Source organism: Hydractinia symbiolongicarpus, chromosome 1, assembly GCF_029227915.1.
Source record: "Hydractinia symbiolongicarpus strain clone_291-10 chromosome 1, HSymV2.1, whole genome shotgun sequence".
NCBI classification, from domain to species: Eukaryota; Metazoa; Cnidaria; class Hydrozoa; order Anthoathecata; family Hydractiniidae; genus Hydractinia; species Hydractinia symbiolongicarpus.
Window position 1 is genome coordinate 17438013 of NC_079875.1, and position 72089 is coordinate 17510101.

Consider the following 72089-nt stretch of genomic DNA (forward strand, 5'->3'; position numbering starts at 1 on the left):
ATACTGTAAAGTACAAAAAAATAAAAGTCACTTAGTGCTTAGTCTTAAGTAGACACCCCGATCCTGTACATTCTCTAACATTACGAGACTAGACTAGAGTTGGTTTCTTTTTTAGTTATTAGCTAGCTGTAAGCTATATAGCTATATACTGCTTTTTCAATAAAAGAAGCTAACTAGCCACAACAGCTATTACATTTTGGCTATTGCAATGAAAAAAATAAAAGAAAACAAGGAAATGGAAGAGTTTTTTATATTACTTAATCCTTTCGGTAGTCATATAATACTTACATATATCATAAATAATTTCTTCTTGGAGCCAAAAAGTACAGTTTGTTGATAAAATAGTCTGCACCTCTTTTTGATACATCACCAACCAATATGGCATATTTTGAAAAGGCGGGATAACGAATAAAAAACGGAAAATTCGGAGTCATTCCTTAACTCACCCGAGCGCAACATAGCGAGTTGACAGCCATTTTATACATAAAACCGGTATTATCAAAAACTAGTCGGTGGTCAATGGAAATATTTGTTTGTTTGCCCGTCCTTTTTATACTGCATCAAGTGCCTCCCGCTATTGCGGTACCGCTTTGCGTGTCAAACGTATACCGGCATTATAATACAAGAATAGCCGGTTGAAAACGGCGTCGAAACGCCGGGGTAAGCCATAAGAGACGAACGAAAGTATGTAGAAAGAAAAACATACCTTACATAAATCAGGCCTTAAATGTCTAAGGTGGTAATTCATTTTTGATGTTATCTACAAACAAAAAAGAAAAAAATCATCACTTATGTGGATACAAAATTGATAGGCACAGGCTTGCTGGTCCCCCGAACATTTATGATTTAGCCAAAAGGTTATCTAAAGAATAAAGTATTGGATAATCTTTAATCTCATTGTAGCCAGCTTTGAACCGAATTATTAAGAATTAAACAATACAACTGTACAGTTTCAGAGAGAACCGTAATCATAAAGCAGTTTAATGGTTAAATGAAGCTATGTGCAAACATATACAAAGGTACTCCATGTAAAGGGGGCAAAATAAAAAATGGCCGTGTAATAGTAAATAAAAAACTCTCTATACTAAATAGATCTAAAACCATTTTCATTTTGTCAAGAGGCATCTACTGTTTTCGATTTAATTAAGTACAAGAAATATATAAAATTAGGAAAAAATAGTATCATTAATATAGGAAGTGTTGTACCTGCCATACTCAATTTTTATAACCCATGACAGAGATGGTGTTTTTGCATGGTTGCCGTTAGAACTAAAATAATTACACTGTTAGAATATATACTATTAAGTCTTCAAAATGGTAAATTATTAGAAGTTATCCTGTAACGTTTGGTCTGCCTTATGTTATAAACTCGACCAAAAATAGACAAGCCAACAATAAGATTTTTTTTTCTTACCTTACATTTTTATCCTTGTGTTGAAGAATACGAAAGTTAAAATAATCAGACAATAAACAAAACAATCTGTAGAAGTTTGTGCAAAAACGTTACTTCTTCTGATGAATGCGTTTTTTGTGTTGACAACTTTAGTGTTCTTGCCCACGCGGACAGCACTCGGATTTAAATATTTTAGCTATCTTACAAGACATCCTATTTCCAAAAAATAATATGTCCTCCATACGTTTATATGATTAGCTTTCAATTCGCTCCATTATAGCATTTTAATTAGTGTGTAGAATATCTTTGTTTATGCCACATGCACGTAACTTAATTAGACTTTCTCTTGGGTCGATTAATTGATGCTTCAGAGGAAAAAAGAAGTTATCTTTTAGTTCTTGAAGCAGTTTTCAAAAGCGTTTTCCTTCAGTGGTTTATTCGACGTCTGTTTGATAGCAAGAGTAGTGTGTTGAATTACCACACTAAAAGTCTTAAATGATACTAGTAAAAGTTAGGAAAATATGCCAAACACTTGCTGTTGGGAGGTTTTCTCTGTATAAAGGTTCTTTCCAAAACATTTTATATCGCTTCAAAGAGTTACTCTTGCATGTTAGAACAAAGTGAGATCGATGAAGGGCATTAAGAAGATGTTTTTTGGGAGAGAGAAGAATGTCTAAAAACAATATCATATTGTAAATGTGCCGGCGAAGACAAATTGATGCCAAACATGGTAATAATCAAAATAGAGACGAACTTCTAACAGGAATTACTTTTTCCTGAGGGTGGAGTGGAGAGGGTAACAAAATCTTTTTGCTGTTTTTTATTCTTTTTTGTCTTCTGAAGTATCTAAAACAGACAAATTAGATGTTTGATACACTAGAAATAAAAAGCTTTCAAATAAGAGGTCCTTGTAGTTAATCAAGCATTAAGAAGATACGCAAAAATGTAGTCAGAATGTATCACTTTGTACGGATGTTTTTGCTCCTATAAAATAATAACATATCTTACCTAATGAAATACAAGGAAGAGGTTTGAATTTTCCAATATTATTAATCTTTGTATAATGGTGAAATACTCTGATTTGTTACAACTTTAAAAGTTCAGTCATTTTGTTTGTAATCGTGTGAAGAGCTTCTATTGACTTCCATTGACTTCTATTGAAGGGGCATTCAAATCGTATATAATTCTGTTATCTCTTTATCGCTTCCATACTCATTTTGGCAGTTCTAATTCAAGGAAAAAATGAAAAATTTGTACAAATATTATTTAACCGTGGACGTGGAAATAAAGAAGGAGATTGAACTCTTTTGTTTCTATTAAAATCATCTGTGATGCGATCAGTTGCAAATCTATTCTGTCCCTTTAAATTCTGGTGCGTGTCACTTTTATTAAATTTCATTGGCTAAAAAACAGTAATTATGTTAATAACTAATATACTCAATCTCGCAATCTTCGAAAAATGGCGAGTAATAAACGGACCACTTAAAAGGTCAAGATGCAAGAAATTATGCACACTTGAGAATCACATAGACGTCTAGACAACCTGCTTATGAGTAATTAATTTTTATAATTAGTTTGCACGTTTGCTACGCAAAGTATACCAGGACAATTATTGAGATTCTCAAAATTTCGATAGAAAAAAATCATATTAAATCAGCCTAAGAAAATATGAATGAAATTTTTGTCTACTAGAACAAATAGTTTTTGACTAAACTACTGTAATAAAAGTTAGCTAAATGTGGCAATGAGTCCTACCCCCTGCCCCTCTACCCCATTTTTGACCTAAAATTTCGTACCCCCCCCCCTTTTTTTTCCCGATTTTCCGTTTGCCAAAATCGCAAAACTGAAAAGTAATATCGGGCAATGAGAGAATGGCCTAATTTGACTTATCGTGTATCTTACAGATCTGACACAAATACATAGTTTATACCAAGTCATGATAAAAATTGGCCTAGCTGGCGCTTTTTCTCCTAATATTTCGAGTTGGAAATTGTGTACCTTTTCTTTGAAGTCACGTTATATTAATTTAAACGTTTATAATGCACCAAAATATGTTATATTTATGGCTTCATGAAAAAAAGATGTCAAAGTACCAAGTTATCAGCTTGAATTGGCATGTTTGTGGTATCCGTTTTATGCAGTAGAAGAAAAGTGAGTTGCGAAAGTATGGATGATTTGAAAGTTCTTTTTATGTCTTTTCCTTGGTTTGCTGAGCTAGCTAACTAGATTACTTTTTGGTCCCTGAGACTACCATTGAAAATATTATTTGCTGTCATCCTTCAATCGAATCATTAGCTAGTTACCTCTAGCTACAGTCAGAAGAAGCAAATTCAATCCACAAGTATTATCAAAACTATTTATTTTTAAACTTTATTATAATATTTTAAATATTTCCTAAGACTCAAGTTGCTTTTTTTTAGTGCATCGTGGAAGTAAATTTAAGTAGCCAATCCAAAACTAACATTCTTTAAGGTTTTTGCTCATTTGTAGTTAAAAACGTTTGTACTGTTGCTACTAGCGTCTTTTTACTGATAATATGTTCTAAATCTGAGCTTTATTATTATCCAGCAGTGTCTTTACCTGGAAGTTTTGTTTACCTACTTTTGCATGTTGTTAAATTCTTTAACACTCGAACCTCGTCATAAATTCTTTAAGAAGTGAGCTATGCACGAGGTGTGAAGTTACGAAGGACCAAGTGGACTTTTGTTCGATAATGGTTGCGACCGTTAATTTAATTATTGTTTTTGGGAGACTAAGTTTTGACAAATATAAAAATATTTAAAAAAGATAAAAAAAACTTAGGGATTCATGATTTTCCTTACACATCTAACCCTATGTTTTTGCATTGTGTTTCATGAGCTTACAATAATGTGGTATAGCTAAGTTATTATACGTAAAAACTACTCTTGAATGACCTTTTAAGGATGTGAAACCACATAAAAGACCTTGACCAAATTTCGTGTTTTTCGTAACTTTCGTGTTCAGTATGATAGATTAGTGTGCCTGTGAGTTTTTCAGTCTAAGGAAATCTTTTTGTGGTGCACTAATATTACTGTCAAACGCTGAATTGCTTGAGTTTTTTTACAATGTGGCAGGGGTTATTTTTAAAATTTCGAATTTTTGGTACAAAATAAATAAATACCTTAGAAAAAGCTCATTTATTATTTTTTGCAATAATAAACATACTAGACTTATTAATATATTTATAAGAAGAATGACACTTGCCACCCATACTACTCAGTAAATAAACTAATGGACAAATTTACCTCCTCTAAAAGGAAATGTGAAAACGAACGAAAATTTTGTCACAGGAACATTGTATTGTAAACCTTAAAATACTTTCAGCGAAAACCAGTCAGTTCTTACTAATTTGTTTTTTATTAAGTTACAGTTAATTCTTCTTGTAATATCAGCCGGCTGTTTCTTATGAGCATGTTTCTTATTATAAAAACACGTTTTTTTTTGTTAACAATAAGTCAGACAAGCTGATATTTAATGGAATGAAACTTGTCTTGTGTGTGCACTTCTATGTAACTTGTAAAATTTCAGTGTGATTATGCCTGTAACATAAATGATGTTTTGAAGTAATTGTTGTCGTTTTTCTTATGTTTTTTTTGTTTTGTTTTTTTAGGTCATCTAGCTACACCTAAAAGTTTAATGTATAGACAAGAACGTATTCTAACTACGCGCGAGACATGATTAAACAAATAAATTAAACCTCTATATGATGTTGTCATTTTTATTTCGTAAATTTTTAGATTTGGGGAATTGGATTCAAAATCACACTTTTTATTTACAAAAAATGGAAGTTAATTTGAAATGTTTTGCATTTTAGAATGCTTTTAGAAATGTTCAAATCCCACGCAATTAAAATTTCCAGAAGATAGATTTTGTTTTATTATTTTCTGTACCTGTTTTCGTCTGATTTGTTTTTGCGTTGTTTTAATGCCTACACAAACTTCCGAATTAAGTCCTACTTTGTTCTCACTTATGAAACTTTACCGTAGTTTAAAAAGAAGTGCAAAAAAATTCAGATGTTGGTTTGTTCTTATTTTCTAACAAAATTCAAACTCAGGTTGTTAGTTGTAAAAACAGTTTTGTCTTTATTCATCGGAAAATATTCGGGTCCTGTCTAGCAGTATAGGAGGGTCCTCAAGTACACACTTTTCCAAAAACCACGGTCAAACTCTCATAAAAATTCTCACACACAAAACCAGTTGTGACTTCACAGCTGTTCATCACACCTCAACACGACAAAATCCGCTGATCATCAACGCATGCGCTGTAACGTGACAAACGTGACCACTACTGATCATCAACGCAGGTGCAGCAAGGCTCAGCATATTGATCACTGTTGATCATCAACGCATCAACGTGATCCTATTGACCAACCTTGAAGGTTGAATTGTGTATGTAGGGGGAAGATGAATTGGTTAAAGTACGCAACAGAGGAGATCAAAACGCACGACATGTGGACAGGACAAGCTTGTTGTAAGATAAAAATTCAACAAAAAATACTATAATAAATGTGCAACACCCAATCAAAATTTGAAGTATTTAAAAATGTCATAGCTCTGATCCTTATAGCCGGCGTTGGTCTCTCTCTACCACTTATGGCGTTGGCCTTAGTACAAGAATCATCAGAGGAGATGGAGAATGAACAAGCCATTAAAGATTTGGCGGATCGTATTCATGCCTTACAATAGATACCCTATAAGATAAGTGGAACAATGTAATGACTGCGAAGGTATGCTGGATGCTTATGATAGGTGTACCTGCGGACGGAGGTTCATGATGAAGAATAAAATGCTATGCTGGTACTGCTACCAGGAATATATCACATATAACGGGGGTAGTTGTGTATGTGCGAGGAGGAGCAGTCCTCGAACCTTGCTTGAAATTCAATAAAACAAGATGCTAAAATTTCAGAATGAAGAAGTCAACCCCAGAAATTTCTACAGTTTTGCTGCTACCTTTTCTAACATCAATGACATCAATGTGGATCATCTGAAAGTGTTGGATGCTATCCGTGCCAAATGGAAGTAAGGATCAACGGTACATTGTCGGCTACCATACACAAGACCTCTTGGTAGCTCTCAGGGTAAAAACACCTAAAATCTGCTCCTCGCATGGAGTTAGCCGGTACAATGCCAGTGCTGTACCCACGATGAGTCTTGATTTCGAAGAGTACCTCGATTGGGTTGAAAAGTATCGTCAAATTCTGAACAAAATCCAGGAGCTGATCTCTCAAAACCTGACGAAGGAAGCTGTGAAAAAAGGCGTTACGTTAACGCGAAACTCAAATACTACAAGGATGTAATCACAACTAAATTCCACGGTCAAGCAGTACCCTACGATGAACTCTGCCAAGCCAGTGCCATCCTGACACTGTCATCGGTGTATGTTCAGGGCAAAGATTACTACCCTAAGGTACATGTTGTGGAATGTAGGTAAAAGGACTTTATATTTGAATGGCTGCTAAGTGATAAGTAAATGTTTTATAACACCCATAAGGGTTACAAAACATATTAAAGTTTATAAACAGGTGGAGGGTCTAAGTACTGCTTGCGTACTGGACAGATTGAAGTTTTTTTAAGACATCGTTCTTGCCCTCTTCTCGGCCGTTCTGAACCAGCTGAGCACGTTCACGTTCGTAGACAGTTTAAACCGTTGTCGTATCTGTTCCTTTAGTAGCATATACCGTTCCTTTTCCTGCATAACGAGACTAAACTCGTAGTCACTGATGACCCCATTTTCTACAGCTTTTGAAATCAGATTGACGATGGACCTTAATTTCGACTCAGCGAGTAGTCTGATACTTTCGTGCTTCTTGGATTTGACAACAAGCCTCTTTGAGGCCTTTCTAAGACCAGCCCTATACCCCCATCACCATGCAAACGGGAGCACCAAGACCCGTGGTTAATGCTCCAATTCCGACACCTGACGTGATAATACTTACACTAAGCAGTCCATGATCACAATACCTCACCCATGTACCATGCATTTTGAACTTTTTTGAAAGCCCGGCCCGCTCTTTAATGTCACTTCGAAGATATTTTTCAATCTCGCCGATCTTGTCAAATCTATACTTTTGGATTTCATGAATAGTATCGTCCTCTGCAGGTGCACTTGGTAAATTGGGATATAACTTCGTTACATGATTCATTTATTCTATGAGCAAACACATTGTAATTCCTGTAAACGATACATTTTTATCATGGTGAAATTCATCTGTAAGCATGAACTGGAGACGATCTGTAGAACCCTTCAGAGGAAGGTATATCGGAGTGTCAAAACTCCAGGTCAGTGTGTTCCCCCAGGCATTCAACTCTTTGGTGGGAAGCAAAGCAAGAATTTTAGACTTTTTCCCATCCAATAGGCAATCGTATTCATCCAACTGAGGGCAAACAAGGCGTAACCGAATGTAAGCGTAAGTCTTGTAGACTGCATCGTAGTTGCTCTTTGTATAGTAATTTTTACTAGAATCGTAGGGTAGACCCAAGAGTTCTTGCATTTGTCAATGAATTACCACTGTGTACCCGTCACTGACACAGAGCCTTCAGAGTCCATTTTTCAGGACAAAGAGCTTCATTTTATCCTCTGCCTGGCTGTTGACGATAGTCGCTAAATCCTCGATCTTATACAGGCCGTTCAAAATCTCGATTCGAGTAACCCTCTGATCAGGCCCTGTCTTACGAATGACGAATTCATTATTGCTGTAAAGGTTCAATCATATAGGTCGAATACTTAACGATTTCGGGGCAATCCTAGTATCTTGTTCCAGGTAATCTTCAAATATCGTAGGTTTTTCAATATAGGTAATGTAGAGTTTTTGGTATACCAAAACGATGAACATGTACTCGTACAACCCCAATGCAAAATACAAATCCAACAGGGGAAAATGGCCCGTTGGTATTACAAACTTGGAGCACCAGGACCTGTACGTGTCTACAGAATCACATATTCATATGGTATTCCCCGAGTTTACCAAATATGCCATTAAAATTCCAACTAATTTGTTGGATGACCCTGTCAGGGTTGGTTGGACGGGACAGGCGTTGGATTACTGGAATATCCAGGTTAATTTTTGTGCAACTACGGCATTAGGCATCTCTTCTAAACACATGACAGGCTGCGTACCCCTTTTTAACTTGAACTTTAAATTTCACGTAGCAAGAATGAAGGTGCACATGCCGTATGAGATGGTTTTTATCAGTACAAAAAACCCTACTCAACCTCCGCATACGCACAAGTGTGTCGCGAAGACGGTGCTAACCCCAATAGCCTGTACAAATTCAAGGCTGTCATATCGTCACTCACCAACGGTTCATGGGCCTTAGGTTGATTGGGACTATGCAAAGTTTATCATACCGACAAGCCAGGGCCTGACGTTGGAAGATCTGACCAAGCTAAGCGAGAGTATTTGCGTCCACGTGGTCTTGTTGGTTGGTGGCAAGCGAGGGCCAAGGCATACTTACTCGGTTCCGGTGCGGACAACTACACAGCCAGGAAAATTCTGTTGCAAACATTTTAGAGTATAGTGCGGAGGGAGGAAAATGTCGGGCATGACATCACGCAATTTCAGACGGTGCTGCAGTATGCAACAACACCAGTCAATTTCGCTGTCATGCCTAGCGTGTAATGCTCCCCTTAAACATGAACCTGCGTATTGGTAAAATTGAGGGGTATAACAACAACATCTTGATCGCACATGCCAAGTAAGCGTTGGAGTCCAGGTTGAAGTGAATAACAAGCCTATTGTGAAACCTGCGGAGCGGTTCATCAAACCAAGCGGGCTATAAACCCAAGCCTACTACACCTCCTAAGCATACTATCGGACGAACAGCACGCAGGGAGGTGAAACAACATATACAGAAGGAGCATGCCCGGCTTGCCATGCCGCCCCCTCTCAAAGAAGGTTGAAACCAAAGGCCTGCACGCCTGCTGCCTTCAAATTGGTTAATATCGTCCCTGGGGCTAGGAACACCCTGCCATCCAGTCTTGTAACCATTTTATCTCTGAAAAAAAGTTCATTCCCTTCCAGTTTAAAATCATTGTAGTTTAATTCACGTAGGGTCACACCTGGATGTCCCATCTCCTTAAGATGCGTGTAAAAATTGTCAACCTTTGATTTTAGTATTTCTTGCCACTGTCTTGTCATAGTGTCTTCATGGTCCTGTTGTTCTCCTGGGGTTTACGTTGAAGACCTTGGATTATGGTGTAGTATCTTCATGTCTATCATCTAGACGGCCCTCCTCTTCCTCAATATCTGGTTCATAAACTGGGTTTGTTGGCATTTATTTACTGCATTCGGAACTAAACTTGATCCTTACGCAGAAATGAAACAGCTTTTTGGTTTCAAGGGGAGGCGGCAGCGTGTCCAGATCAGCATCATACCTTCCACAATCAACCAAAACGAGGACTTGTACGTAGGTATTCCCAATATGCGACTGGAGGAAGGTATTTTTCCAGGGTCTATTAAGCTACTATTTGACCTGGAACTGACGGCTACGAATACAAAACGCACGATCGTCTCGAATATCGGCAAAAACCTGGTGCGAGACCCACGTATGATCTCGAACTGTAACGAGGTGCAAAATATCAACGACTATTCCACGCTCGCAGTCTACCGAGATCTGTGACTACCCAAGTTCGATCGTGACAATAACCTGATCCTGGAGGGTATCAGCCCTAACCACGATACCATCCGTGCCCTGCAGGTGAAGGCCACTGACCATGTTGGTACAGATGAAGAGAAAGCCAATGTTGCCGCGTATAACAACACCTTTTGTATACCCTGGGCAAGATGTTTGAGTTGACTAAGGACCTACCCTTCTTTCTGGTGGGTTTATACGACAGACTTCAGCTCGTGATTCATTTCACGTCTCACGGTAACGTCATCAAGGATGAAGGTAGGGCGGCCTCAAGGTCTACGCCACCCAAGACAGCAGATGCTGCGTACAAGATAACCATTATCAAGTTGAAATTCGACAAGTGAAACATGAGGGACTCGGAAGCGCCATGATGTCCCGGTATAGTCGTCTGGCGCTACCGTATGAACGGATCCTACGTTCCAAAGTGGTTACCATGAAGAAACAGGACACGAGTTGTAACTTACAAATCGACACACCTGCAAAAATTTTAAAGGGTGTCTTGCTGCTGTTAGTGGACCCTTTAAAAGTAAAAGCTTACTCTGGTGTCAACAGGGTGTTCTACAACCCCAAAATTGAGAAGATATCCATCACTGTCCAAGGCAAACCCAAGGAGCTGTACTTGCATGCTATGTTACCCAAAGACCACCTCGAACAGATCGTGAACCTCTTCGATAGCCAAGACTCTAATGTCACAATTGGCCAGTTTTTTAAAGAACGATACGCCCTCTTTATCGATTTCCGCAGCTCTCCTGATCATACCCTACATGGTTCGGGAAGAGACCCCTACAACACCTGAGTCACGTCATAATCCTACACATGGCAAAGAGAGCCGACGATTCTGGGGATATACGCTGTTATGTGTACCTGCTTCAAGATGCCCAGGTGAATATTCTCGATGGTAGGTTTCACTCTGTGGAGTACTAATGACCATAATTTGTGTTTGTTCTAGGGAAAAATACAAATCCATACGGAAAACAGGGGATGCTGAACATGCAAAAAAGTGTTAACCCTCGACAATTTTGGGATCTGGGTGGGGAAAGTCAAACAAAAAGTTGCATAGTTTGGCTGGATGAAAAGAAACAGCAGCGTGCCAAAAACAAGTGCCTCATTGTAGTCGGAGGGATCAGTGTAAAGACTGCAGGGGGAATCAGATTTGTAAACATAAAATGGTTAGAGCCTATTGCAAAGAGTGCAAAGGTAGCCAAATTTGCGAACATGAAAGACAGAGGTCTTACTGCAGAGAGTGCAAAGGTAGGCAGATTTGCGAACATGAAAAAATAAGGGCCCAATGTAAAAAGTGCAAAGGTAGCCAGATGTGCCACCATCAAACCGGAGGGCCTATTGCAAAGAGTGCAAAGGTAGCCAGATTTGCCACCATCAAATACAGAGGGCCTATTGCAAAGAGTGCAAAGGTAGCCAGATTTGCGAACATGAAAGACAGAGGTCTTACTGCAAAGAGTGCAAAGGTAGGCAGATTTGCGAACATGAAAAAATAAGGGCCCAATGTAAAAAGTGCAAAGGTAGCCAGATGTGCCACCATCAAACACAGAGGGCCTATTGCAAAGAGTGAAAAGGTAGCCAGATTTTCCACCATCAAATACAGAGGCCCTATTGCAAGCAGTGCAAAGGTAGCCAGATTTGCGAACATGAAAGACAGAGGTATAAGTGCAAAGAGTGCAAGGGCAGCCAGATGTGCCACCATTAAAGACAGAGGTCTAAGTGCTAAGATTGTAAAGAGAGTCGGATTTTTTAACATGAAAGGGTGAATTATCCCTTCAAAGAATGCAGGGGAAGTGAGATTTGTGAAAATTAAAGACAAAGGTCTAAGTGGAAAGACTGCAAAGAAAGTGGGATTTGTAAACATGAAAGACAGAGGTCTCAGTGTAAAGACTGCAAGGGAGGTGAGATTTGTGAACATGAAAGGGTAAAGTATCGCTGCAAAGAATGCAAGGAAAGTCAGGTTTGTGAACATGAAAAACTTAGGTATCGCTACAAAGACTAGGCAAGGCTCGAACAATAAATGGCAACCTTGGCAATCATGGCAGGGGGGAGCACTAATTAATGCATTAGCCTTTAGTGGTACCAACTTTCTATTCAGTAAAGTCGCAGGAAATGGCGAGGCAGAGCGCAAAAGGTATGACAAGGAGATGGAGAAACTAAAAAGCGCCCAAGCACAGTGGGTACAAGACCGACAGGCTAAAATCGACTGGTTCAACAAACACCAAGAATTGGAGATGCAAGCTGGGAAGAGCCTTCGGGAGCTGGAAGATGACATGTACAACTACAATAAGGTTCAAAAATTGTCTGATTGTTACACACAAGTATTATTTACTATATCCCTTTACAAGGCGGGACCTTTTCGATACCCCAAGATTTTTCAATGTAACAATGGCAGTGAATTCAAGTCAAGTGTCACAAAACTGCTAGAGGAAAAGGGTGTGTCTATTAAAATGGCTACCACCAAGAACCATCATACGCTTTTTAGAAAGCCAAAAAAAGGTACTAGCGGAAAGACCCTTTAAGCCTCAAGATGTGCAAGAGTTTGTCTCTAAGGAGACTAGTAGTATATGGGTCAAACACTTGTACACTATCGTAAAAATTCTCAGCAACACCAAGACTGCCATGACTGAAAAATCAATAAAAAAGGCTAAAATGAAAATCAGGAACACAACTGGTAAAAACTGGTAAGAATGGTGACGGAAAGGATGCAAAAAAAGAACCAATAGCTACAGTGTTTATGCCGTATATATAAGAGAGAAGTAACACATTCCAAGGTATTAAAAGATCACAAAATAAAGCCAGTGTTTTAATCTAAAAACACGCTATGTAGTATCCTGTCGCATCAAAAACACAACATATGTCTAGAAAGTCAATGTAACACTGTCTACGAAATCCCCTGTAAGGATTGTGAATGTTCAAACGACGTGTTAAGGAGCAAAAAAGAGCTGTACGCAACGCAGATATAGACAAGAATAAGATTGGGGACCATAGCTGGAAGAATAATCATATTATTGATTGGACCAATAAAAAGATCATAGACTAAGAGTCCGGTTGGACAGCCAGAAGAGTGAAAAAACTCATAAATAGCATAAAAAAGAAATGCTCATATTAATACTACTACCTATGAACTTCCAAAAATATAGTTACCTGCACGTAGGAAAGAGAATATTTAGAAATAATGCAAATTGATTCAAGGCAAACGTAACAGAAAGCCAACTTTTAGAAAGAGGAACGTAACGTAAAACGAACTTTTAAAAAAAGGAAGGATCTTGATCAATTTATTGCTTCCATCTCGGTCAGTAAAAAGGTAATTACTTTAATTGCTGTGATTTAAAATCGCTTGTCCATGACATGATACTATCTATATTAATCAGTAACAGCCGTTTCGTAGTCCTTTTAAAAATATATATCAGTTCAAAATGGCTGATATGCCTGTTGTGTGTCAACAACAAAAAAATATTTTAATCCCCGTATACGTCTGTCCGTCCGTCTGTCTGTCACGCAAAATGGTAGCTTAGCTGCGACGGGAAAACCCGTGGATTTTTCCACGGGCTAACGACCAGTATATTGAAAATAGGCGTAACAAAAATCTTTCCGGTTTATTTATAAAATTTAAAAAAAAAACGACGTAATTCAGTTTGGATGGTTATGGATCGATATCACAGTTGTGACCGAGACTTTCTGAAAGTAAAAGAAGTTTAAAATGTATAGTGGCTATAACAGGAATTAATTACTAAACTTTAGAGTCCATATTAGGGAGCGATAAGCTGGGAGATGAAATCGTATGACATTTTTACAAATTACAAAATGCCTTCTCCGCCACCCCACCCCTCGTCTCTACAACGTAAACATTTCCTACAACGGGAGTGGCGTGGAAACACATTTTTATTAAAGCTCAATAATGGTATTTTTGGTTTTTTCTGTGTTTTTTAAACCTAAGTATTTATATTATTTAAAATATAAGTAGTTGATACATTTTTTTATGTTTGGGTAAATACAAAAATCACATTTAACCTAATTTTTCACCCACTTTAAAATATGCATTTTATGACGTCAATAGCAAAAACAACCAAGTTGTTGCTTAAGGTCTGGCAAAACATTGGGGCCCAGCATGAATAGGGCTTTAACCCTGAAATCTTTAAAGGAAAGTAAATAGATAAATTGCAATACCGACCTAAGTAATATTCATATTTTGATTTTCATGTTTTTTACATGGCAGCCTTGTGAAAATTCATCACGGCTTACCAGACTGAACTCTTCTCGGGCTATCATTATCCATGTAATACCGACTTCAAAACCATCCTAGGAAAGCGGACTAACATTTCGTTTCCTCTAACCGAATTGCCGAAAAGAATGAACATACATTGTTATCAAAACTTGGATTGAGGTTTATTTTAGGAAATATAAACAGTATTCTTAACGTGAGTAATAGGTGTTTTGTCTATCCTGAAGAATAAAAACAAGATTCTTTAAAAATTTAGAAATTTTTGATAAAGAGCTTTTTATCTTTTATAACCAACAAAAATATAATTGTCAACAGAGAATGATAGTAAAACAACAAAATTGATTGGAAGAACTAACAATACGCGATGACGATGAGGGGACGACAACAACGATGACGGTGACGATGACAAAGCCGATGATAGTACCGATGACGACTAAAACAGCAACGATACGCCTAAAATAATAATAATCAACACAGCACTAGTAGCAGAAACAGAAGTAATAGTGGAATGGCATGTGGAGAAATCCACTTCATTAGTACAGAAAACCTTTACAGGGATGACATGATCAGTTTGGTAATCTTCTACCTCTATTATCTGGAGCTTGAAATGCTGATCAGAAAAATGTATAAGGTTATGCGTTTCAAAAAACAATTTTAAAAAAGCAGGGCTGCAGTTGATCAACCGTGTGTTCCGAAATGGGTGCGTTGACCCAAATTAACCAAATGCAATTCCATTTTGTCTCCAGTTACTAACACTTTGAAACGTAAATTTTTCGTTACATCTTCTAAGTTATTTAGCTTAAAGATAATTAACTCCTATATATACGGAGGTGTGGCACTCGAGGGCTATATATGCTGATATCAGCAGCAAATATCTGAGAATCATAAAGCAAAACCACATTTTTTCAAAATTACACAGGGTTCCTCAACGCTGTCCACCATTGTGGCTAGCGCTGAAACTTGTGACCGAGACGCGGTTGGAAGCTAAGGGATCGTGGGTTGGAACTAAAGACATGCAAAGAAATGCCATGAATAGTACAAGGGAAAGAAGAGAAATTCTTAAGTAATTTTTTTTCATTGGATTTACAAGAATTTGAGGTACCCCACAATGAGAAGTATAGAACAGAAACGCCTTTCCGATGTCTGATGATGAGGGATGGTCACCTCTGGATAATATTTATTTTGTGATTTTAAGCTACCTAGCCAGTATCATGCCAGCACTAAAATCTAACTATAGGGTAGCTAAGCTACCTGTAAGAACAACATCAAACGACATCGAGGCTGTTCTCTTTTGTAAACAAACCCAGTGGTATTTTTGTAATAAGTACCAAATTTTAAGTGTGCATTTCTTGCGCTTATGAGTGTAACCAAAGTGACCTGTACGTAAATCCTAAAAATTTATGTCATTGGCTCACTCACGAATGACACTACGTAACAAAGGAAAAACCATGCTTTGCTATTTCCCGTAACCCATACCGAGATTTGGTTGTGATGTATATCAGAATTAATTGTCTTTAAAACAAAATACACTGCAGTAAGCTTAACTATTTCCATTTAATGTAATAGACATCGCTTTAAAAAAACGAGACATAAAAACACTACGAAAGTTAATAAGTTAATTCTCCATTGTAAGAACAATACGTTTCACCATGTTATCAAAAAAGCAGTTAAAGTAGTAAATATGGTTTTTAGTGACTCATGATAAAAACTCAAACTCGTCCCCAGTGCCTTTTGTCTCTTTTTGTCTCGCCGTTCAGTAAAAGGAAAGAGACAAAAGGCACTGGGGACGAGTTTGGATAGAAACTGAAAACTAAAACATAGAGTACACGCGTGCGCATAATTTATGAAAGTAGGAAATGTTTGAGCGTTTTTGACAAGTAATCGACCTATGTTTACATTGGCAAGGAAGTGTAATTTTTGTCTCTGATTTTTTTCGTTATTTCTTAAACAGGTAGGATGAAGTTTTTTTTATGCGCAAAAACGGTTGCTAAATAATGGAATGCAATCACCTATAAGAAGAATAGTCGTTAACCCTCATCGGTATAGGTATGGTATAGATATAGTATTTAACAGACATGATTATGGAATATGTTGGAGCCATTTTCCGTACGACATGAAGATGTATGATTATTTGTGCGTGGTCGTATGTTTTCTGTTTTGACAAAATACATCCCTTTGCCTCTTGTTATAGGCCTATATACCAGTATCCCAGATTGTACAAGTTTTGAGGACCTTAGATAGACGTTGGAACTGCGAGAATTTAAACTTTCCATAGCCATGACTAAAAATAGCAGGGTGTGTTCTCCAGAAAACTTAACTCGTTCACCCCACTTTAAGCATGCATATTTATGGATTAGGCTCACCGAGTTTTTAGAAAAGAAAGTAGTTAAACCCATCGTTTGATTACGGTATATAGTCTCACCCTAATCCTAAGTTTTCACACGAAGGTCTTTGGACAGTATTACCTTCTTAAATGTTACCGTGAAACTTAAAAATTATATTTTGATACAGACTTGGGTTGTAGAGATATTGACGGATATCAGTATTTATAATTCAATTCCTGTCATCCTTTTGAAAATATTTTAGTCAAGCGTTACCTATTAGGAGAACATGTTCGGATGATACCATATGTGAGAAAATACTGAGCGAACTGTCTGAATGGTAATTTTAGACCAGGTTATACGAGAGGAGTCATTGAATCGCAGATCAATAGGTTCACGTCTGCTGCTTCTGAGACCTTGGAGGTTAAAAATAGGGTGAAAAACAGGTTGAAGCTTCACTGGTAATGACTTTCCATCCATTGTTAAGTCGTTTCCATCCATGATTATGTTGTATCAGTTCCATCAATAAATTTTCCCTTTATATTGATCTTACGGTTAAAAAAGTGTTTACTCCTAACCCTTTTGTATCAGCAGATCTTACGGTTAAAAAAGTGTTCACTCCTAACCCTTTTGTATCAGCAGATCTTACGGTTAAAAAAGTGTTTACTCCTAACCCTTTTGTATCAGCAGATCTTACGGTTAAAAAAGTGTTCACTCCTAACCCTTTTGTATCAGCAGATCTTACGGTTAAAAAAGTGTTCACTCCTAACCCTTTTGTATCAGCAGATCTTACGGTTAAAAAAGTGTTCACTCCTAACCCTTTTGTATCAGCAGATCTTACGGTTAAAAAAGTGTTCACTCCTAACCCTTTTGTATCAGCAGATCTTACGGTTAAAAAAGTGTTCACTCCTAACCCTTTTGTATCAGCAGATCTTACGGTTAAAAAAGTGTTTACTCCTAACCCTTTTGTATCAGCAGATCTTACGGTTAAAAAAGTGTTCACTCCTAACCCTTTTGTATCAGCAGATCTTACGGTTAAAAAAGTGTTTACTCCTAACCCTTTTGTATCAACAGATCTTACGGTTAAAAAAGTGTTCACTCCTAACCCTTTTGTATCAGCAGATCTTACGGTTAAAAAAGTGTTTACTCCTAACCCTTTTGTATCAGTAGATCTTACGGTTAAAAAAGTGTTTACTCCTAACCCTTTTGTATCAGTCTGCAGTGGGAGTAATATTCGTAGTCCTCTTGTTTATGTTACTTTGGCGATAATCGCATTTAAGTTTTCTCATTTACCGTTGACGCGCGCTGAGTCTCATGTGGAAATTATAAAGGTAATGTGTACAGAGAGTTTATTTTTTCCGTATCTTGATTTAATAATTTTCTCACTGTGTAGTTATAGATTTTCTAAATGTAATTAACATTAATGTTACTTCGTATAACAATATAAATTAACCAGTGCCGAAATCACAATTTTATTGTTGTGGTTACGGCACTGTTTTGCTGTCGTAGTCGATGTGAATTTGCTTTGTTTCAACTTACAGGTTTCTTCCTCCAAGGTTTTTTATGTACGCAGGCTTTTTGTGGTTTCTCTGTAGACAATTAAAAATACATTATATTCCGTGTAGATTAGCCAATCACAGTGGAAGAAAAATTCTACCATATGTTAATATAGAAATATGATAGAAAAAAGACTTGAATTTTTGGCAGGAAAATTTAAAATCGTACCCAGGGACAGTCATCCATTGTAGAAAATTTGACGAACAAGTGTATCGTCACCAGAGTCATATTTTGACGTACTTTGTTGCTCATCTTTTTGTTGTTGAATTAATCTTACGTTTGTTCTAATTCAAGCCGAGAATATTTACCTCAATGTTAAAAGAGCACAGAAAATGCAAGTGATGCAATCACTGAGAAAGCGACCTGAAGCAAGACCAGGTGTGCCAAGTCTGTGCGCTAAAAGCGATAAAAAGGTTGTTGGTCAGAAAATCTTATCATATTCTTTATATGGAAAGTGGGCTAAGGATTCTCATTGAACAAACATGATGTACATACTATCAGGTGAAGCTACCAACTCAACGCTGTATTCTGATTGGATAATTCGTTTGTATCACGACGAAAAGTTACCTAAGAATCGAATTTTTGATTTGGCAGAGAAACACAAGAACTTACGTTTCTGTGATACAAGAAATATTCCATCATATGATGATTTATCAGGAGTTAGTGGTCGAGAATGGAGATTTTTGCCAATTGGTGATAAAACTGTAGATGTAACGTGTGTGCGAGACATTGACTGCCCTTCGCTAAAACGTGAATTCAACGCTGTTCAGCAATGGCTAGACAGTGAAAAATTATTTCATTGTATGCGGGATCATCCTCAACATGGAGGATGGAAAGTTTTGGCTGGTTTATTTTGTTTTCGCAATTCCAAAAATAAAACTGTATCAGATTTAGTCTTCAACGCTATTAGGAAACATGGGTATCACAAGAATGAAACGTTTGAACCTTTCAAAGAGTCTGATCAAACGTTATTAAGAGATTTTGTCTGGCCACTGGTGCGGCACGATTCCATGCAGCATGATGGGTATAGTTGCGAGAGATATCCAGAGTCATACCCTTTTCCAAGCAGACGAGAAACAAATAGTAGTAGTTTTATGGGTTGTAAAAGACCGTGCACAAGAGTTGAACCACCTTGTCCATTAAAGTGTAGACCAAAAAATCATCAAGATTGGATGTTTTGTTGAATTGTTTTTGTTTTTGCTTTGTTTTTGACCCACAATTTGCTATATTTATTGTTCGCTTTATTTTATACTGACTTCTTTCTGTATATAGATCAACAACGAAAATTTGGAAGTGAAAACACTTGGGATTAGATCAATGTAAACATGTCGAAACTAAAGCACAAAATGAATGCATTGTGCCAGTTCTATGATTAAAGAAATTTGTAAATAACATGTTGACGTCATTTCGTGTGGTTTATTTATATTTCAGACATTAACTTATGTTGTTACTAAGTGTAATCACAATATCCTTGCTACTTTATTTTTTAGGGAGTGTGATGAAAAGGTCAAAAGACTAAAGCAGTGTTTAATCAGGGTTATTTATTTGGAATCAAATCAAATCAAAAGATTAAATTTGTCTTTGAATTTTGATAATTCCAACATTTTTGATGACTATTGTACATGCATTACTCATATAAATTCCTTAACAAATAGATCCAGCTAATTACTTTCAGGAGCTACCATTATTTAAAACTTTGTCAGCAGAAACAATCTATTAAAGTGATAAGTAACTCATATGAATTTGCTGACAAGCATATTTCTTGACTATAAAGGCCACACAGCGAAAAAATCTTAACATACATGGTTTTACAAAGTGTGTTTTTTGACATATTTGTTCCTTCAACTAGCTTTCGGCTGTATATTGCAGCCATAATTACATATAAGAATTAAAATTCGGTTCTCTATATACAGTCGACTCTCTCTAATCCGAATCTCAAAGGGAATAACTTTTTATTCGGATTGCAGGGAGACTCGAATAGTAGAAAGCCTTTCTAATTCGAATTGAAAATTCGGATAAGAGGGAGAAATGGAACCTATTTTGAAAAAATTAAAAAAAGTTAGGGAAGATATAAAAACGAATAAGAAAGTTTTCTTAACAAATTGGTACATTATTTATTTTTGAAAAAGTGTTCTTGTTACTAAGATCGTCTAAGTCTTACATTATTTTTAACAGAGGTTCAAATTATGAAAAACAAAAACATTTGAAAGTGTTAATGGTATACTTACATTTAAAAATTCGGATTATAGGTAGAATTTAGCTGAAGGGACCTGGAACTTAGTTTAGGTTATATAGGTTTTCGGTTTACAGAAATTCGCATATTAGAAAGTAAATTATGAGAGTTTCTTTAGGACGGTTTAAATGACCGTGACTTTGTTTGGATTATAGAAAGATTCGGATAATAGAGATTCAGATTAGAGAGAGTCAATTGTATATAGACGAGTTTAAATACCATTAAGAAAAAACAAAACCTATATAAGGATGTGCATCAAAGTAAATTTAATTAAATAAATATAATGGAGAGCTCATTACGTTCTTGTAAATAGGTGGCTTATCCCATTGAATCACAAGACTGTCATTTATTTTGAGTATGTAGTTGTGTGCTTCTTTAAAAACAATGGAGAACTCATCAAAATTAGCGACTCCATCATATGGTCTAATACGGCAGTGTCTTCCTGCTTGGCAACACGTCGGTGGTGAGATACCTATATGTTCGGACACCCTCACTTTAAGATGTCGTTTGGTTTACCAACATAAGTAGCATGGCAGCTACTACACAAAAACATATAAACAACACTGGAAGTGGGAGTGTTAGGTATTTGGTCAAAGAACACACTTTGTAGTTGCTAATTCGACACCCGCACTAATGTATGTTATTTTTAATAAAAGTATTTTTACGGATAAAACAAAAACTATTTGGGAAAAAATATCTTTACTAGCGTTTTTTTTATTCCAAATTTTCATCACTAATAATCTTAAATGTAAATACATCGAAACAGTTCGTTTACTTAATTATAAATAACATGTTAAGATACATTAGCTTCTTTTCAGTACTAAATCAAAGCGACCAAAGGTGATGAACCAGAAATACAGTTTCAACCAATAAGCACATATCTGCAACGCTAAGGAGAATATGTTGTATCTAGTGCATATGAAAAAATACCTCTTTCCGAAGTTTCGGCCGTTCGACAGCCATTTTGAAGTACAAATTTTATATTCAAGTTCAAGTTTGTGTATCTACATTTTAACGCCACACACTAAATAATTTAAGTTATTTCTAGTGCATTCAAAACTGGAAAAGACCTTATGATACGATTTGCTACATTGAAATTTTACAATTTCCAATTTTTTTGCAAAATTAATGGTACATTGGTGCTAAGAAAGCTCGAGAATGTAATACTTTATATTGCGCCTGATTTATGCTCAAGGCTCTGTTTTGTATTCTCTTATGTTCGTTAATATGACCAATCTAAACTTTTATTATTAAAAATATAGCTGCACTATTTGGGTAACAGTGCAATCAAACTAAACTAGGCAATCCGTACCTACACTTTACTGAACAATATAATCCCAATCTACTGTTGCTATATCTCTCCATTAATGAATTAATCACCATCTTACATTTTTAACCTTTTGCTATTTTTTTTTACTATATTGTCATTCCAGAAATTTGAAATGTCTCCTAAAAACATAATACAAGGATAGGGTTTCAGAGTTGCATGAAATGAATTGATTGGTTTTAGCAGTAAATTTAAATAATGTTTTATTTCCATGTTTGGCGTGCATAAATGTCCTTTTATGAATTATTATTTGCTTTTTAGATTACATGAGAAAACTTTGCACAAAACACCATAGTCGTGATGAAAGAATCAGTACGTTACTTTAGGGACTTTTGTACCGCTGTTGCGATTTCTATGATTATTCTATCACCATATTGGTTGTACAAACGGTCACAAGTGTCCATTGAGTTAGTAATCAAGTCTGAAAATGTCTTTCTACAAAAGAACAATGATCCACCATCTTTAAAAACAGCAGAAGGCACCACACGTAAGCCAAGTCCGGTGAACCTTTGTTCAAATGATATGAAGGACGAACCAGGCTCGTGGATTCTGTCTTATTCTTTGAACGCTCGAAGAACAAAGAATGCAACCAAACGAATTTCTGTCCTTGCAACTGAAGCTGCTAATTCAGCTACCTACCATGACTGGATGCTGCGTGTGTACCATGATGGAAGTTTACCAAACAAAACGCAGCATGTTTTGACAAAGATACACAAAAATTTACGTTTTTGTGATGTTAGGAAGATCTTGTTACTTGGCAATATATCACATTTGAAACGCAATTTTTGGAGATTGTTACCAATAGGCGATAGTACTGTTGACGTGACGTGCGTGCGAGATGTTGACAGTCCTTTACTAAATCGTGAATTCGACGCTGTAGAGCAATGGCTGAAAAGCGAAAAGTTATTTCACTATATGCGAGATTCTCCGCAAGAATCGAAGAGGATAACGAGTCACGGATTTTGCTTTCGTAATTACAAAAATAACACTGTCACGGAAATAGTCTTTCAAGAATTAATTTCGAATCACGAGAAAGTTGATGAAGATCACGACTTCTATCAATGCACAAAATTTCCACAATCTCATGCTTTTCCCAGCAGGAGGCTGACAAGGACAAGCGGGTTTGTTGGATGTAAACGACCATGTTCCAACAACGTTCCGCCATGCCCTAAAGAATGCAGACCAAAAAAACATCAAGACTGGTCCTATTGCTAGATTATTCTTCCACTATACCAACAACTCTATATCAGGCTGCATTTTGTTATTTATAAATCACTTAATTATTTTTAAATTTCACATTAGGTAAGTTTTTTGTCTATGTTAAGGAAACTGATTAGGAGTGAGTTTATTTTAAAGAATACTGTAAGCACTATTAACCCTCGTTAGGCCGTCCCTTCCTTTGCCAGATTTTAATTTTTTATTATTCTTTTTTTGCTATGCTGTATGATAGTTTTCATATTCTTTTGTTAGAAACAACTCGCTAAACCTCTTAGGTTCATACATTCTATGACCACAGATATTGAATATTACTCGAAAATACCCACTAAGTGTCTATAAAGATCAGTAAAATATAATGAATTCGTGCAGGATTATGATTAAAAGTAGAAATTGCACCTTAACTTTATGCAAATGATAATTGCAAAGATTCGCAGCTGGTCAAAACGTTTCTTTGTCTGATTCGTAGAGGTAAATACTGGGAGAAATAACCGTGCCGGACTTGGAACGACTGCCCGTTTTAGGAGGTTTTTGGGCTTTAGACTATCCGCTTTGGAGAGGTTTATTGCAATAGTTTATTAGTAAATCGTCCGGGACGAATTTTTTTGTCCATCTTAAGGAGCTGCCCTCTTTAGAGATGTCTGTTTTAAGGAGGTTCCACGGTACTTATAGCAAGGTTCTACGTATTAATACTAACAAAGTACGTATCAATTGAAATACATGGAATTATACATCATAAAAATTTCTATAAAAACCCTTTTTGCAACACGTTCTCACACAAACATCGATGATGAAGAAGTGACTATTGTTAGAGCAATGTCCGAGCTCAACCAGGTGTTTACATTCACCGGTATGCGTATCATTAGTAAAAAATAAACAGCGATTATTCTCAGGACCAGTGCATGTTCCACAGGTCCTTGAGCATTGTTGGCGATAGTAAGGATCTTGACAATCTATGCTAACGTTGCTAAGGAAGGTACCTGTGTTGTTAAGATCAGGGCATACTGAAAGGAAAAGAAATATGAACTTATATTGTCATTATTTTGTGTAACCTTGACTCTGACTTCAGTAAAATTATTTTAGTGAAAGTAAATGCCTTTAATCTGAAATGGGAATAGGCGGATGAATGTGAAAACGATAAATATATTAACATCTTAAATATTTCTTTTTTTGTTTTTGACGGGCTTTAAATCACCACATGTATTACTTCTCATGGCTTGTAAAAACAAAACAATAATAATATTTTTATATTTTAAATTTTGGTTTGATAAAACTTAATAAAGTTAAGGTATGCTCGCATTTTTCAAAGCAATGAAGTTCCTAAAAAAATTAAACTAGACTCAAACTTTCATTCTGCAAAGTAACTCCAACCAAAGATACAATATATATTTACCGTTGTTTGGTTTTTCTGCAATAGGTGGAGGGCAACCTTTTTTGCGTACACACACACAGATAGAAAACAGGTATTATTATTATAAAAATTAAGGTCCTAATATACAAATAAAATGTTTCCTCTTAAAGTAGAATAGAGTCTTCCTCATTGCTACTATTTTATTGTAAAAAACTATTTGTTTCAAAGTAGATACTTGCAATATTATAACGCACTATCAAAACAAAATTACAGAAGGTTGGTTCTCTTCATTGTTTTTATTTTTTATTTATTTCTAATAGCAAGATAGGATATAACCAGATGGCAATCTAATAACTTATCAATGACAAAAGTATAGGTATTGGTATTTATGATGCCATTTCAACAGTGTCAATATTCGTATTCCTTAACCTTTTTGCAAGATTTTGACTTACTTGTATATCTGCGATTCACGGTAGTGTTTAAACATTAAAATGATGTTGTTTGGTAATACGCTGGAAATACCCACTGGTTATTCCCGCTGGATATTTTCTAAGAATCCGTGCAGCTACTGCATTTCTAATGCTCGGCTAAGTTAAGGACTGACCCTACGCAGTTGAATTCCGTCAGATTTTTGTCGAACGCTATAAGGGCAATCAATCGTGTTTAACGAACGGCTGAATTCAATTGTCCATGGTTGAATTAGTGTAGAAAAAGTTATAATAAATTTTAATCCGACATTGACGGCAAATAATGGCGTGTTTGCCGTTTTTCAAGATTTCGTTTCATAGAATTTTTACCGGCATCGAAACATTTCCCAACTTATCATAACCTTTCCCGCACTATATGGGGTATTTCTCGTTCGAATCAAGTTTTTCCCCGTCGTTAGCACTAGTCGTCATAGTGAGGACAAGCTTTTCCGACATTTTCCCTAAATAAGCGACTTTTCAAAAAACATCGGCGATAGTTAGCGTTTCGGCGGGACGAGTTCTTAGAAAATTATCGGTGCCGGTAAACTTCCCGTAATATCATAATGGCGCAGTAAAGCGGGGAAGTGTAAACAAAAAGCGATTTGGTTGTTATCCCGGTTTCAACTTTCTAAAAAACTAGAGTATGAAGGCCACTCATTCCACCAGGTAATTCCTGTGGAGCATATTGAACAACCATTGTTCTAAAAGACAAAAAAAGAATTGGTAAATAAAACTTTAAGGTAAAAGTGTAAAGGTAAAACAAGTAGAAAATAACCAGCTAGCCTTATCATTGGCTGACTATAATAAGTTTTTATTATATAATATAGAAACATTACTTTATAGCTAGCTCTTAAATTAAATTTTGTGGTGCTGTTCTGCCCAATCTTGGAACGCGCCCCGTCTTAAGACTGGCCAGGCCAATCTTTCGACAGTTTCAAATGGGTGACCGGTCTTAAGACTGGACTGCCCAATCTATGGACGTACATGCCCAATCTTAGAACAATTGTGGAAGACAAACAGAACAATAATTTTTTTAAAATTCAGGCGCGGATCCAGGGTTAGTCAGATAAGTCGCGTGACTAAGTGTAAATTTGACGAAAAATGTTAGCCAAGCGAATAATGTCGACGATCAAGGTGTTGCAGACGGAGCGCGTTAAAAAATCAGATTGTAATTTATTTACGGCGAAAAGCCACGGTTCACAGCTCTCTCCATTCCGCCTATGGCGATGTTGACGTCAAAGTTGTGACGTCACGATCTATAGACTGAGAGGGTTGCAAATTATAGCTTACAGATTTTGACTGATTCATTTTAACAAACAGTCGTTAGCCCGTGGAAAAATCCACGGGTTTGCCCGTCGCAGCTAAGCTACCATTTTGCGTGAGATTCAGACGGACGGACGGACAGACGGACAGACGTATACGGGTATTATAATATAGATATATATATATATATATTTTCTGGTTCGTAGAAATTTTCGGATATGTCTATACTATTTCAATGTGGGTTTGTAAGAACTTGTATACTGATTTGACTTAAGAAACAGCACTTTAAGCAGCACTTATATTTTGAGGACTTTCAGAGACGGATTGCAAATTTGAGCAATACATTTATCTTAAAAGTAAAGACCTGATTACTATGTTTTTGTATAACCTTGCCAGCTAGTATACACAAAATTGGCATTGGCAGAAAAAACACTAAAAAAAACTGACATATGGGAAGACACATGGACAAATTTTTTAAGATTTTTCTTTGAATTAAGCTATAGAACAACGCCTCGAGATTCCGATAAATCAGAATCCAGCAACAGTTTTTCATTTATCACAACTCCAATCGTAAATGTAACCATAAAGTCTGTAACACAAGAAAAAATAAATTCAACAGCATGTGACTTCACTATTCAATCATCATCTGAATTCATTTCAAAATCAGATAAAAACAAGAAAATGTCATGGACCTCAACACCGACTTGTTCCAGCAAATCACAATTTACAGACAACAAAATTAGTACGATCTCGGTTTACATATTTAAAGAATAAATAAATAAATAAATAAATAAATATGGAATTGAACTTCCAAAACATTTTCCGGTTAAATAATATATATTATACTTTTATCAAAGATACATCACAGCCATCACAATAAAAACAACATAGTCTATCCTTCAAAAATCCAATTTGATAATATTGGACTACCTCACCATGTAAAGGTGGTTACATTATTTGTCAACTATCACATTTGTCCACCAACCCAGTGTTCTGCTTTTGTTACTACAAGTAAAACTTTATTGCCACTTTTATACAGCTCAATCTCTCAGAGTTAACCAGAACATTTGGAATATCACAGCCATATGGCAACATGGTTGTAAAAGAATGTTTCTAATCTGAAGGGGTTGAGCTGTCTGAATACAACATCAACATCAGTTGAGCCAAGAACACGATGAACATACGAGAAGTCTCCAGGTAGGCATTATCCTAAAAAAATATATACAAGATACATACAATTTTTCATAGCTGTAAAAAAATTATTCCTCATGAGAAAATAGTGTTCCAAATTTATATGTGAAAAATTTTAAAAATGCTTAATTGCAAAGTTTTTACGCTTTATTTTGTGATTTTCTCGACTTTCAAAGACTTCCTTCTATATTTGATATCTACACTAGTTTTACTTGCTTTTGTAGGAAGCAGTGTGCCATTTCCGAATTCAAGACAGTAAAAAAAGCTTCACAAAGAAGTGGTATCAAATCTGAAAAATATTTAAATAATAAACTAAATTAATAAACTAAAAAATATAAGAAAATAATTCTGGACGATACAAACAACGTTAAAGAAGAAGAATATGTTGTCCATGGGCAGAAAATATATACCATTTAATGTAATTCGCCGAAATATTCATAAAAAAATAAAAAAATTAGGTATATAATAAGAGATAGCGTTGTAAAGATGAAGTGACATTTCTTGCTAAGAGCAGACCACTCAAAGTTAATGAATAGTGGGTATTTAATGTTTACAGTCTGAAATCTCTAGCACAGCATCAAAATATTTTTAACAGATGAAGAGTATATATTGCATATATACTGTATATATACTGCATATATACTGTAAAGTACAAAAAAATAAAAATCACTTAGTGCTTAGTCTTTAGTAGACACCCCAATCCTTTACATTCTCTAACATTACGAGACTAGACTAGAGTTGGTTTCTTTTTTAGTTATTAGCTAGCTGTAAGCTATATAGCTATATACTGCTTTTTCAATAAAAGAAGCTAACTAGCCACAACAGCTATTACATTTTGGCTATTGTAATGAAAAAAATAAAAGAAAACAAGGAAATGGAAGAGTTTTTTATATTACTTAATCCTTTCGGTAGTCATATAATACTTACATATATCATAAATAATTTCTTCTTGGAGCCAAAAAGTACAGTTTGTTGATAAAATAGTCTGCACCTCTTTTTGATACATCACCAACCAATATGGCATATTTTGAAAAGGCGTGATAACGAATAAAAAACGGAAAATTCGGAGTCATTCCTTAACTCACCCGAGCGCAACATAGCGAGTTGACAGCCATTTTATACATAAAACCGGTATTATCAAAAACTAGTCGGTGGTCAATGGAAATATTCGTGTGTTTGCCTGTTCTTCTATACTGCATCAAGTGCCTCCCGCTATTGCGGTACCACTTTGCGTGTCAAACGTATACCAACATTATAATACAGAATAGCCGGGTGAAAACGGCGTCGAAACGCCAGGGTAAGCCATCAGAGACGAAGGAAAACATGTAGAAAGAAAAACACACCTAACATAAATCAGGCCTTAAATGTCTAAGGTGGTAATTCATTTTTGATGTTATCTACAAACATAAAAGAAAAAAATCATAACTTATTCGGATACAAAATTGATAGGCACAGGCTTGCTGAACATTTATGATTTAGCCAAAAGGTTATCTAAAGAATAAAGTATTGGATAATCTTTAATCTCATTGTAGCCAGCTTTGAACCGAAATATTAAGAATTAAACAATACAACTGTATAATTTCAGAGAGAACCGTAATCATGAAGCAGTTTAATGGTTAAATGAAGCTATGTGCAAACATATACAAAGGTACTCCATGTAAAGGGGGCAAAATGAAGAATGGCCGTGTAATAGTAAATAAAAAACTCTCTATACTAAATAGATCTAAAACCATTTTCATTTTGTCAAGAGGCATCTACTGTTTTCGATTTAATTAAGTACAAGAAATATATAAAATTAGGAAAAAATAGTATCATTAATATAGGAAGTGTTGTACCTGCCATACTCAATTTTTAAAACCCATGACAGAGATGGTGTTTTTGCATGGTTGCCGTTAGAACTAAAATAATTACACTGTTAGAATATATACTATTAAGTCTTCAAAATGGTAAATTATCAGAAGTTATCCTGTAACGTTTGGTCTGCCTTATGTTATAAACTCGACCAAAAATAGACAAGCCAACAATAAGATTTTTTTTTCTTACCTTAAATTTTTATCCTTGTGTTGAAGAATACGAAAGTTAAAATAATCAGACAATAAACAAAACAACTCGGATTTAAAGATTTTAGCTATCTTACAAGACATCCTGGTTCCAAAAAATAATATGTCCTCCATACGTTTATATAATTGTAATAATTTTTTTGGGAGAGAGAAGAATGTCTAAAAACAATATCATATTGTAAATGTGCCGGCGAAGACAAATTGATGCCAAACATGGTAATAATCAAAATAGAGACGAACTTCTAACAGGAATTACTTTTTCCTGAGGGTGGAGTGGAGAGGGTAACAAAATCTTTTTGCTGTTTTTTATTCTTTTTTGTCTTCTGAAGTATCTAAAACAGAAAAATTAGATGTTTGATACACTAGAAATAAAAAGCTTTCAAATAGGAGGTCCTTGTAGTTAATCAAGCATTCAGAAGATACGCAAAAATGTAGTCAGAATGTATCACTTTGCACGGATGTTTTTGCTCCTATAAAATAATAACATATCTTACTTAATGAAATACAAGGAAGAGGTTTGAATTTGCCAATATTATTAATCTTTGTGTAATGGTGAAATACTCTGATTTGTTACAACTTTAAAAGTTCAGTCATTTTGTTTGTAATCGTGTGAAGAGCTTCTATTGACTTTCATTGACTTCTATTGAAGGGGTATTTACATCGTATATAATTCTGTTATCTCTTTATCGCTTCCATACTCATTTTGGCAGTTCTAATTCCAGGAAAAATGAAAAATTTGTACAAATATTATTCAACCGTGGACGTGGAAATAAAGAAGGAGATTGAACTTTTTTGTTTCTATTAAAATCATCTGTGATGCGATCAGTTGCAAATCTATTCTGTCCTTTTTTATTAAATTTCATTGGCTAAAAAACTGTAATTATGTTAATAACTAATATATTCAATCTCGCAATCTTCGAAAAATGGCGAGTAATAAACGGACCACTTAAAAGATCAAGATGGAAGAAATTATGCACACTTGAGAATCACATAGACGTCTAGACAACCTGTTTATGAGTAATTAATTTTTATAATAAGTTTGCTACAGTTTTGCGAAGCAAAATTGTGGAGCAAGTTTGCTACGCAAAGTATACCAGGACAATTATTGAGATTCTCAAAATTTCGATAGAAAAAAATCATATTAAATCAGCGTAAGAAAATATGACTGAAGTTTTTGTCTACTAGAACAAATAGTTTTTGACTAAACAGCTGTAATAAAAGTTAGCTAAATGTGGCAATGAGTTGGCTTTGTAGCCACCTACCCTCCTACCCCCTACCCCCTACCCCATTTTTCACTTAATATTTCGTACCCTCCCCCCAATTTTTTTCTCGATTTTCCGTTTACCAAAATCGCAAAACTGAAAAGTAATATCAAGCAATGAGAGAATGGCCTAATTTGACTTATCGTGTATCTTACAGACCTGACACAAATACATAGTTTATACCAAGTCATGATAAAAATTGGCCTAGCTGGCGCTTTTTCTCCTAATATTTCGAGTTGGAAATTGTGTACCTTTTCTTTGAAGTCACGTTATATTAATTTAAACGATTATAATGCACCAAAATATGTTATATTTATGGCTTCATGAAAAAAAGATGTCAAAGTACCAAGTTATCAGCTTGAATTGGCATGTTTGTGGTATCCGTTTTATGCAGTAGAAGAAAAGTGAGTTGCGAAAGTATGGATGATTTGAAAGTTCTTTTTATGTCTTTTCCTTGGTTTGCTGAGCTAGCTAACTAGATTACTTTTTGGTCCCTGAGACTACCATTGAAAATATTATTTGCTGTCATCCTTCAATCGAATCATTAGCTAGTTACCTCTAGCTACAGTCAGAAGAAGCAAATTCAATCCACAAGTATTATCAAAACTATTTATTTTTAAACTTTATTATAATATTTTAAATATTTCCTAAGACACAAGTTGCTTTTTTTTAGTGCATCGTGGAAGTAAATTTAAGTAGCCAATCCAAAACTAACATTCTTTAAGGTTTTTGCTCATTTGTAGTTAAAAACGTTTGTACTGTTGCTACTAGCGTCTTTTTACTGATAATATGTTCTAAATCTGAGCTTTATTATTATCCAGCAGTGTCTTTACCTGGAAGTTTTGTTTACCTACTTTTGCATGTTGTTAAATTCTTTAAAACTCGAACCTCGTCATAAATTCTTTAAGAAGTGAGCTATGCACGACGTGTGAAGTTACGAAGGACCAAGTGGACTTTTGTTCGATAATGGTTGCGACCGTTAATTTAATTATTGTTTTTGGGAGATTAAGTTTTGACAAATATAAAAACTACTCTTGAATGACCTTTTAAGGATGTGAAACCACATAAAAGACCTTAACCAAATTTCGTGTTTTTCGTAACTTTCGTGTTCAGTATGATAGATTAGTGTGCCTGTGAGTTTTTCAGTCTAAGGAAATCTTTTTGTGGTGCACTAATATTACTGTCAAACGCTGAATTGCTTAAGTTTTTTTACATTGTGGCAGGGGTTATTTTTAAAATTTTGAATTTTTGGTACAAAATAAATAAATACCTTAGAAAAAGTTCATTTATTATTTTTTGCAATAATAAACATACTGACTTATTAATAAATTTATAAGAAGAATGACACTTGCCACCCATACTACTCAGTAAATAAACTAATGGACAAATTTACCTCCTCTAAAAGGAATTGTGAAAACGAAAGAAAATTTTGTTACAGGAACATTGGATTGTAAACCTTAAAATACTTTCAGCGAAAACCAGTCAGTTCTTACTAATTTGTTTTTAATTAAGTTACAGTTAATTCTTCTTGTAATATCAGCCGGCTGTTTCTTATGAGCATGTTTCTTATTATAAAAACACGTTTTTTTTGGTTAACAATTAGTCAGACAAGCTGATATTTATTAGAATGAAACTAGGTCTTGTGTGTGCACTTCTATGGATAAAAGCGATTGTTGTAACTTGTAAAATTTCAGTGTGATTATGCCTGTAACATAAATGATGTTTTGAAGTAATTGTTGTCGTTTTTCTTATGTTTTTTTTGTTTTGTTTTTTTAGGTCATCTAGCTACACCTAAAAGTTTAATGTATAGACAAGAATGTATTCTAACTGTGCGCGAGACATGATTAAACAAATAAATTAAGCCCTATATGATGTTGTCATTATTATTTTGTAAATTTTTAGATTTAGGGGATTGGATTCAAAATCACACTTTTTATTTACAAAAAATGGAAGTTAATTTTAAACGTTTTGCATTTTAGAATGCTTTTAGAAATGTTCAAATCCCACGCAATTAAAATTTCCAGAAGATAGGTTTTGTTTTATTATTTTCTGTACCTGTTTTCGTCTGATTTGTTCTTGCGTTGTTTTAATGCCTACACAAACTTCCGAATTAAGTCCTACTTTGTTCTCACTTATAAAACTTTACCGTAGTTTAAAAAGAAGTGCAAAAAAATTCAGATTTTGGTTTGTTCTTATTTTCTAACAAAATTCAGACTCAGGTTGTTAGTTGTAAAAACAGTTTTGTCTTTATTCATCGGAAAATATTTGGGTCCTGTCTAGTAGTATAGGGGGGTCCTCAAGTACACACTTTCCCAAAAACCACGGTCAAACTCTCTTAAAAATTCTCACACACAAAACCAGTTGTGACTTAACAGCTGTTCATCACACCTCAACACGACAAAATCCGCTGATCATCAAGGCATGCGCTGTAACGTGACAAACGTGACCACTACTGATCATCAACGCAGGTGCAGCAAGGCTCAGCATATTGACCACTGTTGATCATCAACGCATCAACGTGATCCTATTAACCAACCTTGAAGGTTGAATTGTGTATGTAGGGGGAAGATGAATTGGTTAAAGTACGCAACAGAGGAGATCAAAACGCAGGACATGTGGACAGGACAAGCTTGTTGTAAGATAAAAATTCAAAAAAAAATACTATAATAAATGTGCAACACCCAATCAAAATTTGAAGTATTTAAAAATGTCATAGCTCTGATCCTTATAGCCGGCCTTGGTCTCTCTCTACCACTTATGGCGTTGCCCTTAGTACAAGAATCATCAGAGGAGATGGAGAATGAACAAACCATTGAAGATTTGGCGGATCGTATTCATGCCTTACAATAGATACCCTATAAGATAAATGGAACAATGTAATGACTGCGAAGGTATGCTGGATGCTTATGATAGGTGTACCTGCGGACGGAGGTTCATGATGAAGAATAAAATGCTATGCTGGTACTGCTACCAGGAGTATATCACATATAACGGGGGTAGTTGTGTATGTGTGAGGAGAAGCAATCCTCGAACCTTGCTTGAAATTCAATAAAACAAGATGCTAAAACTTCAGAATGAAGAAGTCAACCCCAGAAATTTCTACAGTTTTGCTGCTACCTTTTCTAATATCAATGACATCAGGATCATCTAAAAGTGTTGGATGCTATCCGTGCCAAATGAAGTAAGGATCAACGGTACATTGTCGGCTACCATACACAAGACCTCGTGGTAGCTCTCAGGGTAAAAACACCTAAAATATGCTCCTCGCATGGAGTTAGCCGGTACAATGCCAGTGCTGTACCCGCGATGAGTCTTAATTTCGAAGAGTACCTCGATTCGGTTGAAAAGTATCGTCAAATTCTGAACAAAATCCAGGAGCTGATTTCTCAAAACCTGACAAAGGAACCTGTGAAAAAAGGCCTTACGTGAACGCGAAACTCAAATACTACAAGGATGTAACCACAACTAAATTCCACGGTCAAGCAGTACCCTACGATGAACCCTGCCAAGCCAGTGCCATCCTGACATTGTCATCGGTGTATGTGCAGGGCAAAGATTACTACCCTAAGGTACATGTTGTGGAATGTAGGTACAAGGACTTTATATTTGAATGGCTGCTAAGTGATAAGTAAATGTTTTATAACACCCATAAGGGTTACAAAACATATTAAAGTTTATAAATAGGTGGAAAGTCTAAGTACTGCTTGCGTACTGGACAGATTGAAGTTTTCTTAAGACATCGTTCCTGCCCTCTTCTCGGCCGTTATGAACCAGCTGAGCACGTTCACGTTCGTAGATAGTTTAAACCGTTGTCGTATCTGTTCCTTTAGTAGCATACACCGTTGCTTTTCCTGCATAACGAGACTAAACTCGTAGTCACTGATGACCCCATTTTCTACAGCTTTTGAAATCAGATCGACGATGGTGCTTAATTTCGACCCAGCGAGTAGCCTGATACTTTCGTGCTTCTTGGATTTGACACCAAGCCTCTTTGAGGCCTTTCTAAGACCAGCCCTATTCCCATGGCTATTGTAATACCCCCATCACCATGCAAACGGGAGCACCAAGACCCGTGGTTAATGCTGCAATTCTGACACCCGACGTGATAATACTTACACTAAGCAGTCCATGATCACAATGCCTCACCCATATACCATGCATTTTTGAAAGCCCGGCCCGCTCTTTAATGTCACTTCGAAGATATTTTTCAATCTCTTCGATCTTGTCAAATGTATACTTTTGGCTTTCGTTAATAGTATCGTCCTCTGCAGGCGCACTTGGTAAATTGGGATATAACTTCGTTACATGATTCATTTATTCTATGAGCAAACGATGCATTTTTATCATGGTGAAATTCATCTGTAAGCATGAACTGGAGACAATCTGTGGAACCCTTCAGGGGAAGGTATATCGGAGTGTCAAAACTCCAGGTCAGTATGTCCCCCAAGACATTCAACTCTTTGGTGGGAAGCAAAGCAAGAATTTTAGACTTTTTCCCATCTAATAGACAATCGTATTCATTTAACTGAGGGCAAACAAGGCGTAGCCGAATGTAAGCGTCAGTCTTGTAGACTGCATCGTAGTTGCTCTTTGTATAGTAATTTTTACTAGGATCGTAGGGTAGACCCAAGAGTTCTTGCAGTTGTCAATGAATTACCACTGTGTACCCGTCACTGACACAGAGCCTTCAGAGTCCATTTTTCAGGACAAAGAGCTTCATTTCTCTGCCTGGCTGTTGACGATACTCGCTAAATCCTCGATCTTATACAGGCCGTTCAAAATCTCAATTCGAGTAACCTCTGCCCTGTCTTACGAATGACGAATTCATTATTGCTGTAAAGGTTCAACCATACGGGTCGAATACTTAACGATTTCGGGGCAATCCTAGTATCTTGTTCCAGGTAATCTTCAAATATCGTAGGTTTTTCAATATAGGTAATGTAGAGTTGCTTTATCGTTTTGGTATACCAAAACGATGAACATTTACTCGTACAACCCCAATGCAAAATACAATTCCAACAGGGGAGAATGGCCCGTTGGTATTACAAACTTGGAGCACCAGGACCTGTACGTGTCTACAGAATCACATATTCATATGGTATTCTCCGAGTTTACCAAATATGCCATTAAAATTCCAACCAATTTGTTGGATGACCCTGTCAGGGTTGGTTGTACGGGACAGGCGTTGGATTACTGGAATATCCAGCTTAATTTTTCTACCTATTGTGCAACTACGGCATTAGGCATCTCTGCTAAACACATGACAGGCTCCGTACCCATTCTTAACTCGATCTTTAAATTTCATGTCTATTACCACATGCGTCGTATATTAGCAAGAATGAAGGTGCCCATGCCGTATGAGATGGTTTTCATCAGTACACAAAACCCTACTCAACCTCCGGATACGCACAAGTGTGTCGCAAAGACGGTGCTAAGCCCAATAGCCTGTACAAATTCAAGGCTGTCATATCGTCACTCCCCAACGGTTCATGGTGGCCTCAGGTTGATTGGGACTATGCAAAGTTTATCATACCGACAAGCCAGGGCCTGACGTCGGAAGATCTGACCAAGCTAAGCCAGAGTATTTGCGTCTACGTGGTCTTGTTGCCTGGTGGCACGCGGGGGCCAAGGCATCCTTACTCGGTTCATATGCGGACAACTACACAGCCAGGCAAATTCTGTTGCAAACATTTCAGAGTATGGTGTGGAGGGAGAAAAATGTCGGGCATGACATCACACAATTTCAGAAGGTGCGGCAGTATGCCACAACACCAGTCAATTTTGCCGTCATGCCTAGCGTATACATGCTACCCTCAAACATGAACCTGCGTATTGGTAAAATTGAGGGGTATAACAACAACATCTTGATCGCACATGCCAACGTAAGCGTTGGAGTCCAGGTTGAAGTGAATAACAAGCCTATTGTGAAACCTGCGAGCGGTTCATCAAACCAAGCGGGCTATAAACTTAAGCCTACTACACCTCCTAAGCATACTATCGAACGAACAACACGCAGGGAGGTAAAACAACATATACAGAAGGAGCATGCCCAGCTTGCCATACCGCCCCCTCTCAAAGAAGGTTGAAAACAAAGGCTTGCACGCCTGCTGCCTTCAAATTGGTTAATATCGTCCCTGGGGCTAGGAACACCCTGCCATACAGTCTTGTAACCCTTTTATCTCTGAAATAAAGTTCATTCCCTTCCAGTTTAAAATCATTGTAATTTAATTCACGTAGGATCACATCTGGATGTCCCATCTCCTTAAGATGCGTGTAAAAATTGTCAACCTTTGATTTTAGAATTTCTTGCCACTGTCTTGTCATAGTGTCTTCATGGTCCTGTTGTTCTCCTAGGGTTTACGTTGAAGGCCTTGGGTTGATGGTGTAGTATCTTCATGTCTATCATCTGGACAGCCCTCCTCTTCCTCAATATCTGGTTCATAAACTGGGTTTGTTGGCATTTATTTAAATTCCCCATATAAATTAATGAGTGCATTCGGAACTAAACTTGATCCCTACGCAGAAATGCAACAGCTTTTTGGTTTCAAGGGGAGGCGGAGGCGTGTCCAGATCAGCATCATACCTTCCACAATCAACCAAAACGAGGACTTGTACGTGGGTATTCCCAATATGCGACTGGACGAAGGTATTTTTCCAGGGTCTATCAAGCTACTATTTGACCTGGAAGTGACGGCTACGAATACAAAACGCACGATCGTCTCGAATATCGGCAAAAGCCTGGTGCGAGACCTACGTATGATCTTGAACTGTAACGAGGTGCAAAATATCAACGACTATTCCACGCTCGCAGTCTACCGAGATCTGTGACTACCCAAGTTCGATCGTGATAATAACCTGATCCTGGAGGGTATCAGCCGTAACCACGATACCATCCGTGCCCTGCAGGTGAAGGCCACTGACCATGTTGGTACCGATGAAGAGAAAGCCAATGTTGCCGCGTATAACAACACCTTTTGTATACCCTGGGCAAGATGTTTGAGTTGACTAAGGACCTACCCTTCTTTCCGGTGGGTTTATACGACAGACTTCAGTTCGTGATTCATTTCACGTCTCACGGTAACGTCATCAAGGATGAAGGTAGGGCGGCCTCAGGGTCTACGCCAGCCAAGACAGCAGATGCTGCGTACAAGATAACCAATATAAAGTTGGAATTCGACAAGTGAAACATGAGGGACTCGCAAGCGCCATGATGTCCCGGTATAGTCGTCTGGCGCTACCGTATGAACGGATCCTACGTTCCAAAGTGGTTACCATGAAGAAACAGGACACGAGTTGTAACCTACAAATCGACACACCTGCAAAAATTTTAAAGGGTGTCTTGCTACTGTTAGTTGACCCTTCAAAATTTAAAGCTTACTCTGGTGTCAACAGGGTGTTCTACAACCCCAAAATTGAGAAGATATCCATCACTGTCCAAGGCAAACCCAAGGAGCTGTACTTGCATGCTATGTTACCCAAAGACCACCTCGAACAGATCGTGAACCTCTTCGATAGCCAAGACTCTAATGTCACAATAGGCCAGTTTTTTAAGGAACGATACGCCCTCTTTATCGATTTCCGCTACTCTCCTGATCATACCCTACATGGTTCGGGAAGAGACTCCTACAACACCTGAGTCACGTCATAATCCTACACATGGCAAAGAGAGCCGACGATTCTGGGGATATACGCTGTTATGTGTACCTGCTTCAAGATGCCCAGCTGAATATTCTCGATGCTAGGTTTCACTCTGTGGAGTACTAATGACCTTAATTTGTGTTTGTTCTAGGGGAAAATACAAATCAATACGGAAAACAAGGGATGCTGAACATGCAAAAAAGTTTTAACCCTCGACAATTTTAGGATCTGGGGGGGCAAGTCAAACAAAAAGTTGCATAGTTTGGCTGGATGAAAAGAAACAGCAGCGTGCCAAAAACAAGGGCCTTATTGTAGTCGCGGGAATCAGTGTAAAGACTGCAAGGGGAATCAGATTTGTAAACATGAAATGGTGAGAGCCTATTACAAAGAGTGCAAAGGTAGCCAAATTTGCGAACATGAAAGACAGAGGTCTTACTGCAAAGAGTGCAAAGGTAGGCAGATTTGCGAATATGAAAAAATAAGGGCCCAATGTAAAAAGTGCAAAGGTAGCCAGATGTGCCACCATCAAACACAGAGGGCCTATTGCAAAGAGTGAAAAGGTAGCCAGATTTTCCACCATCAAATACAGAGGGCCTATTGCAAACAGTGCAAAGGCCAGGTGTGCTACTTTAAAGACAGAGGTCTAAGTGCTAAGATTGTAAAGAGAGTCGGAATTTTGAACATGAAAGGGTGAATTATCGCTTCAAAAAATGCAGGGGAAGTGAGATTTGTGAACATTAAAGACAGAGGTCTAAGTGGAAAGACTGCAAAGGAAGTGGGATTTGTAAACATGAAAGACAGAGGTCTCAGTGTAAAGACTGCAAGGGGAGTCAGATTTGTGAACATAAAAGGCGGAGGGATCGGTGCAAAGACTCCAAGGGAGGTGAGATTTGTGAACATGAAAGGGTAAAGTATCGCTGCAAAGAATGCAAGGACAGTCAGGTTTTGTGAACCTGAAAAACTTAGGTATCGCTACAAAGACTAGGCAAGGCTCGAACAATAAATGGCAACCTTGGCAATCATGGCAGGGGGGAGCACTAATTAATGCATTAGCCTTCAGTGGTACCAACTTTCTATTCAGTAAAGTCGCAGGAAATGGCGAGGCAGAGCGCAAAAGGTATGACAAGGAGATGGAGAAACTAAAAAGCGCCTAAGCACAGTGGGTACAAGACCGACAGGCTAAAATCGACTGGTTCAACAAACACCAAGAATTGGAGATGCTAGCTGGGAAGAGCCTTCGGGAGCTGGAAGATGACATGTACAACTACAAAAAGGTTCAAAAATTGTCTGATTATTACACACAAGTATTTTTTACTATATCCCTTTACAAGGCGGGACCTCTTCGATACCCCAAGATTTTTCAATGTAACAATGGCAGTGAATTAAAATCAAGTGTCACAAAACTGCTAGAGGAAAAGGGTGTGTCTATTAAAATGGCTACCACCAAGAACCATCATACGTTCACGGCTTTTTAGAAAGCCAAAAAAAGGTACTAGCGGAAAGACCCTTTAAGCCTCAAGATGTGCAAGAGTTGGTCTCTAAGGAGACTAGTAGTATATGGGTCAAACACTTGTACACTATCGTAAAAATTCTCAGCAACACCAAGACTGCCATGACTGAAAAATCAATAAAAAAGGCTAAAATGAAAATCAGGAACACAACTGGTAAAAACTGGTAAGAATGGTGACGGAAAGGATGCAAAAAAAGAACCAATAGCTACAGTGTGTATGCCGTATATATAAGAGAGAAGTAACACATTCCAAGGTATTAAAAGATCACAAAATAAAGCCAGTGTTTTAATCTAAAAACACGCTATGTAGAATACTGTCGCATCCAAAACACAACATATGTCTAGAAAGTCAATGTAACACTGTCTACGAAATCCCCTGTAAGGATTGTGAATGCTCAAACGACGTGTTAAGGAGCAAAAAAGAGCTGTACGCAACGCAGATATAGACAAGAATAAGATTGGGGACCATAGCTGGAAGAATAATCAAATTATTGATTGGACCAATAAAAAGATCATAGACTAAGAGTCCGGTTGGACAGCCAGAAGAGTGAAAAAACTCATAAATAGCATAAAAAAGAAATGCTCATATTAATACTACTGCCTATGAACTTCCAAAAATATAGTTACCTGCACGTAGGAAAGAGAATATTTAGAAATAATGCAAATTGATTAAAGGCAAACGTAACAGAAAGCCAACTTTTAGAAAGAGGAACGTAACGTAAAACGAACTTTTAAAAAAAGGAAGGATCTTGATCAATTTATTGCTTCCATCTTGGTCAGTAAAAAGGTAATTACTTTAATTGCTTTAATTTAAAATCGCTTGTCCATGACATGATACTATCTATATTAATCAGTAACAGCCGTTTCGTAGTCCTTTTAAAAATATATATCAGTTCAAAATGGCTGATATGCCTGTTGTGTGTCAACAACAAAAAAATATTTTAATCCCCGTATACGTCTGTCCGTCCGTCTGTCTGTCACTCAAAATGGTAGCTTAGCTGCGACGGGCAAACCCGTGGATTTTTCCACGGGCTAACGACCAGTATATTGAAAATAGGCGTAACAAAAATCTTTCCGGTTTATTTATAAAATTTAAAATGAAAAACGACGTAATTCAGTTTGGATGGTTATGGATCGATATCACAGTTGTAACCGAGACTTTCTGAAAGTAAAAGAAGTTTAAAATGTATAGTGGCTATAACAGGAATTAATTACTAAACTTTAGAGTCCATATTAGGGAGCGATAAGCAGGGAGATGAAATCGTATGACATTTTTACAAATTACAAAATGCCTTCCCCGCCACCCCACCCCTCGTCTCTACAACGTAAACATTTCCTACAACGGGAGTGGCGTGGAAACACATTTTTATTAAAGCTCATTAATGGTTTTTTTGGTTTTGTCTGTGTTTTTTATACCTAAGTATTTATATTATTTAAAATATAAATATAAAAGTAGTTGATACATTTTTTATGTTTGGGTAAATACAAAAATCATATTTAACCTAATTTTTCACCCACTTTAAAATATGCATTTTATGACGTCATTAGCAAAAACAACCAAGTTGTTGCTTAAGGTCTGGCAAAACGTTGGGGCCCAGCATGAATAGGGCTTTAACCCTGAAATCTTTAAAGGAAAGTAAATAGATAAATTGCAATACCGACCTAAGTAATATTCATATTTTGATTTTCATGTTTTTTACATGGCAGCCTTGTCAAAATTCATCACGGCTTACCAGACTGAACTCTTCTCGGGCTATCATTATCCATGTAATACCGACTTCAAAACCATCCTAGGAAAGCGGACTAAAATTTCGTTTCCTCTAACCGAATTGCCGAAAAGAATGAACATACATTGTTATCAAAACTTGGATTGAGGTTTATTTTAGGAAATATAAACAGTATTCTTAACGTGAGTAATAGGTGTTTTGTGTATCCTGAAGAATAAAAACAAGATTCTTTAAAAATTTAGAAATTTTTGATAAAGAGCTTTTTATCTTTTATAACCAACAAAAATATAATTGTCAACAGAGAATGATAGTAAAACAACAAAATTGATTGGAAGAACTAACAATACGCGATGACGATGAGAGGACGACAACAACGATGACGGTGACGATGACAAAGCCGATGATAATACCGATGACGACTAAAACAGCAACGATACGCCTAAAATAATAATAATCAACACAGCACTAGTAGCAGAAACAGAAGTAATAGTGGAATGGCATGTGGAGAAATCCACTTTATTAGGACAGAAAACCTTTACAGGGATGACATGATCAGTTTGGTAATCTTCTACCTCTATTATCTGGAGCTTGAAATGCTGATCAGAAAAATGTATAAGGTTATGCGTTTCAAAAAACCGATTTTAAAAAAGCAGGGTTGCAGATGATCAACCGTGTGTTCCGAAATGGGTGCGTTGACCCAAATTAACCAAATGCACTTCCATTTTGTCTCCCGTTACTAACACTTTGAAACGTAAATTTTTCGTTACCACTTCTAAGTTATTTAGCTTAAAGATAATTAACTCCTATATATGTGTGGCACTCGAGGGCTAAATATGCTGATAACAGCAGCAAATATCTGAGAATCATAAGGCAGAACCACATTTTTTCAAAATTACCCAGGGTTCCTCAACGCTGTCCAGCATTTTGGCTAGCGCTGAAACTTGTGACCGAGACGCGGTTGGAAGCTAAAGGATCGTGGGTTGGAACTAAAGACATGCCATGAATAGTACAAGGGAAAGAAGAGAAATTCTTAAATAATTTTTTTTCATAGGATTTACAAGAATTTGAGGTACCCCACAATGAGAAGTAAAGAACAGAAACGCTTTCCGATGTCTGATGATGAGGGATGGTCACATCTGGATAATATTTATTTTGTGATTTTAAGCTACCTAGCCAGTATCATGCCAGCACTCCAGGGCACATTTGTTATTAAATAATTAAGTGATAAAGTACAAGAGCTAAATATATTATTTTTATGTAGCTAACTGCACAAAAGATTTTTCAAGGCATTCTGTCATTTTAAATAATAATAGCTAGCTACTTATTTGGACCTCCCATAACAGTGAACAGTCAAGAATTGAGTATATAGCTAGTTAGGTATGCAAGGCATTGCATGTTGGTAAACATGTTTTCACGACAAACTGAAACCTATATTTCATAAATAAATTTCTGCATATGCTCAGGTTTCTTTTATCGAACGGGAACCTATTTTTCATAAATGATTTGGTAGATTTTCAGGTTTATTTTATGAAATAACAAGATTTTGGAAAGTATAGCCAGAAGTAATATTCACTTGAAGCGGGTAGACCTAAAGTCTCCAGGTTAAGACTTAATAAGCCTAAACTGTTTCACACGGAGGACACTTAGTGTAATGTGTTACAAATCCAGTGGAGCACTTATAGCATTAAAGGCAGAATATCTTTTTCAAAAACCAACATTCACAGGAATAATGATAAAGATAATGCCTATTGTTACTTCTGCAAAGCAAATACAGTTGTTTAGCATTTTTCATTTTGCATAAAAAGTTCCTGTGGATATTCAAAAAACTGAGTATTAAGTAATAAATGCTAGTTTAATCCTAAATCTAACTATAGGGTAGCTAAGCTACCTGTAAGAACAACATCAAACGACAACGAGGCTGTTCTCTTTTGTAAACAAACCCAGTGGTATTTTTGTAATTAGTACCAATTTTTAAGTGTGCATTTCTTGCGCTTATGAGTGTAACCAAAGTGCCCTGTACGTAAATCCTAAAAATTTATGTCATTGGCTCACTCACGAATGACACCACGTAACAAAGGAAAAACCATGCTTTGCTATTTCCCGTAACCCATACTGAGATTTGGTTGTGATGTATATCAGAATTAATTGTCTTTAAAACAAAATACACTGCAGTAAGCTTAACTATTTCCATTTAATGTAATTGACATCGCTTTAAAAAAACGAGACATAAAAACACTACGAAAGTAAATAAATTAATTCTCCATAGTAATAACAATACGTTTCACCATGTTATCAAAAAAGCAGTTAAAGTAGTAAATATGGTTTTTAGTGAATCATGATAAAAACTCAAACTCGTCCCCAGTGCCTTTTGTCTCTTTTTTGTCTCGCCGTTCAGTAAAAGGAAAGAGACAAAAGGCACTGGGGACGAGTTTGGATAGAAACTGAAAACTATAACATAGAGTACACGCGTGCGCATAATTTATGAAAGTATGAAATGTTTGAGCGTTTTTGACAAGTAATCGACCTATGTTTACATTGGCAAGGAAGTGTAATTTTTGTCTCTGATTTTTTTCGTTATTTCTTAAACAGGTAGGATGAAGTTTTTTTTATGCGCAAAAACGGTTGCTAAATAATGGAATGCAATCACCTATAAGAAGAATAGTCGTTAACCCTCATCGGTATAGGTATGGTATAGATATAGTATTTAACAGACATGATTATGGAATATGTTGGAGCCATTTTCCGTACGACATGAAGATGTATGATTATTTGTACGTGGTCGTATGTTTTCTGTTTGGACAAAATACATCCCTTTGCCTCTTGTTTTAGGCCTATATACCAGTATCCCAGATGGTACAAGTCTCGAGGACCTTAGATAGAGGTTGGAACTGCGAGAATTTAAACTTTCCATAGCCATGACTAAAAATAGCAGGGTGTGTTCTCCAGAAAACTTAACTCGTTCACCCCACTTTAAGCATGCATATTTATGGATTAGGCTCACCGAGTTTTTAGAAAAGAAAGTAGTTAAATCCATCGTTTGATTACGGTATATAGTCTCACCCTAATCCTAAGTTTTCACACGAAGGTCTTTGGACAGTATTACCTTCTTAAATGTTACCGTGAAACTTAAAAATTATATTTTGATACACACTTGGATTGTAAAGATATTGACGGACATCAGTATTTATAATTTAATTCCTGTCATCCTTCTGAAAATATTTTGTATTTATAGTCAAGCGTTACCTATTAGGAGAACATGTTCGGATGATACCATATGTAAGAAAATACTGAGCGAACTGTCTGAATGGTAATTTTAGACCAGGTTATACGAGAGGAGTCATTGAATCGCAGATCAATAGGTTTACGTCTGCTGCTTCTGAGACCTTGGAGGTTAAAATAGGGTGAAAAACAGGTTGGAGCTTCACTGGTAGTGACTTTCCATCCATTGTTAAGTCGTTTCCATCCATGGTTATGTTGTATCAGTTCCATCAATAAATCCTCCCTTTATATTGATCTTACGGTTAAAAAAGTGTTTACTCCTAACCCTTTTGTATCAGCAGATCTTACGGTTAAAAAAGTGTTTACTCCTAACCCTTTTGTATCAGCAGATCTTACGGTTAAAAAAGTGTTTACTCCTAACCCTTTTGTATCAGCAGATCTTACGGTTAAAAAAGAGTTTACTCCTAACCCTTTTGTATCAGCAGATCTTACGGTTAAAAAAGTGTTCACTCCTAACCCTTTTGTATCAGCAGATCTTACGGTTAAAAAAGTGTTTACTCCTAACCCTTTTGTATCAGCAGATCTTACGGTTAAAAAAGTGTTCACTCCTAACCCTTTTGTATCAGCAGATCTTACGGTTAAAAAAGTGTTCACTCCTAACCCTTTTGTATCAGCAGATCTTACGGTTAAAAAAGTGTTTACTCCTAACCCTTTTGTATCAGTCTGCAGTGGGAGTAATATTCGTAGTCCTCTTGTTTATGTTACTTTGGCGATAATCGCATTTAAGTTTTCTCATTTACCGTTGACGCGCGCTGAGTCTCATGTGGAAATTATAAAGGTAATGTGTACAGAGAGTTTATTTTTTCCGTATCTTGATTTAATAATTTTCTCACTGTGTAGTTATAGATTTTCTAAATGTAATTAACATTAATGTTACTTCTTATAACAATATAAATTAACCAGTGCCGAAATCACAATTTTATTGTTGTTTACGGCACTGTTTTGCTGTCGTAGTCGATGTGAATTTGCTTTGTTTCAACTTAGAGGTTTTTTCCTCCAAGGTTTTTTATGTACGCAGGCTTTTTGTGGTTTCTCTGTAGACAATTAAAAATTCATTATATTCCGTGTAGATTAGCCAATCACAGTGGAAGAAAAATTCTACCATATGTTAATATAGAAATATGATAGAAAAAAAAACTTGAATTTTTGGCAGGAAAAATTAAAATCGTACCCAGGGACAGTCAACCATTGTAGAAAATTTGACGAACAAGTGTATCGTCACCAGAGTGATATTTTGACGTACTTTGTTGCTCATCTTTTTTTTGTTGTATTAATCTTACGTTTGTTCTAATCTATAAACTTAGATGTTAAAATAATGTTGACGTGTGGGTAAGTAGGGACCACCATGGATCAATTTAGTAAGCTTCCCAAACCTGGGTCCCCAAATCCGTTTCGGAATGCACGGGTTTATGACGTCATCAAAAAACCTTTAAACCACAACATTTCCCTAGGGGTTTGTCAATAGTACATGAGCCTATACATTTTCTTGATCAGCGTTTCAAGATCTATAAATGAAAGCGACGGGTATACAAATTTCACAAGAAAAAATATTTGTTGTTCAAAAGGCACTTTGCTGACATCAGCAAAATTTTTAAACCCTTATATCCCATAAACCATTCATCAAAAGCACGTAAATACATACATTTTCTTGATCAGCGCTTTAAGCTCTACACAATAGAGGCAACGTAAAAACAAAGTTCTAATTTTTTTTGCCGACGAGTTGCTGACATCATCAAAACCCATATGACGTTTATTTTTCAATTTTATCCTGTATCAGTGGATTTTTCCACGGGCTTTATCGACTAGTTGCTATTAATACTTTATTTATTAGTTTCGATGACATGTTTCCTGTAACTAGTTCAGCAAAAAGGTCAAAGCCATTTTTTTTAATTTGTGGCAAAGGGACCTTTAAATGCCCTCTTTGTTTCCAAACATCTTAATGCTTTTAAAACCTATTGAATTTTTTTTAATTCCTCCATTCGTTGCCAGAGTTATTTTTTGTTAATTTGGTTTCTGTCTAGATTTTTTTACCAGAATGCCAAAACGTAGCTATAAATGAAAGCGACGGGTATACAAATTTCACAAGAAAAAATATTTGTTGTTCAAAAGGCACTTTGCTGACATCAGCAAAATTTTTAAACCCTTATATCCCATAAACCATTCATCAAAAGCACGTAAATACATACATTTTCTTGATCAGCGCTTTAAGCTCTACACAATAGAGGCAACGTAAAAACAAAGTTCTAATTTTTTTTGCCGACGAGTTGCTGACATCATCAAAACCCATATGACGTTTATTTTTCAATTTTATCCTGTATCAGTGGATTTTTCCACGGGCTTTATCGACTAGTTGCTATTAATACTTTATTTATTAGTTTCGATGACATGTTTCCTGTAACTAGTTCAGCAAAAAGGTCAAAGCCATTTTTTTTAATTTGTGGCAAGGGACCTTTAAATGCCCTCTTTGTTTCCAAACATCTTAATGCTTTTAAAACCTATTGAATTTTTTTTAATTCCTCCATTCGTTGCCAGAGTTATTTTTTGTTAATTTGGTTTCTGTCTAGATTTTTTTACCAGAATGCCAAAACGTAGCTTTTGAAACACGACAATACGAAAAAAGGTTTTTTTATATACTCTGGAGAAAGAAAGTTACCCCTAATATATTTCATTGAAATAAAGGAATCCCTACTTTATACAACATGTAAGTATGCCAAATATCAACTTGGCAGGAAAAAAACGCTGATGTCAGCAGTTTTTTGAGATATGCTTTCTTACCATATGGAACTTTGCCCGAAGCCGGTCTTCGTACAAAAATGAAATCTAAAACAGTCCTATTAAAGATTACACATTTCCCTGGGCCCTGTGGCACACGATGGCCTCTATGGCTTACTTCACTCCTTAAGAAGACTTTTAGAATTTTTAAACAACATCTTCTCATTCTTAAGATATTTCAGATTTAAATATTAGTAGTAAGAAAACTTCTAATGACAATAAAATTTAAAATAAATAAAATAAAAGTTAAAAAACAAATATATATACATTTAAGAACAGACGTTACTGAATATAATCGCAGGCAAAGTTAGAAGTTTTAACGACAGAATTAAACAAATGGGAAATAAGCAAAAAGAATTTGAAATAGCGATTGAGGAATAAGTTACGCAAGGGTTAATAAATGAAAAATTGAAGGGTCTGGATAAAGAAGTGAAAAAAGAAATTAAAAGGGGCATACAAGATAATAACAGACTATGAACATTAATAACTAAATTGCGGAACTAAAAATACAAACTTTTAACATTAAAAAATGCTAACAGATTAAAAGATACGAACATTTATGCTATCAGGGATTTTTCGGATGGAACAAACAAAACCAAAGAACTGCAATGGCAGATAAAAAAAGACAGGGAAATTTTGATATACTCGCGAATTATTTATGATTAATTAATCACAAGAGAATTTAATTAGAAAAACACAGGTGGCCACTAACTCTCTATTTTATTTTTATCTTTTTGATATATTTAACTTTAACGTAACATTAAACGATATCAATTATCCAGACTTGATTTTTTTTCAAAATCTGAAAATTGAAACTAATGAAATTTTTTCAATTAAAGCAAAACTCATTTTTCAAAATGTGATAACAAAATTTCAGTGCTTAGCATTAACACAAGGACTACGAAAACTTTAAAACAATGTTAAAGGAATCCATTGTAGAAATTCAATTTTAAAAATTCCGGGTTATAATTCAACACATCAACCATGTTCAGAGAATAGCACTGATGGTGGTACATATCTCTTTATACCCAACTCTATTTATTACAAATTAAGAAGAACCTTTAGTATAAATAATGCGCATTGTGAATCGTTAACCGTTGAAATTTTAAATCAAAACACCAGAAATATAATTGTAATTGTTATGTATAGAAAACCTGCCGAGATCTTAAAAGAATTTAAAAAACATTTTCAATCACACCTAACTAAGTTAGATCAATTAAATAAGCATATTTACATTGCCGGAGATCTTAAAAGAATTTAAAAAACATTTTCAATCACACCTAACTAAGTTAGATCAATTAAATAAGCATATTTACATTGCCGGAGATCTAAATCTAAATTTTCTTAATCAAACATCAAGTAATGAACTAGAAAACTTTATAGATACCCTCCTACAACATTATCCTATTACAACAATTACAAAAGAAACGAGAGTGACCTTGACAACTGCTACCATAACTTGATAACACAATCACAAGTAATTTTCATAGCAACAATTATAAACTTGGAATGATTAAAAACTGATGTGTTTCATCATTTCTTATTCTTTTTCCTTTCTGACAAGTTACTCCCTGATAATTAAGCTACCCCAATCATTTATAGGCGAGAAATCATTGAATGTTCCACAGAAAAGTTTCAACAATTTCTTTCAGAAGCCAACTGGGATAAGAAGACATTCCCTAAGAAAAAAACCAGTACTTTAGAAAACCCATGGATTACTGAACGACGCATTAAATCATCTAAAAAGAAGCAACAACTATATGAACCTGTTTAGAAAAAAATAACTCACTCAAATAAAAACGAATACCCTTAAAATTACACAGTAATTTTAAGCGTATATAGAATGGGCTACAGAAGGTTTCGAGTTTGTTTATCAGTTCTCCGAATATATGACTTCAGCTAGTGCTCTGCCTCTGAGAAAAAGAATTATACTCACATTGACAGCATCGATATGCGGTTTTTTGGGACGTATTGCCTCTGTTACGGCTACAATCGTAGTCACATTATGTTGGGACATGACAACGAGTTTCAAAGTTCGCCACCACAAGTAATTGCGTAGGCTCATTCTATATTAGATTCACACATTTTGAGCTTGTGAAGGTTCACTTGTCAATGTTTAGAGTGGACTTAGGTAATTTGGCAAATACGAAGTTCTTAAAATGTACTAATTGTTGCTGACGTCAGCAAGGCAATTAATCACGAATTTCAGGGATTTCGTGGTCTCTGACGTGAATTATTTCGGTGTGTAGGCGTGCTAAAGAATGTGACTAGCAACTTTTTAACGCTCTCCACCAGTCGTACTTGTGTGCAAAAGTAGCGACTTTGCAGCTTTCCGGCTGCATAATATTGACTATTTGACTCTTTTCTCCATATTGGGATAATGAGTAAAAAACTGCCTTAATCCCAATATTTTTGTCTGCGATTGCAGAATTATAACAATTAGTCTCTGAATTAGTATTTGAACTAAAAATACCCAAATGTATTGTCCCCAAGTAGCTAGAAAAACACCATTAGAAGTATTTGACCATAAAATACCTTAAAGTGTTGTCTCTTAGTAGCTAGAAAAACTCCATTAAAAGCATTTGAACTAAAAATACCCCAAATTATGATTTTCAGGTAGCTAGAAAAACGCCATGAAACGTTCTTGAAATAAAAATACCCAAATGTATGGTCTCCAAGTAGCTAGAAAAACACCATGAGAAGTACTTGAAAGAAAAATACCCTAAATGAATCTTTTATTAAAAATTCTTCTCCATGGACTTAAGTAACAGAGAAGTAGATTTACCTCTAAAAATGTCTTTTATAGGGGAACTGTTAATGTCTGCAGATTTCTGCATATAATCCCACAACAGATACATAAGGCAAATTGGTTAAAGCTTACCTCTCACTTCAAAAAAAGTTGATCTTATTCTGTTTATACTATAAATTATTGTAAAATGTGTTGTTTTTGCCCTGCCTTTGTACAATAAGATTAATAGAAGTAGCGCTGGAAAGGATTCCTTTGCCAGTCTTCCAACAGGCAAGAAACAGCGAGCTACGTGTACTCGCTTAACAGCGTCAATACCCTTTCAATGTCGCGTTTTAATTACCAGAATGTTTGATCAACACTGGCAAAAAAGGCTTTGACAATTCTTAAGATCTGTTCACTTGTCTTTGCATAAGACCATGTGCAAATTCTGGTATAGGTGCTCGCTCTTCTTTTAAATAAATAAAAAGGCATTTATTTACAATCGGGACATGAGATGGCGACTGGCACGAAACTTCTTCTTCAGGTAATACAACCTTAACAACGAATATCTTGCGAAAAAAACAAAATAAGTATAAAGGAATATTTTGAGTTCATATTCGATTACTTTTTTTAAATGTGGGAGGTAAGCTTTAAAGCCAGTGAACTTAAATTTATTGATCTTAAGGAATAATAGATTGCAGAAAAACTGGACTTAATTTTTTTTTCTAAATATCAACTTTTCATTTTAAAAGAAGTCGGCAACATTGTGAAGATGGATGAAACTAAACAGTAGCAAAAATTTGTAAAATAAGACTTTGTAGTCTGGTTAAAAATCTCTCTGTTTAGTCATGGGAATAAGAGTAAAGTGAGGATATGTATTTCTGTTTTAAAAATCTTAGGACATAACTGACTCTTCTTATTTTAAACTTTTACATTCTTTATTCCGTTTAGACCATGAGTAAATAGTTAAAATTTCAGATGATAACACATAAAGTTTGTTATATTCGCCAAGAAAGCTATCTAAATTCTGTAATGAGTGAAGCGAAGTCAGAAACTAAACGACACAGCATAGAGCGCTATGTTCAGAGCGTTTGCTTGGCAATGATATGTGCTGCCATTGTCTGTGTACCGTATTGGTTCGCACAAAATAGAACACCACATTACTTTCGTATTCAAGCAGAGAATATTTACTTCAATGTTAAAAAAGCACAGAAAATGCAAGTGATGCAATCACTGAGAAAACGACCTGAAGCAAAACCAGGTATGCCAAGTCTGTGCGCTAAAAGCGATAAAAAAGTTGTTGGTCAGAAAGTCTTATCATATTCTTTATATGGAAAGTGGGCTGAGGATTCACATTGGACAAACATGATGGACATACTATCAGGTGAAGCTGCCAACTCAACGCTGTATTCTGATTGGATAATTCGTTTGTATCACGATGAAAAGTTACCTAAGAATCGAATTTTTGCTTTGTCAGAGAAACACAAGAACTTACGTTTCTGTGATATAAGAAATATTCCATCATATGGTGATTTATCAGGAGTTAGTGGTCGAGAATGGAGATTTTTGCCAATTGGTGATAAAACTGTAGATGTAACGTGTGTGCGAGACATCGACAGCCCTTTGCTAAAACGTGAATTCGACGCTGTTCAGCAATGGCTAGACAGTGAAAAATTATTTCATTGTATGCGGGATCATCCTCAACATGGAGGATGGAGAGTTTTGGCTGGTTTATTTTGTTTTCGCAATTCCAAAAATGAAACTGTATCAGATTTAGTCTTCAACGCTATTAGGAAACATGGGTATCACAAGAATGAAACGTTTGAACCTTTCAAAGAGTCTGATCAAACGTTATTAAGAGATTTTGTCTGGCCACTGGTGCGGCACGATTCCATGCAGCATGATGGGTATAGTTGCGAGAGATATCCAGAGTCATACCCTTTTCCAAGCAGACGAGAAACAAATAGTAGTGGCTTTATGGGTTGTAAAAGACCGTGCACAAGAGTTGTACCACCTTGTCCATTAAAGTGTAGACCAAAAAATCATCAAGATTGGATGTTTTGTTGAATTGTTTTTGTTTTTGCTTTGTTTTTGACCCACAATTTGCTATATTTATTGTTCGTTTTATTTTATACTGACTTCTTTCTGTATATAGATCAACAACGAAAAATTTGGAAGTGAAAACACTTGGGATTAGATCAATGTAAACATGTCGGAACTAAAGCACAAAATGAATGCATCGTGGCAGTTCTATGATTAAAGAAATTTGTAAATAACATGTTGACGTCATTTCGTTTTATTTATATTTCAGACAATAACTTAATTAACACGCTTTAATTAACACGCTTATTTTGTTACTAAGTGTAATCACAATATCCTTGCTACTTTATTTTTTAGGGAGTGTGATGAAAAGGTCAAAAGACTAAAGCAGTGTTTAATCAGGGTAATTTGTTTGGAATCAAATCAAATCAAAAGATTAAATTTGTCCTTGAATTTTGATAATTCCAACATTTTTGATGACTATTTTACATCCATTACTCATATAAATTCCTTAACAAATAGATCCAGTTAATTGCTTTCAGGAGCTACCATTATTTAAAACTTTGTCAGCAGAAACAATCTATTAAAGTGATAAGTAACTCATATGAATTTGCTGACAAGCATATTTCTTGATTATAAAGGCCACACAGGGAAAAAATCTTAACATACATGGTTTTACAAAGTGTGTTTTTTGACATATTTGTTCCTTCAACTAGCTTTCGGCTGTATATTGCAGCCATAATTACATATAAGAATTAAAATTCGGTTCTCTATATGCAGTTGACTCTCTCTAATCCGAATCTCAAAGGGAATAACTTTTTATTCGGATTGCAGGGAGATTCGAATAGTAGCTAGAAAGCCTTTTCTAATTCGAATTGAAAATTCGGATAAGAGGGAGAAATGGAACCTATTTTGAAAAAATTAAAAAAAGTTAGGGAAGATATAAAAACGAATAAGAAAGTTTTCTTAACAAATTGGTACATTATTTATTTTTGAAAAAGTGTTCTTGTTACTAAGTCTTACATTTTTCTAACAGAGGTTCAAATTACGAAAAACAAAAACATTTGAAAGTGTTAAAATTCAGATTATAGGTAGAATTTAGCTGAAGGGATCTGGAACTTAGTTTAGGTTATATAGGTTTTCGGTTTACAGAGATTCGTATATTAGAAAGTAAATTATGAGAGTTTCTTTAGGACGGTTTAATTGGCGGTGACTTTGTTTGCATTATAGAAAGATTCGGATAATAGATATTCAGATTAGAGAGAGTCAATTGCATATAGACGGGTTTAAATACCATTAAGAAAAACAAAACCTATATAAGGATGTGCATCAAAGTAAATTTAATTAAATAAATATAATGGAGAGCTCATTACGTCCTTGTAAATAGGTGGCTTATCCCATTGAATCACACAACTGTCATTTATTTTGAGTATGTAGTTGTGTGCTTCTTTAACAACAATGGAGAACTCATCAAAATTAGCAACTCCATCATATGGTCTCATACGGAAGTGTCTTCTTGCTTGGCAACAAGTCAGCGGTGAGATACTTATATGTTCGGACACCCTCACTTTAAGAAGTCGTTTGGTTTTACCAATATAAGTAGCATGGCAGCTACTACACAAAAACATATAAACGACACTGGAAGTGGGAGTGTTAGGTATTTGATCAAAGAACACACTTTGTAGTTGCTAATTGGACACCCGCACTAATATATGTTATTTTTAATAAAAGTATTTTTACGGATAAAACAAAAACTATTTGGGAAAAAATATTTTTACTTGCGTTTTCTTTATTCCAAATTTTCATCACTAAAAATCTTAAATGAAAATATATCAAAACAGTTCGTTTACTTAATTATAAATAACATGTTAAGATACATTACCTTCTTTTCAGTACTAAATCAAAGCGACCAAAGGTGATGAACCAGAAGTACAGTTTCAACCAATAAGCACATATCTGCAACACTAAGGAGAATATGTTGTATCTAGTGCATATGAAAAATACCTCTTTGCGAAGTTTCGGCCGTTCGACAGCCATTTTGAAGTACAAATTTTATATTCAAGTTCAAGTTTGTGTATCTACATTATAACGCCACACACTAAATAATTTAAGTTTTTTCTAGTGCATTCAAAACTGGAAAAGACCTTATGATACGATTTGCTACATTGAAATTTTACAATTTCCAATTTTTTTGCAAAATTAATGGTACATTGGTGCTAAGAAAGCTCGAGAATGTAATACTTTAAATTGCGCCTGATTTATGCTCAAGGCTCTGTTTTGTATTCTCTTATGTTCGTTAATATGACAAATCTAAACTTTTATTATTAAAAATATAGCTACACTATTTGGGTAACAGTGCAACCACACTAAACTAGGCAATCCGTACCTACACTTTACTGAACAACATAATATCAATCTACTGTTGCTATTTCTCTATTAATGAGTTAATAGCCATCTTACATTTGTGACATTTTTGACATTTTGCTATTTTTTTTTTACTATATTGTCATTCCAGAAATTTGAAATGTCTCCTAAAAACATAATACAAGGATAGGGTTTCAGAGTTGCATGAAATGAATTGATTGGTTTTAGCAGTAAATTTAAATAATGTTTTATTTCCATGTTTGGCGTGCATAAATGTCCTTTTATGAATTATTATTTGCTTTTTAGATTACATGAGAAAACTTTGCACAAAACACCATAGTCGTGATGAAAGAAGCAGTACGTTACTTTAGGGACTTTTGTACCGCTGTTGCGATTTCTATGATTATTCTATCACCATATTGGTTGTACAAACGGTCACAAGTTTCCCTTGAGTTAGTAATCAAGTCTGAAAGTGTCTTTCTACAAAATAACAATGATCCACTATCTTTAAAAACAGCAGAAGGCACCACACGTAAGCCAAGTCCGGTGAACCTTTGTTCAAATGATATGAAGGACGAACCAGGCTCGTGGATTCTGTCTTATTCTTTGAACGCTCGAAGAACAAAGAATGCAACCAAACGAATTTCTGTCCTTGCAACTGAAGCTGCTAATTCAGCTACCTACCATGACTGGATGCTGCGTGTGTACCATGATGGAAGTTTACCAAAAAAAACGCAGCATGTTTTGACAAAGACACACAAAAATTTACGTTTTTGTGATGTTAGGAAGATCTTTTTACTTGGGAATATACCACATTTGAAACGCAATTTTTGGAGATTGTTACCAATAGGCGATAGTACTGTTGACGTGACGTGCGTGCGAGATGTTGACAGTCCTTTACTAAATCGTGAATTCTACGCTGTAGAGCAATGGCTGGAAAGCGAAAAGTTATTTCACTGTATGCGAGATTCTCCGCAAGAGTCGAAGAGGATAACGAGTCACGGATTTTGCTTTCGTAATTACAAAAATAACACTGTCACGGAAATAGTCTTTCAAGAATTAATTTCGAATCACCAGAAAGTTGATGAAGATTTACTTGACGAGCATGTTTGGCCTTTGGTAAAAACAGACGCAATACAGCACGACTCCTATCAATGCACGAAATTTCCACAATCTCATGCTTTTCCCAGCAGGAGACTGACAAGAACAAGCGGATTTGTTGGATGTAAACGACCATGTTCCAACAGCGTTTCGCCATGCCCTAAAGAATGCAGACCACAAAAACATCAAGACTGGTCCTATTGCTAGATTATTCTTCCACTATACCAACAACTCTATATCAGGCTGCATTTTGTTATTTATAAATCACTTAATTATTTGTAAATTGCACATTAGGTAAGTTTTTTGTCTATGTTAAGGAAACTGATTAGGCGTGAGTTTATTTTAAAGAATACTGTAAGCACTATTAACCCTCGTTAGGCCGTCCCTTCCTTTGCCAGATTTTAATTTTTTATTATTCTTTTTTTGCTATGCTGTATGATACTTAGTTTTCATACTCACTTGTTAGAAACAACTCGCTAAACTTCTTATGTCCATACATTCTATGACCATAGATATTGAATATTACTCGAAAATACCCACTAAGTGTCCATGAAGATCAGTAAAATATAATGAATTCGTGCAGAATTATGATTAAAAGTAAAAATTGCACCTTAATTTTATGCAAATGATAATTGCAAACTTTCGCAGCTGGTCAAAACGTTTCTTTGTCTGATTCGTAGAGGTAAATTCTGGGAGAAATAACCGTGCGGGACTTGGAAGGACTGCCCGTTTTAGGAGGTTTTTGGGCTTTAGACTGTCCGTTTTGGAGAGGTTTATTGCAAGGGTTTATTAGTAAATCGTCCGGGACGAAATTGTTTGTCCGTCTTAAGGATGTGTCCTCTTTAGAGATGTCTGTTTTAAGGAGGCTCCACGGCACTTATAGCAAGGTTCTACGTATTAATAATAACAAAGTACGTATCAATTAAAACACATGGAGTTATACATCATAAGAATTTCTATAAAAACCCTTCTCGCAACACGCCCTCACGCAAACATCGATGATGAAGAAGTGACTATCGCTAGAGCAATGTCCGAGTTCAAGCAAGTGTTTACATTCACCGGTATGCACATGATTAGTAAAAAATACACAGCGATCATTCTCAGGTCCAGTACATGTTCCACAGGTCCTCGAGCATAGTTGCTGAAAGTAGTGATCTTGACAATCTATGCTAATGTTGCTAAGGAAAGTACATGTGTTGTTACGATCAGCGCATACTGAAAGGAAAAGAAATAAGAATTTATATTGTCATTACTTTGTGTAGCCTTCACCCTGATTTCAGTAAACATTTTTGGGGAGAAAATAAAGGCATTTAATCTGAAAAGGGCATTAGTAAATTTGTAAATACTTCTTTTCTGGTTTTTGGCGGGTTTAAATCACCAAATGTATTATGGCTTGTAGCAAAAAAAAATAATAATATTTTTGTCTTTCAAATTTTGGTTTTTTGAAGATTAATAAAGTTAAGTTATGCTGGCATTTTTTTCAAAGCAATGAAGTTTCTAAAAAAATTAAAATGAGTCAAACTTTTGTTCTGCGAAGTAACTCCAACCAAAGATACAATATATACTCACCGTTGTTTGGTTTTTCTACAACAGGTTGAGGGCAATTGTAAAGGTTGTTGATATGAAAAATGTCATATTGGGTTAGTTCTTTACCACCAAGAGGTGCGAAAGGGTCAATGTTCCAACTAAGAGTTGTACCACCTCCATTTGAGAAAGCGTACCTATAGGTAGCAAAGAATACAATACTGTCAAGTTTTACATAAAAATAAGGAATATAACGTTGCGTTATGCAAGATAGATCAGTCCTTAACCTGTACTCAAATGTAGCAAAGAACAAAATGGTGTCACCAGGGGTCGCCCGTTAGATGCCACACTATTTCGTGTGGCCGTAGCACAACCTTTTTTGCGCACACACACACAGATAGAAAACAGATATTATTATTATTATTATTATTAATATAGAAATTGCGGTCCTAGTATACGAATAAAGTGTTTCCACTCAAAGTAGAATAGAGTCTTCCTCATTGCTACTATTTTATTGTAAAAAACTATTTGTCTCAATGTAGATACTTGCAATATTATAACGCACTATCAAAACAAAATTACAGAAGATGGGTTCTCTTCATTGCTTTTATTTTTAATTTATTTCTAATAGCAAGATAGGATATTACCAGATGGCAATCTAATAAAATTGGAGATTTAGTATTTTTTTTAGATTTAGTATTTTCTTCGTTACAATTAATATCAGCAAAAGCTTAATCCAACGATTTTAAATCCCAAAAGTTTAAAATCGAACATGCGTTTTTATTTTTCCTTGGTGGCTTGGGAATAGAAGTTTAAAAAAAATAGCTTTGTTGTTGTTTGTTGACAAAGGAATGTTTTTTTACAAGCTTTGTCTGTAATTACAGACCTCGGGCTTTGTATTTCACAGTACAACATCAAAACCGGTCAGTATCCGTTTATTAATACCCTTTTTTTAGAAAAACTTCATTGCAACTTCGGTTTAAATAAATAAAAACACAGGGAACAGCCTACCGTTACACGTCCAGCTAAAACAATGGCTTACCCATTTTATTTGCAGAAAGAGTTTTCGGGATAATGATAAAAGTAACAGCTACCTAGCTAACTGCATTATTTAGCATATGAATTATTGCTTAAGAATATAGTTGTAGCCAAACTGCATTTTTATACTCTTTATATACTCTATGCTTTTTAGCTAAAGATGTGAGGTACTTAAATGGCCACAACCTCAACATAAAAAATAAATTTAGGGTATGATAAAAGGCTTCAAAATCTTCGTTCCTAGCCAAAAAACCTAAAACTGGTGCGTTTAAGATCTATACGTGACTAAAAACGTGACAATTTAGTTAACTTAACATTTTAGAACAATCAAAAAACAAGTCTTTTCTCTATCTCTGAAGGCTTATAGAAGACAAAAATGTTAAACAGACCTACAGACATAACAGTGACCACAAGCACTTTAAAAACTAAAATGGCCATTATGTTTCTTCGTTGGCATATGCAGGCCGCGATAATCTTTGACTGTCCCATTCGTTTTCTGTGGCTACTTAGCATAAACGGTGATTGATATCACGGGGTTTAATTATTATCAAAATGACGCATTAAAATAATGCATTTATTTTAGTCACCTAATTTATTTTCCTTACCTATGGTAATAAATTAAAGTAATTAAATTATTTAAAGAAATTAATTAATTTTCGTAATTTAACTTATTCAATCACAAAAATTTTGATTAAGCAACTCCCTGGTTCTCAAAAACTCGCGTAAAGATCAAAAGAATATTGGTAACGCTTTTGAACACACACAATACGGCTATAATTATAGAAACTATTGTGGGACAATGGTTTACTTGCAAGCTCTCTTGATTACCATCACATAGTTTTTTATAACATGCGAAGATATGAAAAGTCTAGAAAAACGTAAACACGAGAGTGTTTTTCCAAAAATTATGATATTCTGTCTTAGTTTTTTATTGTTTTTGTTGATTTCGTTTTCAACGAAGGGATTATATATACACGAAGAACATTCAGTTCAGTTTGTTAAAGTTTTAAATATTCAATCACAAATTCAAAGGAACCTCAAAAATAGAAAGATAGTCCTACTTATTGGGATTTTTACTGCAAGTAAATACAAAAATCGTCGAGATGACATTCGAGACACGTGGATGAAAACTTGTCATGAATATAAGGGATGCAAAAGCCTATTCATATTGGATGGATTAACAGCTGACGGAAAGCCATTGGATAAGATCATAATGCAGCTACAAAATGAATCTAGTCATAATAACAATGATATGAAAATTTTACGGACGCCTCTTGGAAGGAATTTTGCGCTGAGGATTTTAGAAAGTTTAAGGTTCGCTTTTCAGGAATACGACTTTGATTACTTCTTGAGAGTGGATGATGATTATTACCCGTGCATCCATCGTCTTATGTTCGAGCTACCTAAACGCATGAACCTTGAGTACCTTTTCTGGGGTTTTACTAGATGCTTCCCAGCGAGAATTGACGAAGGTTTCGTTGTGTTTAATAATAAATTAGCGATACGGATTTTGGAAGACGAGAATTCGTTGATTTGTACAGACTTTGGCACAACTTCGATTTCAAAATGGGTCATGGATATATCAAGAACTCAGAATGTTTCCTGGTTTGCTGATAATGAGCGCGTATGGCATCACCCACCTGTGTCTCTCGTACCTGAGCTTAAAAAAAAAACTGAGATTTGTCATACGTATCTTGCTTTGCATGGAGTTTATTTTGGCGATATGAAAGTGTTTCATAAAATCATGCTTGGTGAAAACAAAACTGATTATACGCTAAATACGGTTAAAAATCACTGTAAATTGCCCAAACATAGAGTGTTTCCATTGTGGAGTCTAGATCCGGACGGTTTATGTCAGGAAACTCCCTTATTTGATCTATCCAATAAGAGAGGGACTCCCTATAGGGGAAGAGAAAGCATGGCTGGACAAAATTTTACCATGAAGCAAAGACATTTGTAAATGACATATTTTATCGAAGAATAACTGGGAAATAAAAGGAAATGACACCTGGGAAACTTAATCATGACAATATGATCACCACGCATTAACCGATGAAATTTTATTGCCCGTCTTTCATATATATGTTGGGCACTTGGTCTCGGCTAATATTAACATAATTCCATTGTTGTTAAGCAATACAAAATTTTCTTTTTACACTTTCTTTCCACCCAGAAAAACATCATTGTTGTCGTTGTAAAGACATAAATAAAAAGAAGGTGCTTATCTACCATACAATATAATTGATAATGCACAAGACAAAGGAGAGTATGACCACAATTTTCACAAATTGCAAAGACGTCTAAACTGTCTCACTAGCCATAGTTTTAGAAAAAAATCTATAAATTATAGTTACTGAAATTCACAAAACTAAAAAACATTAAATTCTAGCTAGCTCAGTGTATTTTTTTAATCGATGTATATCTTTTTATCGCCTTAACATCACCAAACCAAAGAATCAATATGATCCTAGTAAATTCGGTTTGACTGGACCAAAAACATACTGTTCCTTTCATTTGCCTTAACTCAACCATCACTTTCCTTAACTCGCCAGACATCGTAGCTTATTCTTGACGTCACGTGGCATTTGCTTACTTAACAAGTGTAACCTTTAAGAAAAATCTGGGTTAACTCTTGATAATTATAACAACTCAGATTCTGAGTTGCAAAATGGTGACGCGAACAGGTCTGCACCAGGGTCGTGAGATACAAGATATCCTGGACACGAGGTTGTGAAATGACGTAATTTTGGAACTCAGTAACGTCATTATACTGATTTCATTTCCCCGATACAATATTCTATACATTTTCTAAGTTAAATGACATGAGCATCAATATCGTATTTTTTAGTATAAACGCCCATCTACTTGAATGTATTAGTTCGCGTAAATTTAAATAGACTGCGTAAAAGATCAGTAACAATGTTTGTGTGCACATTTTATTGAGCGTTGATGAAAAAAATCCGGACAAAAAACAACAACTTGACTTCAATTATAGTAATTACATTAGCGATACTCAATAGATATAAAACCATTTCCACTCTTTGTTTTTCAATTTTATTCAAAGTACAAGAAATATTTAACAATAGGAAAGTATGGTCAATATAGGAAGCGTAACTAATGACAGAGATGATGTTTTTAGATAGTCGGCCGTTAGAACTAAAGTAGTTAGTCTTTAGAAGTTTAAATATACTATTAAGACTACAAAATGATAAATTCTGATATGCCTTATGTTAGAAACTCGGCCAAAAATAGTTAGGCCAATAAGAAGATTATACATCGTTACCTTACATTCTCATCTTTATGATGAAGATACGAAAGTTAGCATAATCAGAACATAAACAAAACAATCTGTAGAAGTATTTATATGTTCAAAAACGTCACTTCTTTTGATGAGTTGTTTGTGTTGACAACTTTAGTATTCTTGCCCACGCGGACGGCACTCGGACTTGAGAGTTTATCTTATCTAACAAAACAACCTGGTTTCAAGAAAATCATGTCATGTTTAGCTTGCAATTCGCAAGCTACGTTTATTACGTATGGAGGCAAAGAAGATCAGGGAAAAGAAACCAAAGCACCCCAAAGTTGCCGTTCTCCTTTTTTCTCGAAAAGAACCATTTTGAGATTAGAGCTACGTCAAATACTTTAACGAAGGAAAAATGCACGCATAATATAATTTTTCCTAAATGTGTGTTTAACGACTCGTTGTCAGTTTCTTTGCCAGTTCGCAGTTTTTTATGCTTCACTAAGTCCACTTAATGTAATTGACGTCATTATAAGAAAACGAGACATAAAAACACTATACAAAAGATACTCGAAAGTTCCCTATTAATATATACTAAGTAGCCCGTTGAGAAATCCACAGGGCCATGCATTCCTTAAATATCACTTTCGTGTTTCCGTAACACGAAGTTCTTCTTGCGGACAGACATATCTTCTGGCATATTAAAAAAGTTAAATTATCACTTGACTAATATCACTTACTTCTATAGTAAGGGCGATACGTATCAGTATGTTATCAAAAATCGGTTAAAGTAGTTAATGTGGTATCTAGTGAACCATGATAAAAAATAAAAACAAAATCATAGAGTGCGCATAATTTATGAAAGTGAAAAATGTTTGAACGTTTTTTACAAATAATCGATGTTTATATTCGCAAGGAAGTATAATTTTTGTTTCTGATTTTTTTCGTTATTTCTGAAACAGGTAGGATGAAGTTTTTTTTGTTTTTTTTATGAGCGAAAGCGAATTGCTAAAAAATAAAATGCATCACTTATAAAAGGAATAGTTGTTATTCCTCTTCGGTATAGGCAGGGTATATATATAGTAATTTAACAGACATGATTGTCGAATATGGCGGAGCTATTTTCCGTACGGCATGAAGACGTATGTTTATTTGTGCGGGGTCGTATGTTTTTTGTTTTGCCAAAATACGTCACTTTGCCTGTTGTTATAAGCCTATATCCCAGTATTCCAGATGATACAAGTCTCAAGGCACTTAGAGAGAGGTCGGAATTGCAGGAATTAAAACTCTTCCAAGCGATGAGTTAGTAAAAATGGCAGAGTTTGTTCTTCGGAACAAGTTTTTGAATTTAACTCGTTTACCCCACCTTACGCGTGCATATTTATGGATGAAGTTAAAACCGATTTTTTGGAAAAGAAAGTAGTTAAACCCTCGTTTGATTACGGTATATAGTGTAACCATAATCCTAAGTTTTCACACGAAGGTCTTTGGACAGTATAAACTTCTTAAATTGTGCCGTGGAAACTTAAAAATTATATTTTGAAACAGACTTGTATTGTAAAGATATTGACAGACATCAGTAAATTGCATTTTAATTCCTGTCATCCTTATGAAAACATCACGTACTTATAGTCAAGCATTATGTATGAGGAGATTACGTTCGAAGGATAAGATATGTGGGAAAAGGCTGAGCGAATTGTCTGAATGGTTTTTTTAAACGAGGTTATCCGAGAGGAGTCGTTAAATCGCAGATCAGTAGGTGTGCTGCGGTAGGCCGTAATGAAACCTTAGAGGTTAAGAATAGGGCTAATAAAGAGGTTGGAGTCTCACTGGTGGTGACTTTCCATCTAATGTTAAGTCATCTCAGTTCCATCATCACTAAACTCTTGCCTCTTCTTTATACTGATCCTGCGGTTAAAATAGTGTTTATTCCTAAGTCTTTTTTGTATCATTCTGCACTGCGAGAAATATTCGTAGTCATCTTGTTCAAGTTAACTCGGTGACGTGCGCTGTGCCTCATGTAAAAACTAAAAACTATACAGGTATATATGCATAGATTATACGATTCTGTTTCCCCGTTATAGGTTTTTTAAATTTAATTAATATTAACATTTTTTCATATAACATAACTTTGGAAGGATGTACCATCAGTGCAAATTAGATTTAATTGCTTTCGCAGTTAGTGCAAATTTTAATTAGTCATTAAATCACGTGGTTTGCTGCATTTTACTTAGCTTCTCAGCGTAAAACGTTTTATTATAGCCTCTTATCTAACATCATGTTCACATTAATTCTCTGCGACGGATAGTACTTGCTTCTTTAAGACCTTTTTGAAAAGTCAGTAAAAATAGCAGTAGTTTCTCTCTAGACAATTAAAAATTAAATTATATTCCGTGTAGATCAGCCAATCACAGTGCAAGAAAAACTCTACCATATGTTAATATAAAAATATGATAGAAAGAGGACTTGAATTTTTGTCAAGAAAAATTAAAAATCGTACCCAGTCAGCCATTATGTAAAATTTGACGAACAAGTGTACCGTCACCAGAGTGCTATTTTGACGTATTTTGTTGCTCATTTTTTCCTTGTTGAATTAATCTTACGTTTGTTCTAATTACAATTAATGCTTTAATTACTAGTTTGGATGCCATTTTTCCTTTAATTAGTTCTGCAAAAAGGATCTTTGATTAAAGCCTTTTCTATTAACCATTTTTTAATTTGTGGCAAGGGAGTTTTAAATGCCCTCTTTGTTTCCAAACATCTTAATGCTTTTAAAACCTATCGAATTTTTTTTAATTCCTCCATTCGTTGCCAGAGTTATTTTTTGGTATTTTGATTTCTCTCTAGCTTCCAGATTTTTTTACCAGAATGCCAAAAAGTAGCTTTTGAAACACGACAATGCGAAAAATAATTTTTTGTATGTTAAAAAGGGTCAATTTTGCCTAACACTTTACTGGTACCCTTGATATATTTCATTAAAATGAAAAAATCCCTACTTAGTATACAACATGTCAGTATACCAAATATCCACTTGGCAAGAAAAAAACCCCATATGGCAACTGTGCCCGAAGTCGGTCTTATTAGAAAAATAAAATCTGAAACAAATAAGGTGTTTCTGTCCTATTTAATATTACACATTTCCCTGGGTCCTGTGGCACACGATGGTCCCTATGGCTTACTTCACTTCTTAAGAAGCCTTTTAGAATTTTTTACCAACATGTTTTCATTCTTAAGATATTTCAGATTTCAATATTGGAAGTACGGAAACTTCTAATGACAAATAATAAAATTTAAAAATAAATAAAATAAAAGTGAATAACAAAAATTTATTTAATTATAATGGCATAAATCAAACAAAAAAAATGATTTTAAATATATGAGATTTAAGAGCAGACATTGCTATATATAATCACAAGCAACGCAAATCTTGTAAGTGAGAAAATTAAAAATCTAACGGAACAAGTTTTAACGACAGAATTACACAAATGGAAAATAAGCAAAAAAAATTTGAATTAACGATTGGTGAATCGTTTACGCAAGGTTTAATAAATGACAAATTGAAGAACCTGGATAAAGAAGGGGAAAATGACATTAAAAAGACTTACGTCAGGAGATAACAACAGACTATGAACAATAATATCTAAATTTCAGAACTGAAAAGACAAACTTTTAATATTAAAAAATGCTAACAGATTAAAAGATACGAACATTTTTGTTATCAAGGTTTTTTCGGATGCAAAAAGCAAAACCAAAACGGAACTGCAATGGCAAATTTAAGAGGACAGGGAAATTTTGATATACTTGCAAATTTTTATGATGGATTAATCAAAAGAAAATTTAAAAAGGAAAACACGTGTGGCTAACTCTCTATTTTATTTTTATTGACCTCCACCAGCGAAGGCGGAATCTTCAAAATCGCCTGAGGAGATAGATAGAGAGATAGAGAGATAGAGAGATATAGAGAGATAAATAGAGACAGCGCAGCTAGGGTGGACGCCCGAAACTTATCCAGGCTAAAGCCTAAATTCTCGTTTTGACAGATTTTTTTCTGAGAACTAGGCTAAAATGGTTTTTAAGCCAATAAGAATCCTAACAGTGCAACAAATTGTTTTATTATCCAATGAACAATACTTTATTTTAAAGTTTATATGCTATCGAAAGTTAAAGCTCGTGCAGTGTAGCATGACGAAGATCTTACAATGAGCCATCTTTTCTTATAATGAGCCATCTTCATTTTCTTCTGTACAATTTTGCAAGCACGTAGACTAAAGCTATATTCCATTTTCGTTCCAAGAACTCTTTGAGATTAAAACCTCGAAAGTACTTTCGAGTTTATCTCAAAGAGCTCTGGGGTCAAGAATGGCTATAATCAGCAGAACTAAATAATTATTCATGAATTTTAATTTAAAGAGGAATTGTTGAGGCTGAATAATTTTGCTAAAATATAATGTATTAATGAAATCGCGACAAGTGTGTTATAAAAGAAAAAATAAGAACATGTAGTCTGAAAATAATCTTTCGTAACTGATTATGTAAAAAAAAAATTGCTGCCACCATTAAAGATATTTTCCTAGTTGTTTTTCAGAGAAAAAGGAGAAAATCGATAAATTTTCAGCCTTGCCGTTGTTCTTGTTTTGTTTTTATTGTTCATCAATTTCCAGGTTTATTATTTTTCTTTTAAAGATGTTCTTATAGAGAAATGAAGTTTATGTAACTTAAGTTAGCTATGATTTACAGTTACAATAATAATCAACCATTTTAAAATTTTAGAATACTCAATGATTTTGTTCCACCATATTACTCAAATGCTTCTGCGATGTTAATGTTCAGCGTGTCTTTCAGTTGCTGATCCATTATTTTTAACCAAATTGTTTTTGGTCTTCCTTCTGGTTTGTCGTAAGTTTGCATCGCGTATGTCATGGCTTGTTGTAGTGGTGTGTTTCTTTGCATTCTAGACACTTTTCCGAATAACTTTAATCTTCTCTAGGCTATTTTATTAGACCATTTTGTAATGTAAATAATGTAATTATAATTGTAAATGTATAAAATGTAATTGTAAATATATGCACAGCAATGTACACTCGTTTACGAATAAACAGTTAATAAAGAAATAAAAATATTATTTAGTCCTGTTTAAAGTTCAGTACTTTTTCAGATTATTGCTAATGGCGGAAATTTTTAAGCCGCAGGTGTTCTTGTTTTGACATAACTAGTCGTTACCCCGTGGAAAAATCCAAGGGATCCCCCGTCCTTTTTATACCGCATTGCGTAGGTTTCGCTACCTGCGCAGCTAAGCTACCATTTTGCGTGACAGACAGACGGACGGACGGACGGACGGACGGACGGACGGACGGACGGACGGACGGACGGACGGACGGACGGACGGACGGACGGACGGATACGGGTATTATAACATAGATATAACTACTGAAGGTAAAAATGGATGATAACGCTCTTTTTCGATATATTTAACTCTAACATAACATTAAACAATAATAATGATACCGACTTGCATTATTTTAAAAATCTGAAAATTGAAACTAATGAACTTTTTAAAATTGAAGCAAAACTCATGTTGCAAAATGTAATAACAAAATTTCTGTGCTTAACATTAACACAAGAAGCATAAACAAGGACTACGGAAACCTGAAAACAAGATTAAAGGAATCCATTGTAATGAATTCAAATTTTAAAAATTCCGGATTAAAAGTCAATACATCAACTGCGTTCAGAGAACAAGACTGGTGGTACATGTCTCTTTATACCCAACTCTATTTCTTATAAATTAAGAAATAACTTTAGTATAAATAATGCTGATTGTGAATCGTTAATCGTTAAATTTTAAATTAAAACACCAGAAATATAAATGTAATTGTTATGTATAGAAAACCTGCTGAGATCTTCAAAGAATTTAAAAAACATTTTCAATCAAACCTCAGTAAATTAGATCAGAAATAACCACATTTACATTGCTGGAGATCTCAATCTAAATCTTCTCGAATATACATCAAATAATGAACTAAAAACCCTTGTAGATATCCTCCTACGACACAATTCTACTCCAACATTTACCATAACTGATAACACAATCACAAATATCTTTTATAACAACAATTATCAAACTGGAATGATTATAACTGATGTGTCTGATCATTTCCTAACCTTCTTGCTTTCTGACAAACTTCTCCCTCATAATTAAACTACCCCAACCATTTATAAGCGAGAGATCAATGAATGTTCCACAGAAAAGTTTCGACAATTTCTTTCAGAAGCCAACTGGGATGAGAAAACATTCCCTAAGAAAAAAGCCAGTACTTTAGAAAACCCATGGATTACTACGCATTAAATCATCTAAAGAGACGCAACGACCGTATGATACTCTTCGGAAAAAAAGAACTCCCTTTAATACGCTTAAGCAAATACCAAAGCAAATACGCTTAAAATTACACAGTAATTACACAGTATTTTAGAAATCGAATGGGCTTCAGAAAGGACGAGTTTGTTTATCAGCTCTCTGAATATGTGACTTCAGCTAGTGCTCTGCCGCTGGGAAAAAATTATACTGAAATTTACAGCATCGATATGCGTTTCGTTGGGATTTATTGCCTCTGTTACGGATAGAATTATAAAAATTTGTTTCCAAGTAGCTAGAAAAACACCATTAAAAGTATTTCCGATACCATTGTGTAAAATAATTATTTTATTAAAACTTTTTCTTCATGCACTTAAGTAACAGACAAGTAGATTAACTTCTAAAAACGAATCCTATAGAGGAATTGCAAATGTCTGCAAAGTTCTGCATATAAACCTTCAACTTTACAGACACACATAAGGCAAATTGGCTCTTAACTTAAATTTGTACAGAATGAAGAAGAACTGGATTCGTTTTTTTGTAACTATCAACTTCTTCTTTTAAAAGTAAGTCGCCATCATTGTGAAGGTGGATGAAACTTTTCGTCTAAACAGTGGTAAAGATTTCAAAATTTTGACTTTTTTGGCCGGTTTAAAAATTTTGATGGTCATGGTAATAAGAGCGAAGTAAGGATACGTATTTCTGTTTTTAAAAATCCTAAGACTTAAATGAATATTCATGAATAATTAATTAGTTCTGCCGAATATGGTTTAAGTCTACGCGCTTGCGAAATTGTACAGAAAGAAATGACGTAATTATTAAAGAGAAACGTTAATAACAACAAGCATGGCGCATTATCTAGGAACTTAAGACGATCTTCATTATGCTACACTGCACGAGCTTTAACTTTCAATATCATTTTCATTTTACTTTAAAATTTTCAGACATGCTTGGTGAACCTTGCAGCCTTGATACGGTGTGTGGAAATCTTTTTATTCGTAATATATTTCTTAACAGTGTTCGATGCAGCAGGAGATGGTAACAAAGAAACTTTTGAAAAAAACAAAAGGCTATTGTTAAAAAAATAAGAAATAACAAAAAAAATCCGCACACCGTTTTAACAGGGTCAACCCAAGGTTCATTTAAAATCAGAAGCTGATGAAAAATAACGAGATTGTAAAAAGTTGGAGCTCGTAGAAGCTGATTTTTTTCTTGTTTATGATACATTTTTAAATAGAAATTTCTGCTGACTCAGCAATTTCAGTGTTGAGTTAAAATCATTTTATTATATATTAAGGCCTATATTTATAGGAAATAGTAAAAATAAGTGGTGTAAATAAAACATTGAGTGAATAATTCAGCTATTTGGACAGCTAAAATAGGGTTGCTGCCACCTTAAGTTTGTGTACATTTAGGTTTATTATAACGACATCAACACTGAATCACCCACTTCGTGCAGTTAAAAAAAAAACAGCGAAAAAATTCCTTTTTACAATTTCTCTCCGATATACACGCTGTGTTTTATAAGAATAGTGTGTTTTCGTTTCAGCCTCAATGTTCTTAACTTCCTTGACAAATACTATCTATATTATAATACGTGTGCGTCAAGAAATTAAATTTTTTCCTTAAGTAATTTAATTATTTTAATTTACCAATAAATAAGTGATTAAAAGTAATGCATCATTTAAATACGCCATTTTTAATAATAATTACCTCCGTGATCTCAATCGTTAATTTCACTCGAGAGCCCCAGAAAACAAATAGGACAGTTTTACTGACAGTTTTATTACTTTGCTTTGACCCCTCGCACTTAGTATACCAATCAAAACGCCTAATTCTTTGAAACACCATTCCACGATTTTCGCGGCCGAACAATGCCAACGAAGGAACATGATGACGAAGGCCATTTTGGTTTTGAAAGTGGTCGTGGACAGTGCTGGATTTAAAGGTCTATTTGACCTTTTTTATCTTCTAAAAGCTATTTATATTGTGATATTTGTTATCTATATGTTCCTACATGTTAAGATAAGCATATGTATACCTGTACTAAAGTGACCACCTTGATGTGTGGCACAGTTTACGGTTCCTTAATTGCGCCACAGAGTTTGTAAATGCTGGGTAACACTTTTACTTGTGGCTTACCCAGGCGCGCTACGCCGCGTCCACCGGCTAATCCTTATTATTCTCAATATGTTCTTAACATGGCTATGGCCTGAAAATGCTTTCATAAAATAAGGCCTTCTATAAGTTGTGATAGCTAATCCCAAATTCTGATACATGACAGAAAAAAAGGTCATTTTGTTAAAAGTAAACTGTTAATCAATTTTGTGCATCACGCAATTTTTTTTATTTTGAACAAACGATCAAGCTTAGACATATTAGGATATTATTTTTCAGGGTATATTCTTACAATAAAGTGCTTAAAGAAAATATTGTCCGGCTCAAGACACGACTAGGAACTTAATATTTACGGGAAAGTTTAGCTCTAAAAGTTAAAACGGTTAAAAAATCGCATATACACCTAACCCATTTTTGCACCAGATACTCTAAACAGCACACATGCTTTACTTTTGCTTTCACAATAGGTCGCAAGCTAGCGTTCTCTGAATGAAAGTCGAAAAGTTTTTTAATTCGATTAATAAATTTCGCTTCATCTCAAAGAAAACGATGCGATATTTTCTTTATAAAAGGAAGCAACCTCGGTCCGAGAAGACAAAAATAGAAAGTATAGAAGAACAAATAACCTTTAAGCTAACCTCATGATGAGTAAACATTGGTATGTCTTGTTTGAAATAATTTTCCTCAGGATTAATTTGAAAAGAGACAACCTTCTTTGTTTCGGCTTTCTCTTTTCAGTTGGTAAGCAACTTGTTTCCGTGCAATACGGCAATGTTAAACCAGGGGTAAACGGGTACAATTATTAACCGTTATGGCCTCATGCAGCTTTAATATGAAAAAAAAATAAAACACCGTTTTGCGATTTTTTTTAACTTAGTAAACTTCAGTGTAACGCCATGCATCGGAGAGGCAATGCTTAAGAAATAAAAAAGTGACCCGTGATTTTTGTGCCATGGCCTTACCGTGCGCGTACACATAATGCGTATTAATATATAGATCCATTTCCTGGTACATGGAAGTATTATCTTACTATCCTGGCTGCCCATGAAAATTCAGTTTCTGTATAGAAACTATCAAAGTTTTCTTCCCAATGTCAATAATTAATCAAATATCACTGATTTCAAATATTTCTGGTTCGAATCTTTCTAGAAATGTTTGTACTGACATGATGTTATTAAGTCAATTCATTTGGTAATTATATATATATATAATCGTCAATAAAGCCCGTGGGAAAAACGACTTAGGCAGGACTACATCGGAAAAGAGAACCGTAACTTCTATTTTCATGACAACTGCCAGGACCCGTCAATACACAATTTTTTTTCCCGAAATTTGTTTACTCGTTGCCGCCAATGTATAGATCTCGAAACGCTGATCAAGAAAATGTATAGTATCATGTCCTTTTGTCGAATGGTTAAAGAGATATAAAGGTTTAAAACCAAAAGCACAGAAAAGTTTTTTTTTTAAATTTGTATACTTGTTGCCTTTATCGTATAGATCTTGAAACACTTATCAAAAAATGTATACAGTCATGTATCTTTGACAAACGGTTGCAGAGATATTGGGGTTTAAAGGTTTTTTGATGACGTCGCCAACCTGTCCATTCCGAAACGGATTCGGAGACCCAGGTTCAGGAAACTTCCCCAAATTGAGCACAGGTGGTCCCTAGTTACCCACGCAGTGAAAAATGACTGCCGTAACCACCTCGTTTCCAAGTTATGTGGCATCAAAGTTTCAAATGCACTTTAATGGCTTCATTAATTTAATATAAGATATTGACGTTAGAGTAGTGTTATTGACGTCTCGCCGTAACGTCAGAAAATTTAACATATGCGACATAACTTTTTCGGCAACATCAAAGCAAAGTGAACACACCCACTTTGTGTGGTACAGACACACAGGCAGACACACTCTCCGTATTATTATATAAGACTAGTAGACAAGGCCGGTGAAAAAACTCCACTTATACAGAGTAACAATGGAAAAGAGAACCGTGACTTGAATTTTGATGTCGTCCGCAAAGTCTCACAAACGTATAAAAAAAAGATTATTTAGAAACTTGGTTTAGCCCGTGCCTCTATCTGTAGAGCTTTAAACACTGATAGAGAAAATGTATAGGATCATGACGTTAACAAAAC

At 35.3% G+C, this 72089-nt stretch overlaps 1 protein-coding gene across 1 annotated transcript; it reads left to right on the forward strand.

Moving 5' to 3' along the window:
* Nucleotides 1–51000: 51000 nt before the first annotated feature.
* LOC130644223 (uncharacterized) lies at nucleotides 51001–56003 on the forward strand. The gene is made up of 2 exons (XM_057449745.1): nucleotides 51001–54256; nucleotides 54884–56003. The coding sequence occupies exon 1, from the start codon at nucleotides 51152–51154 to the stop codon at nucleotides 52238–52240; it is 1089 nt and encodes a 362-aa protein (XP_057305728.1). The 5' UTR covers nucleotides 51001–51151; the 3' UTR covers nucleotides 52241–54256; nucleotides 54884–56003.
* The last annotated feature ends 16086 nt before the right edge of the window (nucleotides 56004–72089 follow it).

What these genes read in the sequence shown, in the direction of transcription:
- LOC130644223 (XM_057449745.1), top strand. Translation starts at nt 51,152, where the DNA reads ATGATAACACATAAAGTTTGTTATATTCGCCAAGAAAGCTATCTAAAT.